Consider the following 62444-nt stretch of genomic DNA (forward strand, 5'->3'; position numbering starts at 1 on the left):
AGCAGCTGCTGAATTGGGCCACCACGGAATGGCCGCTAAATGGCTCTTCTTTCTCAGGAGGAGGATCTCTGTGTCGGCCGCCGAGGGGCAGCACATGGGGTCGCACCCCAAGGGCCTTCAGAGCCCAACCACGGAGCTCTCGGGCCAGGCCGCGGGCAGCACGACCCAGAGCTGCACCTTAGCCCTGTGGGCCCTGCCCCCTGCCCCCAGCCCCAGGGGCTGCAGAGCCACCCAGCAGCTTCGCGCCCAACGCAGGGGCCGAGGACCCCACCAGGGCTCTGTCCAGGGGCCTAACCCAGGACCAGACGACACCAGACAACAGGCCCCTGGACGCACGCCCGCCCCTCGTGCTGGCAGACACACCGAGCCCTCTGGCTGCAGACCCGGAGCAGACTTTGGGACAAGGAGCGAGTCCAGCACCGTGTGAAGAATTGCATCCTGATGGCTGTCGGCACAGAAAAGCCCTTTGTCCCGGCCAGCTGGCCGCCTGCTGGTTCCTCGCGTGAGCCTTCGGGGCGGATGTGGACATCCAGGAGGATCCAAGCCGCGTTCCTGGAAGGAGGGGGTCCTAGGGGAGGGGGCAGGCTGGTCACAGGCTGGCTGGCTCTGTGTGCAGAGGGAGAGCAGAGCCAGTGGGAGACACCGTGGCCCTTCCGGAGAACGCTAGGTCCTCCCCACAGAGCCTCCCCCGTCTCCCTCCCCTCCTGGTCATCTTGCCCTCTCTCGGCCCCTGACCCGGCACGGGGCAGAGAAGAGACTTCCGCAGTTTCAGATGGAGCCCAGCCTGGGCCTGAGACCCCCGAGGCCTGGCCCCTTCCGGGCCGATGGACACACCACATCCGCGCACGGAGAGGCCCTGAGCCCAGCAGCCCTGATGTCAGCACCGTGTGGGGGCCCCCCTCCTGAGGGCACAGTGGTGCGTGGGGTCTGGGCTAGCCCAACTCTGCTGATCCACAGGCAGCCCCAAACCCCTGGCTGTGGGCGTCCCTCTCCCCCACCAAACCCTGAGACCCTGGGGCAAGTGGCTGCGGGGAGCTCCTAGAGGAGGGGCCAGGGAGCTCCTAGAGGAGGGGCCAGGCCATCGGTGCATCCTGCCCCAGGGGCGTGGGCACGCCCACAAAGCCCCACTGAGCAGCCCCAGGGCCTCCAAGGGAGGGAGAAGCATGCCCTGAAGCTGGAAACTGGGACTTGATCCTCAAACACTGGCCCCACCTGCCAGGGAGGGGAGACGAGGCCTCGTGCAGGCTCCCACTGGCCCGGGCACCGGAGGAGGGCTCTGCTACCTGCAGGTCGGAGACAGCGCCGAGGCCCTCCCCGGCTTGTCACCTCTGCCCCTGGGCACGTCCCGGGCCCCACCTTTGGAGAGGCATGGGTGAGCCATGGGGCCCCAAGTCAGGAGACTGAGGCCCAGGCCCCAGCCTGCCCGCCCCCCCAGCCCAGGAGAGGAGCGAGGGCAAGGCCACCCCCAGCTCAGCCTCCTGCCCACAACATGGGGGTGCAGCCCTTGCCTCCCCAGCTCTGAGCAGGGATGTCAGAAAGCTCCCTGTTGCAGTGGACACAGGGGAGGGGCGTCAGTGCGGCCGTCCCAGGACAATGGCCCTGAGGAGCCCCCACGCTGACACCTGCTGCCCTGTCACCATCTCAGGCCCCTTGGGGAGCCCCACAGTCTGGCGGCCTGTGGGCCAGGCTGGATCCTGCGACAGACGCTGTGGGCCAGTCCCGAGGAGCCTGAGTTCCCACAAACAGGCCAGAAAAGACAGTGGTGCGGCGCCCCGGCCCTGGCGGTGCAAACAGTGGGCTGCAGAGATGGGCAGAGGGGCCCCAGGCCACGGCCCGCAGAGGAGCCCCGCATGGATGCAAGGCCGGCAGGCTACAGGCCCGGAGGAGGCCACAGGCCAGCCCCCCCCCCACCCCCCCACCCCCGCCTCCGCCCGCCCTGCCGGCCCTCGAGCAGGGAAGGCGGCCCCCATCGCAGCCCGCCCAAACCCGACACGCGCTGCCCTTCCCAGCCTCGGGGATGGGCACTGGGGTCCGCACACACGGTGACCCCCAGAGCAGAGGTGACTGGATTTGCAAGTCAGCACATTCCTGTGGAAGTGCTGCGAGGGTGGGGGGGGGTGCAGGGTCTGTCCTCTGCAGTCCTGTCCTCCTCAGTCCCCCTACGGCTGGTGCCTGAGAAATGGGAGGAGTGTCACACCGGGACGCCGTCCCCCTGTCCCCCTGAGGTGGAGCTGCTGCCTCCTGCGCTCCCCTGCTCCCCTCCGTGGGCCACCCGGGGTGCACGCGCCTCTCATCTCACCCTGGGCTGGAGCTCTGCTGGGGGGGCAGGTGGATGAAGTGGGACCTGGCACCTCTGGGCCCCAGGGCTTCGGGGAGGAAGCCCACCTGAGGATCCCCGGGCTCCGGGGAGAGCAAGAGGAGAGCCCGAGAGGCGGCGGCTGGCTCAGTCCCCGGAGCGCCCGATTCTTCTCAGGATCATGACCTCAAGCCCCACGTTGGGCGAAGAGCTTACGTCTTAAAGTCTTAAAATAAGTGTGCATCGGACAACGGACCAACACTTTGTACGCCTCGAACTGACACAACGTTATACATTGATTATAGCTCAACAGAGCTAGAAACATAAATAATAAGATGTAAAAAAAAAAAAAAAAAAAAAGAGGAGCGCTCCGGTGGTTGAGGTGCCCCAGGCGGGTTCCCGGGGCCCTGCGTCTCCCTGTGTGGCCCCGGCACGCGGACCCAGCGAGGGAGCCCCCAGTCCCTTTCTGGAAGAGAGGCCTCCACGCAGGGGCCCAGGAGCCAGGGCCGCCGAAGGTGCCCACGGAAGGAGACGGAGCCGTTGACTAGGTCCTGACCAAGTAGCATATTGACGAGGGCCCCGCAGGACACGTTCGCGGGACCTGTCACCGCCCGGGAGCCCCACTCCACCCGCCTCCGAGGTTCTGAGCTCATCCCTGGCATCATCTGGGGAGCGGGAGGGGGAAGGAAGCGGAGCTTATTGGCAGCGGGGAGTACTTTGATTTCTGGCATATTCTAACACTCGTCGTACCAGACGGAGGCCACACGGTTGTTCTGCGGCTCCCGTGGTGACGAAGCTGAGGTCCCCTGGCCACCTCCAGCATCACTGCTCCTCGACACCCCGCCCGCCGTCGCCCTGAGCTGTGCGGAGTCCACCGCTCAGGAGAGCTCGTAAATCCAGCTTTGCTTCCTGTTGACAGAGACGCGTCTGCAAATAGCTCCTCGCGCTCCAAGAACCAGGAGACGGAGCCAAGGCCGCGGTGCCAGCGCCGCCCCAGCCACCTGGGCAGGGCCGCCCGCCGCTCATGAATATTCACGTCTTCCTAATCACGCCAGGAGGCCGGCTTCTGTGGCTCCAGTCCCCGCACCCTGGCGGTCAGGCCCCTTGGACTGTCCCGGGCCAGCACCCTGCTCCGACTCGTCGCCTCTCCGAAGCACTTGCCGCGTCCCTGGCCTGCTCCCAGGGAGACCCTGGCCCCCGTCCCGGTCCTGGGTGGAGAAAATCGCCCTGACGTCGGTTGGCAGAGTTTAGACGCGCGGCCCCGACGCTGGAGACACAGATCTGGCTGTGGCAGCTGCGGAGGGTGGCACATGTCCCCCCCGGCCCACCGCATCCGGGATGGCGTTTCCCCGAGTGGGACTGGTGTCGCTCCATCAGCCATCAGCTCAGGGCAGACACCCGGGCACGGGGGCCGGGGCTGCGATACACGCAGGAGGAGGGTGGCCGCTGAGGAGCCTGGCTCCCCTCTGTGTGCAGGTGTCCCCAGAGTGCCTGCCGCAGGCTGGGTGTCGGTCTGGGGGGCTCTGGGCTGTGCGGGAGGGTGGATGTGCGACCGCGGGGAGGGGGGCGGTGAGCCCAGCAGCTGGGGCAGCAGGCGGAGGGAACCTGGGTGGGCCCGGGCGCCCCCCGCACCCCGCCCCCCGCCCCTGGCCTGTTCTGAGCACACGCCGGGTGGCCCGGGCCTGCGGGCACCTGATGCCCACTGGCTGGGGTGGTGCCGGCGGATGGCGAGGCCGCGGCCTCCGTGGGTCTCGGTGGGCAGTGGCTGCCGCGTTCCAGGAGGCCGCAGGGCGCCGCCTTGGGGCTGGGCCCTTCCGTCCCAGGAAGCGTACCCCGGGGCCGCCGCCACCCCCACCTTGAGTTGGGGACCTTACCCAGCAACCTTCCCTTCCCCCGCGTGACAAGTCTGTTGTCCTCCTGGACGGTCGGCTTCACAGAGTGACCAGGAGAGGCAAGGCCATGGGGACATGAGCCTGGAGTGCTCCGACCCCACCGGCCGACGGCCCCCTCCAGCTCCCCTCCCGGCCCTGGGCGCCCCCCCCGCCAGCTGAGAGGGGCACGTCTGCCCCAGAAGGTGGGCACGCAGCGCAGCCGCCCCCGCCCCCCAGGATCGGCCCAGCTCCCTGACCCCCCAGCGCAGACATGCCCTGCAGCCTTCAGCCCCACGCGGGGCCACAGCTGCCCTGTGTGACCAGCACTAGCTGTTGGGGCCCCTGAGTCCTTCCCCCAAAGCCTGGCCGGCAGGTGGACAGGTGCGGCCGCCAAGGAGCTGCGTCCTGCCCCATCTGTTCCTCCAGCTGACCGGCCTCGGCTCGCGGCCCCCCCGTGTCCTGCGCTCACGGCACAGGCAGCCTCAGGCCCCCACAAAGACCCCCCTTGCTGCCCCCCCTTTTGTGAGCCAGACCCAGCGCCCACCCCGCCCTGCCTGGCAGGGGCACAGTTGACAAGCGCCCGTCTTTCAGGACTAAGGTCTGAGAGTGGCCCCGAGCCCGGCGCCAGCTGACTCCCGCCAAGCGTGACGGGCCAGGCGGGTGGAGGACACCACGGAGCCTCAGCCAGGGAGCACCTGGGGTCTGGCCCGGGGCTCGGGGGTGGCCGCTGCCTCCCCGCCTCCAGGCCCCTCCAGCTGTGCCCTCACCACCCCAACCCTCCCTGATGCCCGGTACCTCGGGATACCACACCTTTGGGCAAGGGTCAGCCACGGCCCATGAGCCCCAGCGGCCCGCACCCCGCCGAGGGGGCGCCCCGGGGCCACCTGGCCCACCCAGGCCTCCCGAGACACCCAGGCCCTTTGCACCACAAGGCCGATGATTTAGGGGAAGGCGGGTCAGGAGAGGTGCTGCGGGTGGGGACGCGGGGAATGGGCCTCAGTCATGCCTAACAGCCTTGGGCAACCCCCCCAGGGCCCCGGGAGCCCTGAGCTCGGCCCAGGGGACCCCAGATGGGCTTTGCCGGGAAGAGGAAGGCAGAGAAAGCTGGGACCCGGTGGAGGCTGCGGCCCGCGCTGGGTGCCCTCGACTGGGCCTGGGGTGTCTGTGCCGGGTCCCAGCCCCCACCCCAGCACACGGCCCCTGCTGGTGCCCTCAGGCCACGACGCGGTCACGCAGGGGGGCCCGGCTGGAGGGGCGCCAGCCATTCACCCGCAGGCCATCCGGGCTGCCCCACAGGCAGGCATTTCCCGGCCCGCGGTCCCTGTGGCCCAGGCCGCCATGGGGCGAGACCCCTGCCCTCCTGCGCCCCCCAGGCCTGAATGTGGGATGCGCGGAATCACGGCCCACCCCACGCCCGAAGCAGGTGCTTGTGGCCCGCAGAGGCCCGAGGCGGCAGGGCGCACCGAGCTTGGGGTTGGGCCCCCCATGGAGGAGCAGGGGTGCATAGAGGCCGCAGCCCCCCCGGCCACAGCTCGCGGCGGGAGCCCCACCGGGGGGCTCTGCGCAGCAGCTGTGAGCAGGCAGTGGCTCAGGGCCCCATGACCCAGGTCACTAGCGGCGTGTCCCCCCGGGAGGTCACACGGCCCGGCCCCCGCCACCCATAGCCCACGCTCCCCACCCCAGGCCCTCTGGGCCCGTCGCACCCACAGTGCGTGTTTCCACGGCAACCCGCGGGTGAGCTCTCCGAAGGTGGGTCCCCATCTGGATCACACAGGGGCAGCGGGCAGCCTCCCAGGGGTGGGCCGGAGCAAGGGCGCCGCGTGTCTCCTGCCTTCCCCTGCGCATGACCTCATTTGTTCTGGGAGCAGGTGTCCACAGGGGCCGCCCCAGGTGTGCTGCACACAGCCCTGCTCCAGCCCCTGCGCTTCCCCACACGAGCACTGAGCGCGGAGCACTGAGGACTGAGTACCAAGCACTGAGCACTGACTGCTGAGCACCAAACACTGAGGCCTGGGTACTGAGCACAGAGGACTGAGGACCAAGCACCAAGGACTGAGGACCCAGTACCAAGTACTGAGGACCAAAGACCGGGTACCAAAGACTGAGTACTGGGCACTAAGGTCTGAGTACCAAGCACTGAGTGCTGAGCACTGAGGACCCAGTACTGAGGACCAAGGACCTAGTACCAAGCACCCAGTACTGAACGCTGCAAGCACAGCGGCCCCTCCGCAGGCACCTGGGTGGTCCCTCCCGGGGACAGTGCACAGCGACGGTCCTTTCAGACCCGCAGGGGCCCCGTTGCAGCTCCCGGTAGTAGGAGCATCATTTCTGAGGCGAGGTTCTCAGCCCCCAGACGTGGCCGGGATGCCTGAGTCCAAGTGGGCCTAAGTCCCTCAGGACGCTCAGGCTCTTCCTCTTCCTTTTCCTCTTCTTCCTCTTCCTCTTCCTCTTCCTCTTCTGTCACTCCCGGAAGTGCCTCCACCAACATTGGGCCACTTGCTGCGGGGACAGGAGGACCTCCAGGTCCTGGCTGGGGTGGGGGGGCGCTGATGTCCCCGCTCCTGCTGGGGGGCGCTGTCCTCGGTGTGACCCCATCTGACGCAGGGGAGCAGCCCCGGAGTCACCCAGAGAGGGACGAGGGACCAGGGGGCTGACCTGTAGGCAGCACAGGGAGGATGGCGAAGGCTGTGCAGGAGGGCAGAGAGGGCAGGGGTGGGTCACGGGGGGCCTCGGGGGACGGGGCCCAGCTGCCTGTGGGGCTGGGACAGGGCAGACGGTCGGGTCACCCCTGCACGGCCCCTCCCGTCCTGACCAGTCCACTTACTCTATACTCAGCCCCACTGTCGTGAGGGGGCAGCTGGGGTACGCTCGCTATGGCCGCGGGGCGGGTTCCCTCCCGAGGGCCCCTGCAGTCGCCTGAGGGAGGTTAAGGCAGGAGCAGACGGACGGGTGGGCAGCTGGATGTGGCCTGTCATATTCCTGGGTCACCCTGAGCAAAGTGCAAACTCATTTGAATCTTGGGGTCGGGTCAGCGTCATTTCCCTAGTGACCCTTGACATTTGTCAAAGAAGGAACGAGTGCGCGTCTGTTTGTGAGCCCGGGCGTCGGAGCGTCCGGCCTTCGGTGATCTGCACGTGACGTTCCCCCCGGAGAGACAGTGAGCAAGCAGCTGGCCCTGCTGCCCACGGCCAGGCTGTCCCAGCCTCCGCTCCGCCCCCACCCCAGTGGCACCTGCCACACGCGCCGTCTTCCTTCTTCCTTACCGCCCGCCCCCCGCCTTCCTTCCTGTTTTTGTACCTGGGGAGCCGGGAAGGGAGGGAAGGGACCCTTTTTCCCTGTAAGGCCAGGGTGGGATGCGGCTCTTCTGAGGGGGGGCGGTGGGGCTTCGGGGCTGACCTGGGAACCTCCCACGGGTTCCCCGCTCTCCAAGGGGTGCACTGTGTCGTGTCCGCCCTCCGCTGCTGGTTTGGCTCAAGCTGGAAGGAGGAGCCGGGTCCAAGTACGGGAGGAAGATGGGCCTCATCTCCAGGCGCTGAACACTCGGCCTCAGGGAAAAGGCAGATGCAGAAGCTCCGGGATCCCAGCCCAGGCTGCTGGTGGGCGGCCCTGACGCAGCACATGCCCCCGCCTCTGCTGGCTCCAGGCCCCCGTGGCTCCAGGCTCCTCCCCCTCGTGGCCCCAGGGCCCCCTGCTAGCTCCAGGGTCCCCCCCCCCCCCGTGACCCCAGGGCCCCCCGTGGCTCCAGGATACCCCCAGCTCAGGTCCTCCCCACAGGAGCAGGGCAGCACTGCCCTGCTGGCCCTGGGGGGCAGGGGGACCAAGAATCCCCATCGGCCATCCTGACCCCAGAGCAGGCAGTCTCCACAGCGAGGGCTCTGGGCCCCAGACACCCCATTGTTCTGCTGCTGGAGCCCCCCCAGGCCTGGCCTCTCCTCCCCGGCCCCCTTCTCTCTCTCCTCTCAAGGGAGGGTCCTGCAGCCCCAGGCGCCCCCTCTGAGGCCCCAGCTGCCCGCCCCCCCCCGCACTGGCCAAGGCCTCTCTCAGCCCAGATAGTTTTTAAAAATATTTTTATTTATTTATTCATGAGAGACACAGAGAGAGAGGCAGAGACACAGGCAGAGGGAGAAGCAGGCTCCATGCAGGGAGCCCGACGCGGGACTCGATCCCGGGTCTCCAGGACCATGCCCTGGGCCGAAGGCGGCGCTAAACCGCTGACTCCCCCCGCCCCGGCTGCCCTCAGCCCAGGTATTTTAAGAGGCACATCAAATATTTACCAGATCATTTCCTGCTGCCCGAATGTGACGAGTCCCGCCCTCGCCCCGCAGCCCCTTCCCCTCCGGGAGGCGACCACCCGCAGCAGCAAGGACTGAGGCCTGGAGGGGGCGCCGGGCCTGGCCCGGTCCCGGGGCGGGGGGTGGGGTGGGGTGGGGGGGTGGTCGCGGTCCTCTGAGGCGCTGGCGGCCTCGTGGGCCTGGTCCTTCTGGTCTGTTTTCCCTCCTCGGCCGTGAGATGACTGAAGATTTATTTGGTGTTTTTAACTTACAAACCCACGTTTCATGCTGGGACCATCCACGGAGAAGCGGGGGTGCAGATTCGGGCCCACGGCTCCCGCCGCGTCCGCCATCCGCGGGTGCAGGGTTAGGGGTGCGAGTGCAGGGAGCACGCGGGGCCTCGAGCCACCCGACCCGGCCGCGTCCCTGGGCGAGCGGCGTCCCCTCTGCCGGCGGAGCGGGCGCTGCGGCCTTGGGCGAGCACCGCCGACGGGATCACGGCTGCGTGAACACGTCTCGCTCCTCACCTGCGTCGAGCCGTGCTTGGGCGGGGCCGGGAGCAGGGGGCTGAGCGGGGCCCCCAGCCGCGCAGATCCCAGGGAGACAGCGTCTGCAGTGTCCAGGCCGATGCCCGATGGGCGGGAGCCCCTGTCCCCTCTGGGCGTGGACCCCGTACCCGGGGGGCCCACCTGTGCCCCAGCCCTGCACCCAGAGCAGGTGCCCCTCGGCCAGTGCGGAAGGCAGGTGTTCCAGGTGCAGAAGGAGGAACGCACCCCCCCATCCGGGCCTCCTGGGCCGTGCTGGGAGACTGTGAGGCACTGAGGCCTCTGCGGATCCACTGCGGGGGGGCTCTGGGCCCCCAAGGCAGGCGCTGGGTTACCTGGACCCCCAGCAGGACCCCCACCTGCGCTGGCTGGATCCGGAGCCCCATCCCACCCGCACCCTCAGGGCTGCCGTCGGTGCCTGTGGGCCCTGCCACCCCCTCCCCAGGCAGCTCGCCTGGGATCCAGGTCCCCCCGGGGGGTGGGGGCTCCTCCTGGGGGAGAGGGTGCTGGGGAGCAGGACACCCCTCGGCCCCGCTGTGCAGCCTGGCCTGGGCCTCTGTCCTGAGCGGCCCCTCCCTCCCCGCTGGCCGCCCCGTCAGAGGCCTGGGGTCGGGGGCAAGGCTGCGGGAGGGTCCCCACCGAGCAAATCTGCGAGCGCAGGTGTGGGGGCCCCCACGGCTCCGCTTCCAGCTCCCACTGGCGCTCAGCACGAGGGGGGCGGGCAGGCACCCGGTCTGCGCCCGCTGCACGCACAGCACCCAGGCAGGGCCAGCGGATGCACAGCTGGAGAGCGGGAGCCCTGAGCCCCGGACGCTGGGGGCGGGCACCATGGAGCGGGGCGCGGTCAGGCCTCACCTGCTGTCGGGGCCCAGCGGGAGGCCTTCCTGGAGGAGGCTGCCCTGGGCAGGGTGGGCGGCCCGTGCTGAGGTCTCGGTGGAGGTGGCCCCACGGCTCCGGGCCTGCCCGCGGGGTCGGCGCCCCAGGGCCTGTGCCAGCAGCCGGCAGGAGGTGAACACAAACCAATTCCAAGCAAATGTCGAGCCGAGCGGGCAGTGAAAGTAGCGGCTCTGGATGTCGGGGGGACTCGGGCCGAGGCCACACCCAGAGGACAGAGGCCGCCGGGGACAATGCGCCATCTGACCAGAGTTGCCAACCTAAGACCCGAATTCACTGCGCTAGACTCCAAGCTGGGTCACGAGGCAAAGACTGGAGGTATCAGTGGACCACCAGCCGCCCGGGACACCCCCGGCTGCATCACCGGAGATCTCCCGTCTAGGACGCAGGAGGGGCCAGGGCCGGGGGGAGCCGAGAGGTTCTGGGCACGGCTGTGGGCTCCGTGCTGAGGAGCGCGTGGGGGACCGAGTGGCCACGATGCAGCCATGATGGGTGCGCAAACCCACCTAGGACAGCGCACTGTGCAGGGCCACAGAGGCCGAGGGACCAGCAGGGACGGGGCTGCAGGGCTGACATCTGGGCAGGGGGACGGACGGCGCCCGCAGGTCCCGGAGCCTCCCACGTGCCGGCTGCGGGCGTGGGGGCCGGTCACGGCCGCGCCTGCGCAGAGCTCCGGGCCTCGTCCCGGCCGCCTCCCTGGCCCCGCACCCCCTCCAGCGGGCTGCCGGCCTGGACGGTCCCCGGGGTCGCCCTCGCCTGGAGGCGCCCTTGGCCGCCCCCGCAGGGACGTGTGGGGAGCCCCACGCCCGGGCCAGCGTCGAGCGTCGCTCCTCCCTCGGCGGACGCAGAAGCAAAGGCCAACGTCCGCAGCTAAAACCAGTCCGTGTTTAACTTGAAACAATTACTTTTTTGCATCTTAGAAAACCAGACGATGGCTGGGTTGATTCCTGAGGCCCCGCGGGGCCCGCATCCCGCCCTCGGTGCTGCCGGGGGCTCGGGCCGGGCCAGGACGAGCTCAGGGACCTTTGGGACCTCGGGCCCAGGACGGGGAGCCCCCCGAGAAGAATGAGGGGCCGCCTGTCACCACAGGACGCAGGTCCGGACGAGGGAGGGACCCTGGGGCAGGGCAGGGGTGGGAGGGGGCGGCCGGCAGGCCTGGGAGGGTTTGGGCGGGGGGCGGGCGGGCAGCGCAGGGACTTGGCAGCCCCGACGGCAGCAGGGAGCCGCGGAAGGAGCAGGAGCGCCGGGGCCCGGGGGCGGGGGGCGGGCGGCCGAGGGATGCGGGACAGCCCGGGACCCAGCGGGGTCGGCGCCTGCGCCCACGTGCTCCGCGGCCTCCCGCGTGCGGCCGAGGCACCAACGGGTGTTTCCCTGGGCGGCACCGGGCCCTCCGCCCTCTGTCCTGCCTGAGACTCCCGCTGGCCTGGCGGCCGCCCCCCCCAAACAGGCCCTGCGGGGGCTGCAGGAGACCCCGGGCTCTGGGCCCCACCTGCCGCCTCTGGCCTCGGGGTCCAGGTCGTGGAGCCCAAGTGTCGCTGGAGGCAGGAGGCCCAGGAGGTGGGTGTGGCCCGGGGTCGGGGGGGTGGGGGGGGTGGGGGGGTGCGGGTGCAGAGGAGGGAACCTGGTTGCAGGCAGGGGTGTCGGGGAGCCCGGGAGGCCGATGCTCTGCCCAGGGGAGGGCAGGTGGAGGCCAGTCCAGGCCCGCGGGGGGATACAGCGCGGCCCCTTCTGGCCCCGGGTCCTCCCTGGGCCCCCACCGGCTCCTGCTGTGGGGCATCAGGTCAGAGGGGGCTGTTCTGGAAGCTTCAGAGGTGACCGTGTGACCTCAGGTTCGCTCTGCGCAGGTCAGCAGAGGCCGGGGCAAGCCGGGGTCGGTGCCTCTTCTGGGCCCAGGCTCTGGGGTCACGTGTCCCTGGGTCGCAGGCTCCAGGGTCACGGCTCAGCTGCAGCCACCAGGGCCCCTGACCCGGCCTGTGACCACCCAGCCTCCCCGGGGCCCCCTCCTGTGGGCTGCTTCACGGGGTCCCGGCTCCTGCCTCCCGTGGCCCACGCTCGTGCGAGCACACACGCACACGAATTCACGCGCACACACACCATGCACACGAGCATAAGGACTCACACGCACACACGTACTCACACAGGCCCGCATACACGAGCACACGCACTCACACACACGTACACATGCACGTGTGTGCGCGAGCACAGGTGGGAGAGGCCCCAATAACCCCTCGTCCAGGAGCTCCGAGCCTTATTTCGAGGCTTACCGAGTCTGACCTCTAACCTCCCTCACTCCGTAGGGGGTGAAGGTTCTAGAATCCCAGTGGGAAGCTGCAGGGTCAGCCCTGAGCACCTCAGCCTGGCTCTGGCCCGCGGGAGGCCGACCTCCATGTGAGCGCTGCCACCTAGTGGCTTCTGGACACGGCGGCTCCATGCCCAGGAAGGTGACAGGGGGTGTCCAAGGGGCAGGGGCAGGAGCAGGGGCAGGGGGCAGGGGGCAGGGGCAGGAGGCAGGAGGCAGGGGCAGGACGCAGGAGGCAGGGGGCAGGAGCAGGGGCAGGGGGCAGGAGCGGGGGCAGGGGGCAGGGGGCTGGGGGCAGGGGCAGGAGGCAGGGGCAGGAGGCAGGGGCAGGGAGAGGGAGCAGGGGCAGGAGGCAGGGGGCAGGAGCAGGGGCAGGGGCAGGAGGCAGGGGGCAGGAGTGGAGGCAGAGGGCAGGGGGCTGGGGGCAGGGGCAGGGGCAGGGGGCAGGGGCAGGAGGCAGGAGGCAGGGGCAGGAGGCAGGAGGCAGGGGCAGGGAGAAGGAGCAGGGGCAGGAGGCAGGGGGCAGGAGCAGGGGCAGGGGCAGGAGGCAGGGGCAGGACGCAGGAGGCAGGGGGCAGGAGCAGGGGCAGGGGGCAGGAGTGGAGGCAGGGGGCAGGGGGCTGGGGGCAGGGGCAGGGGGCAGGGGCAGGAGGCAGGAGGCAGGAGGCAGGGGCAGGGAGAGGGAGCAGGGGCAGGAGGCAGGGGGCAGGGGCAGGAGGCAGGGGCAGGAGCAGGGGCAGGAGGCAGGGGGCAGGAGCAGGGGCAGGAGGCAAGGGCAGGAGGCAGGGGCAGGAGCAGGGGCAGGAGGCAGGGGGCAGGGGGCTGGGGGCAGGGGCAGGAGGCAGGGGGCAGGAGCAGGGGCAGGGGACAGGGGGCAGGGGGCAGGGGACTGGCACGCACAGGAGCTGGCATTCCCCCAGCAGCCCCCCTGGAGCCAGCACCCCCCGTGTCCATCTGCACCACATCCCGTCCCCCCACTGACCACGGCCCCGCTGACCCTCTTGCAGGCCTCGTGACCCCCCTGGGTCGCCCCACCCCCAGGGACGACACCCTCAGACACTCTGGGCCCACTGGTGGTGGAGCCCCCGTGGACTTGGGGTCATGCGGGATGGTGTGTGTTGGGTTTAGGGGCATCAGACGTCGTGGAAACCTCGCCAGCCACACGGGAATGCCGACGTCGCCCCAAGGTCGTCTCAGGTCCCCGTGAGGTCGTCCAGGGCAGGAGGGGCAGGCAGTGCGTGAGGCACTGACCGCTGGTGCTCCTGTCGGTGCCCCTCTGCTCGCATCCCAGGCCCAGCCCTGCCACCTGCCCCACCTGCCCCCACACGGTGACCCCAGGGCCCCGGAGGCAGCAGGATGCACCCCCACCTGGATGTGGGCAAGGAGCATGTGCTCTGACGCCAGGGCACCCGTGGCGGGGACCCCAGGGGGCAGCTCAGCCGGGCGGTTCCACTCCGGCGCCCCAAGCTGTCCCTGGTTTCCTGCCCTGGGGCACGTGGGGAGGGGGGTGTACAGAGACACGCAGGGGCACGGGGCCGAATGGGCCGGGCGCCGAGGGACCTGGAACCCGCCTTCCCCGCCCCACCCGTCCCGCGGCCTGGCAGCCGGTGTCCTGTGGGGCCAACACGGCGTCCACGCGATGACTGGCTTCTGATCCTCCATACGGACCACGACTGCGCCGGCGGATGGGCGGGAGCGGGAGCTGCGTGTGTGCGTGTGTCTCCCAAGCCTGGATCTCCAGGGCCCGGGGCCCAGCCCGCCCCCCTTCACCCCTGTCCTTGGCTGGAACAAAGATGGAACAGCTGGACTCCAGCAGCCCCTTTGGGAGCAAGTCATGGGGAGCAGAGAACTGAGGAGGGTGGGGGCCCCGGCTCAGCAGGCCCAGGGCCGCAGGAAATCCCGACAGGCTCCCTCCGGACTCCAGGCCACGCGAACAAGTCGGCTCTGCGGCAGTCATGGCTCCACAGGGCGTCTCCGAGCCACAGCCAAGCTGACCCGAACCCTAGGTGACAACCCTAGGGAAACTGAGGCAAATTTCTCAGCAACCAGCCCGAAACCACCAAACGCCTGCAGGAACGACCTTCCCCTGCGGCCTGGGCGGGGGTCAGAGGGGACCGTAGGGGGGCGGCGGGTGAGGGGCAGCGCCAGGCCCCGGAGCTGCAGGGACGCAGGGACACCGGGGCCCTCGTCAGCACAGAGGGGACCTCGGTGAGGGCCGGCAGCCCGCCCACCCCAGGCTGCACCCGGAGCCGGGTCAGATCCTCCAAACCCCGCACCGCAGCCCAGAACTTTCCAGAAGTGTTGGGTCACAAAGGCCGTTGGCTGGTGGCCAAGCCTGCGAGGGGACCGAGGGGACCGTGAGCCTCGAGCCCCGCTGAGGGGGCGAGTGTGGGCCCCCGTCCAGGCCGGGGCGCTGCCCCTCGGTGCCCGTGAGCTGCTGAGCCCCAGGCCACGCGGACTGAGCCGGCCCGGCCTCCCACACCCGACTGCGCCGGCCTCACCCGGACACCGCGGGCCGTGTCCACCCCGACCTCCCGGCCTCCGGCACGCTCGGGGGGCCGAGGGCCACGGGGCCCCCGGCGGGTGCCAGCGGGACACTGTGTGCCCCGCGCCCAGCACTGGGCCCCTCTGCGCCGCTGGGAGGCCCGGGGGTCAGCAGCCCCGGCCAGAGGCCCCTCCCCGGACGCCCGCGGCTGCTGAGGGACGGACCGACGGGCCCCGGCCCCGGGGGAGCGAGCACGGCCTCCTGCTGCTTGGGGCCACCAGGGTGCGGTCCTTCGTCGGGGCAGCAGAGGACCCGGGGAGCCCAGGACGGCGAACAGCAGGAACGAGGCCACACCGCGTGCAGGTTGAATCACTGTGTTTTACTAAGTGCACAGGTCCACTGGGCATCCAAACAGGTCCCCGTGGCAGTAGAACTTTCCAGAACCTTCCACATGCGTCCCTGCTGCCCGATTCCACCCCCGAAGCCCCTGGGCAAACCCGGGCGGGGCCCCGTTCTCGAATACAAGTGTCAACCTGACGGTGAGTTGAGCAAGTTAGCATCTCGGCTGGTCCGTAGAAAACTAGAGTTCTTTCCCTGGGCGTCTATCCCTAGAAAACGGACAATGCGCGAGTCGAGGGTCGAGTGTGCGGCGGTGACACATTCACGACAACAGAAAGGCCCGGCGGCTGCGGCGCGGGGCACGCGCGGCCCGGGAGTACGTCAGTACTGAAGGCATATTATGAAGTATTCTTTGGAGCATGAACAAAGTGCAGACAGCCAAGGCAACGGCGCGAGGGGGCTGCAGGCGGCGCCCGCGACAGCGCGACGGGCGGGCGGGCCGGGCGGGGCCGCATGGGGACCGGGCCGCCGCCCGCGCTGCGTCCCTCCATCCATCCGTCCGTCCCGAGCGGGTCCCGCGGGCGAGGCGGGGGTCCTGGGCGGGCGGGGCAGGCGCGGGGCGTGGGCGACCTCGGGGAGTGTCCGTCACGTGCTTTAAGGCAACGACAGCGTGAAACGGCCAGAGCGGCGCGGGGGGGGGGGGGGGCAGCCGCGGACCCAGGCCCCTCCCCGCTTGGCCGCCCGCCCAGGGGCCCCGGCGCCCTCCGCCAGCAGGTGTCCTCCAAGCCCCAGGGAGCGCCGCGCCCGCGTGCGAAGCCTGTGCCCAGCACCTCTGGGGGTCTGCCCTCGCCCCCACCCAGCAAGGCGGCGCGTCCCGCCCTCCGTGGCCCCCACCCATGCGCGCTCCCGGCGCTCCCCGGGGGCCTGGCCTGGGCCGCCGGATGCCCGGTGCCTTGGAGGGAAGAGACGGGCAGCCCCCCCACGCCAGCCCTCCCGGAAGCCCCCGGGGCCATCGAGCCTGCTCAGTGCAGGGCCGGGCCCAGGGGAGCGAGCCCAGGGGGCAGGAGCACAGAAGGCCGCTGGCCTGGGACAGCCACGCAGGGTGCCCTGGCGCCAGGGGTGGGCGGCTCCTTCCTGTGGGCCCCGCGCAGCCCTGCTGCCCCTCACCCAGCATCGGTACATCCAAGCAGGAGGCCTGAAGATCCGCTCCGGGGTCACAGAGGGCAGGTGTGTCCACGCCGCCGCCGCCCAGGCAGCCGAGGACCACTCAGGACAGCGTCGTCAGGGGCGGGAGCGTCTGACTCCAGGGGCACCGGGGTCACGGGGCCGCACCTGCTGCTCGGGACTCCGCACCCGGGGGGCACGAGCTGCCCCCAAGCCCCCCGTGGCTGTGCAGCCGTCCCTGCGCACTCCACGCGGGTTCCCAGGGCTGGTGACGTCGGAGGGTGGGACCTGGTTGTCACTCTGGCCTGGCAGCGTGACACCAGGGCAAAGGCTGCGCCCGCTGCTCTGTACAGTATTTACAATTGGGGTGAATACGAAATAGATACAAACGTCAGCATTTCTACAAAGGCCTCCCAGGGCCCTGCACGCCTCTGGGCTCCAGGAAGCATCTAGAAACGTCTCGGGGCCGAGCTGCATCCACACTCAGCGCAGGCGGGGGCACCTGCTTTGTGGGACGTCCCCCCGAATGCGGGGCGGCAGAGGGATGCTCCCCCCTGGTCTCCTGTTAACGTTCGAATCCGCGACCACCGGGGGCTCCAGCCTAGTGCGAGGAGGAGGTCGGGTAAACCGCATCAGCCCGTTGGAAACGCCGGCCCGCCTGGCTGGCGGGGGCCCGGGGGCGCGGGGTGGCCACAGGCCGGGTCCCGACTCCCTGCTCTACCCAGACAGGCCTCTACGGAGCAGCCCTGGCAGCGTGCGGCCCCGAGGAGGGGACAGGTGGCAGGCCGGGGCCCCGCATCCTGCAGGAGGCCTGGGGGGGCCGCGGCTCCCGAGTCACGTGGCCGAGGAGCCAGAGGACCTGCCCGGCCCAGCCCGAGCCGTGTGGCGGCGTCCTGTCGACCGGAGGCTCCGGACGGTGGCCGGGCCCGCTGATGGGAGGCACGTGGACCCTGGGCGGGCCCGGGCCCCTCTGCGGGTGCAGCCCAGGAGCCTGGGACAGCCGGGACCCAGCCATGGTGCCATCTGTCACACGAAGCTGTGAGTTCCTCAGGGCTTCAAGGGGGCGGACCCGCGGAGATCACACAGAGGGTGGGAGGCGCAGTGCGTGTGCACGGGGGCGAGCGTGTGTGAGAGGGCACTGTGCATACGTGTGTGAGTGCGTGCAAGCGGATGTGCCTGGTGAGTGCGTGCTGCACGCGTACAAGCGGCACTGTGAGCAGGGGAGTGTGGGCTCGCGCGGTGCACCCTCTAGCCTCAGCCTTCTGCCCAGGGTGGCACGGCCCTGAGCCGCACGCCGTCACACACGCCCAACAAGGCGCACGGTCTCCTTGTGCAAGCACCAGCCTCCTCCTGGAGCCCCGGGCCACACGCGGTGCTGCGGGGGACGCACACGGCTCAGACCAGGGTCGGAGGACCCCAAGCGACGACACCCTCTCCCCAGAGCATTCCCCTAAACCAGCCTCCAGAGACACGCCCTCCCCCTTCCAAGGGGTCAGAGACACGTGCAGACCTCATGCCCTCCCTGGGGACGTGGGTCCCCGTTCCTCCTGCTGCAGCCTGGGGGGCCCTCCTGGTGGTGGCTCAGCAGCTCCGGGGACAGGGACCCACAGCATAGGGGGTGTGGGGACAGGACAGCCGGCTTTCTCTGGGGACAGCTGCTGGTGGCGTGGCTGGCCAGAGCTGGTGACCGGTGTGGCCGTGCTCGGCTAGGGGCCTCCCGCGCATGCCCTCCTGGGGCCCCGCAGCCCAGGTTCCCCAGGATGGGGGTGAGGCCCGAGGCCCAGCTCCACCTCCAGGAAGGACATGCACCGTCGTGAGGATGGCCAGGGTGCCCCAGAGAGCCTCCCGCCCAGGCCACGTGGCCACGGACTTCCACGCCTGCCCCCCAAGGCTGGGAACGGGGCGTCCCCTGCGGGGCCAGGAGCAGCGGTTTCCCACTCCGAGCCCGGGGCCTCCAACCGGGCACCGCCCTCGGGCAGCACAGGCCCGGCCCAGCCTCTGGGGGCCCATCAGGCAAGGAGGAGCCCACGGCCGGACGCGGGCCGTCCTGGAAGGGGGGGCAGGCCCAGAGCCTGCAGCTGCGGCCCCTGCCTGCCCAACAGCGCCCCCCAAACACCTCCGGGCGCCAGGACCGCATGCCCAGGCACCGGGCCTCACACGCTGCTTCCCAAGACCCGTCAGGGACCGACACACTCTCACTGACCACGTCGCATCCAAGTCGCCGCGGGCTCTCCCAGGACCCAGCGTGTGGCGGATGTTGCCCCGTAGCCCAGTGCACACTTGGTCCCTGCCTCAGAGGGCGCCCGGTGCCCAGGCTGGGGGCTCCAACCGCGGATGCCCCCACACCGCGACGGCCGAGGACCCGGAGGGGAGAGTCCAGAGCTGCCGTCCCCAGGGCCACAGGCCACACAGGGGACAGACGGGTTCCTGCTCCCTGAGGCCCAGGTGGATGCGTGGCTGTGACTCCCTAGGAGCCAGGAAGTCACAGCAAGGGACCGGCCGGGGGCAGCAGGGGCGGGCGGTCAGCCCCAGCGGCGACCAGAGAGGCTTCCTACAGGACAGAGCTGCTTCGAGTCCGCAGGGGGCACCCAGCGACCCTGGAGGGGCTCCTCTGGGACCCCTCTACATCCCGTCACGGTGTCGGCGAGGGGCCTCGAGGCAGGGCCCCCACTGAGGGGCAGCGCGGAATCTGGTCACCACAACCCGCCTGGCCCCCGCTCCCTGAGCAGCGCCCGGCCCCAGCGGTGCCCCCAACCTCCCAGCACGCTCCCCGCACACGGGTGTCCGTGGCCTGGCGGCTGGGACCAGCCGGCGGGGAGCAGAGGGCACAGCCTCCCGGGACCCCTCCCAGGAGCTATGGCACAGGCCCCCCCTACGAGCCAAGGCCGCGAGGTCCCGAGGCCTCACCCCCAAGGCCAGCGCCCCGGCCGGGGACTGGCTCCGACCCCAGGCTGCGGGGGGAAGGTGCGGACCGGCAGCTCTCTGGGTGGCCAGGGCAGGGACACGGGGACGAAACCTGGCCTCACCCGAGAGGCCAGCCGTCCGCCCCGCAGCCACCGCCACGGGCCCCGGAGCCGCCGCTCCTGCTCCTCGCTGCCCCCCCGCCCAGCCCTGGCCCAGCCCCGCGCCTCCTCCTCCCTCCTCCTCCCTCCTCCTCCGTCCTCCTCCGTCCTCCTCCCTCCTCCTCCCGGCCTGTTCTCGGCCGTCACCCCTGCTCACACCCCGGCCAACGGTTCAGAGCGGGCCCGGCCGGCCCGGCTGCCCCTTGGTGAAAAAGCTCTCGTCAGCCTTCGGGGCGGGAGCCGGGGAGCCCCCGCCCGGCCGCCGCCGCACAGGCCCCCCACCGTGTCCCTCCAAGGAAAGGGCCCCGAGTCCCATCTGCAAACCTGGAGGCCAAGAGTCAGGGAGAGGCCGGCGGGCACCCTCACTTCCGGGGCCCGGCCCAGCCCACGTCGCCGAAAGGGCCCTCCCCAGTGGCGGAGCGCGGCGGGGGCCCGCACGGGGTGCACAGGTCCGAGTCCGTGTCCGACTCGCCCTCCGCGATGTAGGGCCTGACTTTGGCGCAGGGCGCGACGGCCGCGTAGCAGCTGTTGAGCGCGTCCAGGTTCTCCTTGGACTGGGAGATGCTGAAGCCGCTGAAGGAGCGCTCCAGCTCCTCGTGGTCCACGGACGGGATGGAGATGGACGTGTCGCTGTCCCGCAGGGCACCCTCGGGCCTCAGGAACTCCGTGCTCGCCCGGTGGCCCCCGCCGTAGGCAGACAGCGACCGCTCGTGGGCGGGCGGGGGCGGGATCCGCACCAGCGAGCCGGGGTCCCCCACGGGCGAGGTGCCGTGGCCCTGGCGGGGGTGGCACTGCTGCTGCCACGAGGTGGAGGGCGGGCACTGGGCCGGGGGCCCGGCGGGGGGTGCCGAGAAGTTCTTCTGGCCCCCGGAACTGGAGCGGATGAGCTTGATGATGCAACCGTTCCTGTCCCCGTGCTCCCGGCTGTCCTCGGGGCTGTGGTACGGCGGCGCCGGCTCCGGGTCCTTGGCCCCAAAGTAGGCCTCGGTTTCCGTGGGGGGGATGCCCATGCGCTGCATGTAGATGTTCACCAGGAAATCCAGCTTCTTCTCCATGGACAAGACCTGCAAGGGGACTTGCTGGACCAGGTCTGCTGCTCCCAGGAGGTCGAGGGGCCGGGAGATGGGGGGACCTGGGAGGTGAGGGGGACCCGGGCTGCTCCCAGGAGGTCGGGAGGCCAGGAGGTGGGGGGACCTGGGAGGTGGGGGGACCTGGGGGGGGGACCCGGGAGGTGGGGGGCCAGGAGGTGGGGGGACCCGGGCTGCTCCCAGGAGGTGGGGGGGACCCGGGAGGTAAGGGGACCTGGGAGGTGGGGGGGCCCAGGCTGCCCCCCAGAGTGCAGGGACTGCAGGCTGGCCCCACAGAGGTACAGAGGCAGGAGCCTCACCCCTGGCCCCAGGCCTCTGGGCCACCTTTTGTCCACGTGGCTCCACCCCTGCGGGCGAGCCCTCCGGCTGGAGGAACAGCCAGGTCCCTCCTGGGCTCCCGGGTGCAGCCCCGGGTCGGGGGTCTTGTGCCCGACCCCTGAGGACACACGGAGGCCCCCCCGGAGCCTGAGGACCAGCGGGTGGGCCGCCCCAGCCCCCCTACCTGCTTCTCCACCTTCCCCAGCCGGCCCATCATGCTGGGGTCCTCGGGCAGCTCCGCCTCAGCCGGGCCCTTGGTGCGGTCCTTGTCCGTTAGGGCCGGGCCGCGCCCCACGATCTGGTCCACTCTGCCGGGAAGACACCCACCCCCCGGCATGAGTTGGGGTGGGTGCGGCAGGGCCCAAGCCCTCTCCTCCTGGGCCGGGCCACGGCCCCCCAGACCCGGGCTCCAGGCTGATCCCAGAGCCGACAGGGGGGGCACGACGGGGGGGGGCAGCGGGGTGCCAGGACAGGTGGACGCGGGGCACCTGGTGTCGCCCTGCTCTCTGCACCCGGGGGCCTGCTCCCCACCCGTCCCACTCCAGCAGATGGCACATCAGCAAGGAGTAAAGTGGAGGGGCCTGGGGTCGCTCGCCCCTCAGCTCCCGGCCCCCGCGCCCGGCCCCCAGCCCTGAGCTTTACTCCTAAACAATGTGCCACTGGGTCCCCCCTACTGGGGTCTGGGGGGCAGATTCCACGTGTGCGGCAGGAACGGAAGCAGATGATGAGGGCCACGGCTCCATGCAGACCGGACGGGGAGGGGCACAGACCGACACAGGAAACCGCCACGCACACCAGAGGGGGCAGACAGGGGGTCTAGTGTGTGCGCGTGTGCGCGTGTGCCCGTGCCGACGCGTGTGCGGGATGCGGGACGCAGCCGAGCTCATCTCAGAGGAGGCCACGGTCACAAATGGCAACAAGAGGCAAAGGAGGTTTCTACCTGGGAGGGGGACACGGCACGGCCCCCCGCTGAACAGGAAGGGCCACCGACGGGCTCGGAAGGGGCCACGGTTGTGTGTGGGCTCCTGGCACCCGAGCCGGAGACCCACAGGGACGTGGGGGGCTCACTCAGAAGCAGGGACCCCGACGGCCTGCAAGCCGCTGGGGCAGCCAGGCCACACCTGCCGGGCACGCGGCACTTCCCCCGGGCTGAGGCCAAGGAGCGCCCGCCTGCGTCCGGCCAGGAGCCCCGAGCCCCGAGCACACTCGAGTCCTGGGGGGCACCCCTGGCAAGCGCCCTGGGAGCTGGCCGGGGCCCCGTCTCGGCTTCCTTCCTCACCCACGGGCCGCCCGTCTGCCTCTGGCGGAGAGCAGGGCTCAGGGGACTGTTCTGGCTGCTGCGTGAAGCAGAAGAGGGGCTCCCGCGTCAGCCACGCTACAGCCTCATGCTCGAGGAGCTGCATGCTGGACTCATGCACCAAGGACCGGGAGCGGCTGGGGGCAGCGGGGACCCTCGGGCTCCAAGCAGACGCCGGTGGAGGATGGAGAGGGAGAAGGGTTCTCTGGTGTTTCCGAGTGTCCACACAGTCCAGGCATGGGTGCTCAGCGCCTTCGCCCCTGCCACATGACGGGTCACCTGCCTGGCCGGTCCCACGGGGAGCCTGGAGCTGCCGCTGGCGGGGGCCTGTGCCATCCCCGCCCTAGGCCCGAGGCTGGGGTCAGGTCTGGCCCCCGGAGCCCACGCTGTCCTCCCGCCCTCCGCCGTGGCTCAGTGTGGCCTCTGGCTGCGGGGGGGCTCTGCAGGCTGCGGGACCCGACCCCTGCCCCCGCGGCAGTGCCCACGGACGGGCTGCACGTCGCGGAGCCGCAGACTGCCCGAGCCTCCTGGGCCGGCCTGCTCCTCCGGGGACTCCTTTCTCACGGCAGAGCCCGTGGGTTGAGATGTCCGGCGTGCAGAAGTCCTGGCACGCGGGGAGGGCTCAGGCACACCGGCCCGTCCCCAGCCAGCTGGCCCAGCTGCCGGCATCCCTGGCGGCCTCTCGATGCTCTTGGGTCCCTCGTCCTCCTCCCTGTCCCGGGGGCTCCCTCTCCCCAGCTGACCGGACCTGCCCACGGGGGACAGGTCGCCCCCATCGTCTGAATCGTCCCAGGGAGGCGGGAAGCCTCCGAAGTTTGCTTCTGCTGACTCGCCACCCAGCGCGCCCTCGCCCTCGCCCCTGCCGCTAACCCCGAGGGCTGGGAATAAAGCTCCAAAGGTCTGGGGCATCCCTGGGGCCTCGCTCGCTGCCGGGTGCCCGGGGGGCACCTCTTATTTGTTCTTCACCAGCACTCAAAGGCAAGAAAAGCAGCAGGACCCGCTCAGGTCCACGGAGCAGCCGAGGTCAGCCCCGCCGCGGCCAAGGACCCCGAGGCTCTGAACGCAGCTGCCCCTGCGGTCGTGTCCCTCCGCGTCCGCCCGGGAAGCAGCCCAGGCAGACGTCCCTGGGGATGTCCCCGCGCAGCCCGCCCGGGGCCCACGGGGCACGGCCTTCCCCCTGACGCTGCTCTGTCCCGTCGGGAGGTGCCGGGCAGGTGCTGCCGTCATGTGGCCTGGGGCGAAGGGGGCCGGCCATTCCACAGACACAAGGCGGGCGCGGTTGGCATCCTGACCTAGGTGAATACTGGGGTGACTCTCTCGGAGGGGCCGTGGGTCCTTTGGTGGGGTACTTCTTGTGCCGGGGAGTTGAAGGGGGTGGGGGGCCCACAATCATATCTATCCTGGCGAGTGAACAAGAAAAGAGACACCAGCAAATGCATCGTGAAGCGCACGGAAGGGGAGTGGGGGGGGCGGGGGGACTCCGAACGGGCGCAGGGGAGGACGGAGCACGCGGCCGGGACAGCAGCGCCACTCCGCCTGCTCCCGGGCGCCGCCGCGTGCGCGGTTTTCCGGACACAAAGGGAGGGAAGGGGAAGGTTGGGGACGGAGGGGCCTGGTGACGGACTCAGCCTCGGCGAGACACGGGGCCGGCCCGGCGGCCAGACACCGCTCTGCTCTCCCACACATCTGCGCCTTGCACACGTGAGCGCACACGCACACCACACGGCACGTGTCGTGCACACGGGCTGCACTCGGTCCGCACACGCACGCACACTCACCTACATTGCACGTGCACCACCGCACACACCTTTGCACACGCACGGCACAGGTCTAGCTGATGCTCTGGGGAGGACGGTGAGCACCTGGCTCCCTAGCCTTAGCCCGCGAGGACGGCGGGGTCACCCTGGCTCCCCACCCAATGGGGGCAGCTCCAGGCCAGAGAGACCCTCCCCGGGGTCCAGGCGAGGACGGCAAACCCAAGCTGGGGCGCACTGACCCGGGACGAGGCCTTCAGTCCCGCGGGGCGGGGGGAGCTGGGTGGGCCCCAGGATTGCCCCCGGCCGTCCTGACCTGCTGGAAGCCAGCGCCCCGGCTTCCGGGGCACACACGCCGCAGCATCCCGGTCTGCGGGACCCCAGGCAGGGGAGGAAGCCCCGGCGGGCAGGGGTGTGGGACCCCGGGAGAGGCCCGCAACAGGCGCACGGGCTCCCTATAGACACACAGACACGTGTGCACACACCCTTGTGTGTGGCGGAGGCTGCACGCCTGTGAGCACGTGTGTATCTGGGCTGCATGTGTGTCACAGACGTGGAGAATGCACGTATGTGGGCACAAGGCTGAGAGCACGGTGCCGTGTGTGCACACGGGAGTGGACATGTGTGTTGGGTGTGTGTGTGTCCCTGTACGTAGGTGTGCGGGTACGTCCTGGAGTGAGCAAGCGTCAGCGTGTGCCCTGCCGTCGCCGCGCCTCGCACATGCACTCCAGCCTCGCGTCCTGCTGGGCGAGTGCCCCGTGAGGCGGGGGTGGACGGGCCCCTCTGCTCCCGCGTAGGGTGGCTGCTCCCTGACGGGGCTCACGGACCCTGCGGCTTCATCCCCAACACACGCGCACGAGTGTGCACGGGTTCACACATACATGCACACACGGCACAGCACACACAGAGGCACGTGCACACACCACACGCATGCATAACATGTGTATGCACAGGCACGCACGCCGGCCCACGTGCACATACACATGTGTGCACACACATGCACCCGTGCGTGTGACCACAGATACCCATACACGTGCACACACGCGTGTGCATTCACACATTACATGTGCACACATGCATGCATGTGAATGCACACACACCTACACGCTTGCCCCCCGTAGCGGGGGCAGGAGGCCGAGGAGGGAGAGACAACAGAAATATTAGAACGAACAGACCACACGAGGACACGGCAGGATGTCCACGGAGGGCCAGAGTGGCCGGGGGGCAGCCGCCCACCATGTGCACGAAGCCCCGTGCACGGCCCGCCTCTGGGGGCAGCACGGGCACCCGCACACCGCGCCCACCCCGGGCTGGCCTGAGGGTCGCCACCCCACCGCGCCACGGGGCCTTGGCCCAGAAGGACGCGGCCTCCGTGCCCGGGGCTGGGCAGGCGGGGAGGGGCTCTTGCCTGGACTGCAGGTTCTTGATGCGGGACAGCATGTCCAGGTGGCCCGCCGAGTACTGCTCAATCACGTCCATCACGTCGTACGGCCGCAGGCTCTCCTTGAACTTCCGCTTGGACACCAAGAACCGCATCACACTGGGGGGGTGGTGCACCGCTGTGAGCCCTGGGCGGCCCCTGCCCCCCACCCCGGCATCTCCCAGAGCATGTGCCAAGGGCACAGGCCACTCCCGGGCCCGGGTGCACACAGACTCCCATCCTCCCGGGAGCCCCACGTCCCCCGCCATGTCCCCACCCCATCTCCCCTGTCCCCCATCCTATCCCCACCGCATCCCCCACCCTGTCCCCCACCCCATCCCACACGTGAAGGGAGGGGCCCCAGGAGCCACGGGGTGTGAGTGGCTCCCGGAGCACCGGCCCTCACGCCAGCCCCCAAGGACCCGCCCCCAGGGATGGCAGACGCCAGCCCTTCTGGACCCGGGAGGCCCCTCGCCCCGGACCCTGAGTCCCTCACCACACGGCCCGGATGCTGACTTTGAGGCCTGGGGTCAGATCTTCCGTCACAAACTCGCAGTTACAGCTCTTATTGTCCTCTGCGACGTCCTCCCCGGGGAGGCTTGCTTCTGGGTGGAAGGAGACACAGCCCGTGGGGGGACGAGCCGTGCCAGGGACAGAGGGGCCTGGTCCTGCGGGGCCGCGGAGCCCACCCGGCGCCCTGGACGCCCAGCCCCTGTCCCAGGCCGGAGGCGAGGGACACGTTCACCCGCCGGCTGCAAAGCGGATGAACGTGCGGAAACACGGGCTTCGGCCCCAGGAGACCAGGGGATGGGATCGGGCCACAGACGGGCGTCGGCGCGGAAGCCCCAGAAACGGGCACACACAGGGCGTGACTCCCCCGTGAGGTCCCCAGACAGACGGGGGCTGGGGGCGGCCGCTCCCGGCACTGGCCTCCGCTGGGGCATGGAACGCTCTGGAACGGGACGGGCGGCGTCTGCACACGCCGCGAACGCGCCGCCACTGACCCGCTCACTTTCAAGTGGCCAGTTTTTATGTTACGTGAATTCGCCTCAAAAAGAAGAAAGGGCAAAGGGGGGTCGCTGCTCAAAGAGGCGGCCGGGCCCCTGCTGGCACCGGGGCCGCCGGACGGCGGGAGGCAGAGCCTGACCTACCTTCCGAGTTCTGTCGGGACGCGGCGCCCTTGATCCGGAAGGCCTGGCGCGCCCGGCTGCGGTCCCCGAAGCTCCAGCTCTTGGGCACCTTGCTCGGGCTGTCCTCCAGACTCTGGTCGGCACTGGGGGAGCGCCGGACGCTCTGGGCCTGCGGGGACCCCTTCCCCTTGGCCGCCACGCCGCGGGGGCTGGAGAAGACACGGTCTTTCAAACTGACCTTCTGGCTGCTTCCACGAGGACCGACAGGCGGGCGGACACACACAGAGAGACAGCGAGAGAGGTCACCCTGGCAAGAACGCTCACCCCACCGTCCGCTCGCAGCACACGCCTACTCCTGGGTGGGACGGCGGGTGCTCCACCAGCTGGGGCGCTGGGGGGCCCTCGCATCGCGCCTGGTGCCCCGGAGGCCACCAGAGCCCTGGCCACCCTGCCCGGGCGAGACTCCCTCCCCGGCACCTCCCGCGGGCCTGCCCTCTGCCCCCTGCCCCGGGGCCTGCAGGGGTGAGGTCTGCGGCCGACCACTGGGCCCCAGCCAAGCCCCGGGAGCCACCCGGAGGAAGGGTCTGGATCGGGGCCAGCACGGGCTCCTCCACCCACGCCCGGGACGCATCTGGGGACCGACTGGACGCGCCTGCTCTGCCAGCCGCCTGGGGCGCGAGGCCACGGGGAAGGGCAGCCCTGCAGGGCCCTCGGCCTCCCCCTCCCTGCGTCTCCCCGTAACTGTGAAGGTGGAGCGGCACCCCCCGGGCGGCAGCCGGGAGACGGGGGCGCTGTGGTCCGGGTGCAGGGGGGGCCCGGGGGCCAGGCGGCCACGCGCTCCCTCCCACTGGACAGTTTCCACTGTCGAAGGGCAAGGCCCCTGCTCACACCCAGCCACAGGCAGGAGCCGGGCCTTGCACTGCCCCGGGGCGTGTGACGCGCCTACCCCGGGCCAAGCGGGGTCTCTGCTGCCCCAGAAGCTGCCATCACCTGCTGACCCCTCAGCCCCACCGGGGCTCCCCCGGGTCAGCCGCCTCCACCGGCCCCACCAGGACCCACGGCCGGGACAGGTCCCTCGGACGGCGCAGACATGACTGGCCACGGACAAGAGGTGGCCGGCGGCCTGGACCCCCGCCTGGACACGGCAGTCCCGGCCCGCGCCCTCCCCCCCGGGCAGCTGAGATCACCCGTCCCCTAGTTCACAGGTCCCCGCGGGACAGGGGAAAGGAAAGAAAGGTGCCCCCAGGAGCGGGACGTCGACCTCAGGTGTGGACCCGCCTCGGGGGTGAGGCAGGCGTCCCCTGCTCAGGACACGGGCTCCAAGCCCATAACTGTGGTGCCCAGCGCAAGGCCAAGAACGGGCGGGTGGGAGCCCAGGGTGGCCCGAGTCCGGGCATCGTGGCGCCCTCTGCACGGATGACCTCCCTCCCAACAGAGACCAACAGCTGGTCCCGGGAGACGCGAGGAAGCGATGGCCCCGCCAAACCCCGGGGCCCGACCCCACGCAGCTGCCTCGAGGACGGAGCCGCAGGGAGGCCTCGCCGTCCAGCCCCGGGGATGCTCAGGCCGGGAGGAGGCCACCGTGTGGATGCCTGAACCCACGCAGCTCGGCCCGCAGCCGCTCAGCCCCGGCCGCCCCGACCTGCCCCGCGTCCAGGTGCCCGGGCAGCTCCCGCCCCCGCGGGGCCCGAGGGAGGGCCGCCCTCACCCCACAAGCCAAGGACAGAAGCAAACAAACACGAAGGATGGGGCTCTGGCCACCTGCTCGGGGGGAGAGTCCTCGACGAGGCCCCGTGCGTGTCAGGGGCACTTTCCTGGCGCCTGCGCTTTGGCGTTGCCGGGACCAGGGGAGTGAGTTCGGGGGCGTCTGGGGCACAAAGCCAAGCTCCAGCCCCTCCTTCCCCACCTGCCTCCCCGCAGCAAACGGGGACGGGGCGACTGGGAGGCCCGGACGGACGTGGCCAAGCCGGGTCTGCCCGGCTCAGGGTGAGGGGGCCGCACCTACACGGGACCGCGGACACCCAGGAAAAGTGCAAAGGGGGAAGTGACATTCATGGGATTTGCACACAGCAAGGCTGAGCTTGGCCTGGGCTCCTGGGCTGGCCACGGGCACCTGCGGCCCTTCCGGTGCCCGAGCAGCCTGCCCACAGCCCCTGGCCCAAGGGGCCGCCTGCGGCCGGAAGCACCGTGGACACAAGCTCTGTACAAGCAGGACGGCTTCCGCCGGGGCCGGAAACCTCCGCTCCTGGGGCCGCAAGCCTCCCCCAAGCGCCTACCTCCAGGAACACACAGGCAACGCGGACAGGGTGTGGGGAGGCAGCCTCCAAGCCCCTCTCCGGGGCCTCAGAGCATGCACAGATGCAGGTGTCCAAGCATGCCGCTGCCCCGGGCCCCTGGTCCTGCGGCACAGCCCCCATGCCCGCCGCTCGGCCCCACTGCCTCCGGGGCCTGCAGCAACCACATGCACAGGACAGGCGGGCGCAGCTGCCCACACGCTGCACCGGTCGGGGAGGGAGGCAGGCGGGAGGGAGACGGGGCGGGCGGGGGAGCCCAGAGCAAGCAAGAGGACAGACGCTTCCACACACCCGACAGCAGACAGTGGACGGAGAGAGTGAGGGTGCGGACAGGGAGCCCACGGTGCAAAGGGCCGGGGTGGGGGGGACGGCTTTTCCACCGTCCCGTTTCCAGTCCGCCCTAAACCAGGCCTGTGGTGGGAAGGGGGAGCCGAGGGCCCCTGGCTTTCTGGCGTGTCTGGTGTGTCAGGACCACGGGGAGCCCGGCACACACAGGACGGAGCTGCCTCCCGCGGGCGAGGCGGCCGGTTCGGAGGGGCCGACCTCGGGTGCGTAGTAGAGGTGCTAGATTGGCGAGCCCCAGAGGAAAGGTCAGCGGAGAGCGACAGGACCCCAGAAGCCCCTGGCCGGCCCCCCTCCTGCTTGGAGCAGGGCATCGTTTGGCTTGGGGACAAGAGATATTGGTGCTGCCACCACCGTCACCGTCACCGGGAGGTCGTTTGGAATCACGGGGGGCCTGGTGCTCCGCTGCAAGGGGCCGCGGAGGCCGAGCTGCCAATCAGAATTGGGGCCTGGGGGCCGGGGGGCGCCAGCCTCGCCCTCGCTCATCTAGAACCTCTAATAAGCAGAGTATTTGGAGCGGGAGGGGAGGTGGAGAGCCGTGCAGCAATGGTCGGTCCGTGCGACACGCCCCGCGGTACCTAGAGTGTCCAGGGCAGCATCCACACAGGGACTCTCTGCACGGTCTGCCTTTACTGGAAATGAGGAGAGCAGAGTTAGTCCTGGGCGCACCGGCAGACGGGACGCGACCAGAGGGGCCGGGGCCGGGCGGGCGGGCGGCACAAAGCAGGCCCACCCTGAGGCAGCTCTGGGCTCAGGGTCGGCCAGCAGCGCTTGGGTCTGAGCAACGGCAGTGAGGGGGCTGCACAGAAAGTCTTCCGCCGGCCTGGAAAAGAAAACAGTGCCCTATTTTTGGAGAAAAAAAAAAAAAATCCCGTTTTTTTTTCCTCCAAAAATACCTTTTCCTTCCAGAGTCAGAGTTTTGGGCCATGTCTTTTTAAAGATGTATTATTTTTTGCGATATTCATGCCAACAAAAAAATAATACATGGGCAAGACTTTGCAAAGGCTTATTCTAGGTGGACAGGGTTCCGGAAAGCACACATCTCGGGGAGGAAACACGTGCACTCTGGCGTCACAGACCGACCACCGAGGCTGCGCCGAGGCCGCCAGCTGCCCATCCGAGGCCTCGGTGCCCCCGGGAGGCGGCGGCTGACTCAGCGGGAGGGACGCCGAGGACAGCGGCTCGCGGGCCCCGGGCGACGCGGACCCCGAGGCGGGCTCATCTGGGGCGGGCGCGAATGATGGGAACCTGCCCGAAGCCCCGACGGCGGCCTCCGCACGTTTCTGAGCAAAACTGAAAACAACACACGAGACCCTTCCGCCTTCCTGGGGCCTCCCGCCGTCCCCCGCCGTCGCCCTGTGGCCCCGACACGCTGTCTCCTGCGGGCCGAGGACGCAGACCCGCCGACCCCCGCTCACGACACCAGCCCTGGGCAGCGGCGCCCAGCGTCCCCACGCACCGGCACGGGAGGCGCCCGCACGAACCCCGCGGCCACGTGGGAAGGATACGCTCTGCTGGGCCACCCCCCGTCCAGGGGCCCTTCCTCCCTGCGGGGTCCTCCCCGGGAGGGACCCGGGCTCCGGCTGCATCGGCAAGCGCGCTCCCGTGGGGACAAGCGTCCCTGTGACTCGGTATCCCCAGGACCTGCGCACCCAGCAGCTCTGGCTCCCCCAGGAGCCCCTCAAGCCGGGGGCACATGCGCCCTCCCGAGGCACACGGCGAGGTCAGCCGCCGTCCCACCGCAGCGGAGGATGGGGACGCGGGTGCCGTCTCCCCCCGGGGCCCCCGGCCTCCCACGGCCCCCACGCCCTGGAGGCTCCGTCTGGGCAGAGGACGATGGGGAGATGGTCTCTGCTCCAGCCCCCAAGCACCCAGCGCAGACACGGGCCCCGAGGCCCAGCCGCCCGGGGGTGTCCCGGCCGCACGGAGGCAGGACCACCCGCCCGCCCGCCCGCGCCCGCCTCTGGGAGACCGGGGCCCAGGACGCTCGAACTGCACGGAGGCCCCACGTGGGCCGCACCCCTGTCGCGACAGCGACCCCGAGGCCTGGCTGAGCCCCACGGACACCCCGCTCCGGGCTCCGGGCTGGTCCTGGGTCTTCCTGCCCACAGAAGCCAAGGAGAGCTTCCCCGGCTGTGGGAGCCGCCCCAGACGGCAACACCCCGGGTGGGCGGGCAAGGCCGGGGCCCCGGGATCACGGGGGGAAGAGGTGCCCGCGGACACTCACCAAGACCAGACGGGACACACAGGCACTCAGACACAGCACGCTGCTGCCTTCGACGAGGAGGGGCCCACACGGACAAGGGGCAAGCGGCTGGGGACAGGGCCCCCCCAGGCACAGGGGTGAGGGGCAGTGAGAACGGGATGGGGCAGAGGGCAGGTCAGAGACACACCCAGAGCAGCACAGCCCGAGACCCCGCGGCCTGCCCCCGGCCCCGACCCCGACCCGGACACACGGCCTGGGTCTGACGGCAGCACGGCCGCCGTGGGTCCCGCACGCCCGTGGTGAGCCAGGACCGGGAGGGGCGTCACGGCGGCTGAGTGAGGGTCCCGGTGCCCACCCCGTCCACCTGCCCTGACCTGGGGGTGCCGGCGGGATCCTGGCCTACAGGTGGCAGGCGGCGGCCTGGCCTTCCCGCCCAGGAGGGGCCCGAGGGGCTGGATGCCCAGGCGCCTCGCGGGCAGGGACGCGAGCCCCGCAGCCCTGGGACCTGCCCGCCACCTCGCGGGCCCCAGAAGTCTCCTGCCTACGCCCCGCGCCCCGGCTGCTGAACAGGGCCCTCCCGGCTGACAGGGCGCCTCCCAGGGCAGGGCCTCAGCCCGGGGTCCCCCAGGAGGAGGGCCGGGCCAGGCTGGCCCTCGGGGAAGCCACTGGGTCGCGGGCAGGCAGGGACACACGGACACACGGGGAGGAGACAGAGGAGCGGAGAGCGGGAAGCGGGGAGGGGAGCCACGGAACGTACCGGAGAGCCCGGGGGGGCTCCCGTGTGTCCTCACCTGGAGTCCTGCTTTCAGGGTCAGCCACCTCCTCCCCAAAGACAGACGGACGTGAAAGGGGCCCAAGAAGGGCAGTGACAAGATTAAAGGCACTTGGGGGGGCAGGCAAGAGTGTCCAAATTGGGGGGAGGGCAGGAGAGAGAGAGAGAGAGAGAGGCTGAGACGAGGGTCGCGGGGAGGGGGACAAGACGCCGCATCCGGCCGGGGGGCCTCGGGCGGACGGGCTCAGGGTGTGGCACGCGGCGGGGGCCGAGGACGCGGGGGCAGCCCCGTGGACCCCCCAGACCGCCCAGCTGGGCACGCGTCTCCCTCTCCACCCTGACGGCGAGCGCCCAGCTCTCTGCCCCGCGCCAGCGCGCAGCCTCGCTGAGGGGCAGTCGCCTTGGTTCGGGCCGAAGGCAGGGCCACCGTGCTCGGTTCCAGACACCGGTGTCCGTGCCGAGGCGCTCGGGGCGCAGGAGCGTGGCCACCCGCACGGGGACGGGGCAGCGCCCAGCCTAAGTGCGGCTCCACCAGCGGTGGCCGGCTGAGTCGCCCACGGTCCCGAAGGGCGCGGACGGAGGGCAGGCAGGGGTCTCTGGCCCCAGGTCGGGGGCTGGACTCGCTCTGCGGCCTGGGGACGGGTGCTCGGGGCATCCCGGGCTCAGAGGACCCCGCGCGACACGCACAGGAGGCGGGGGTCCCTCGGCCGTGAACACGGGGAGGCGGCACGTGGCTGCCAGCCGTGCTCTGCCCCGCGGGGACCCGGCAGAGAGGGGGGCTGTGCCCGGACGCGTCCTGCCACCGGGCCCCGGGGTGGGGGGGCGCTGAGCACACAGGGACGTAGGGCCCACGGCGCGGCCGGCGGGCTCCAGACACACAGCGCACACGCGGGCACGCACAGGCCCTGATGACACGCAGCGCACAGACACGGACGGACCGGCTCTGCTCGCGGCAACGCCCCGGGGCAGCGGGGGGCAAGCGGGCACTGACCTTGGCGAAGGCTCCGGCTGAGGCTCCTTCCTTTAAACAGAAGCGACAAGACTGTTAGCAGCTGGCCCAGCGGGCGGCCCCCACCCCGTGTAGGGCCCAGCGGACCCGTGGCACCCAGCGTGGGCCCCGACCCCCAGACACCCCGAGGGCCCGGGGGGCAGGCCCTGCTCCGACCCGGGTTTGAGTGAGAATCACCAACACGGGCTACGTTTCAAAGAGGGCGCCGAGTGGCTTCCCCGGGGCGGGCAGCTGCGCCAGGCCTCCCCCTGTGTGGCCTCCCCGCGGGGACGCGAGTGGCCCAGCCCCGGGACCCCGCTCAGCCCGGGGCAGCTGCCCGGCCCACCCGGCCGTGGCCTCAGGACACCGACTGGCCATGTTCACCCTGAACTGAACAGAGGCTGGTGGTGGGGACGGCCCCCGGCTGACCCCCGGGCCTGCAGGTGACCCCCCCGTGCCCCTCGGGGCGTGTGTGAACCCTTTGTGGAGCCCGTGGCGTGCGGCTGGCAGAGCCCCGTGTGACGGAGGCGGCAGGAGGGGGCGCCCAGACCTCCTGCTTGGGGCTGGGGTCCCTGGGGACCGGCCCCAACCCTCCGGGCTCCCCCTTCATGCAGTCCAGGGTCACAGGGTGCAGGACCCCCGCCCTGATGCCGCATCCTGCCGCCGCCCTGGGGCGCCCTGGCCCAGCCTGGGGGCCACAGCCCATCCCTGTGCCTCTCCTGGGACCACGGGGCTGCGGGCTTCTGCCGAGGCCAGAAGTTAGAAGCTCAGAGCTGGGGGGCTGGGTACCCCTGCCTCGCCCCGCCCCAGGGCCCCGGGCTCCAGGGCTTATGGCCACCTCCCTCCCGTCCCCGCTTCCTCGTCCCGTGCCGGCCCGTTCGTGTCCCCGGATCTAGGGCCACCTACTCCAGGCTGACCTCATCTCAACATCCTCAACTACACCTGCAAGTCCCAGGCACGGTTCCAACGCAAGGACACACCCTGGGGCCACCAGGCCACCCAGTACAGTCCGTGCCCTAGAGCTCAGGACTCCTGTGTGCCTCACGCCCCGACACCCAGGCTCCACCGTCACAGCATCAGCCCCAACCAAAGCTCAGCGGCTCAGAGGACCTGGGATCCCCCGGCCTCGGTCATCCCAGCCACGTGTGATCCTCCCTGGGGTAAAGTCCTCCCCAGCTGGGGACCTGTTGCTTCTCGAAAACCAGTGATCTGCCCCCAAAATACAACAGGACAGACACACCATCCGAACAGGGAGAGGTTGGGAGGAGCAAAGGTCAGCCGTACCCAAAGTCTGACACTCAGCGGGAAACCGCGTGCGGTGCCAGCGCCTCGGCCACCTCCTCCGGCAGCACGCTGGGCCCTGACCACCCCCCAAGGCCGCCCCCAGGGCCCCACTACCAGGCCGGCCGCCCGGTCCCCCCGCGGGAGAGGACCACGGAGCTGGCAGCCGAAGCTGCCATCCCGGAGGCGGGAAGGACCCAGGTCCCGTGAGGCCTGGGGGGACGCCTCGGCCTCGCCCAGCTCCTGCTCGTCTCTGCCCCTGGTCTCTGCCCCACCACGGGCGGCGCTTTGCTCTCTCAAGGACGCGTACTTGGGTTCAGATGCTAATCCAGGACGATCCAGAATGACCCCGTGTTGAGATCCCTCCCTTAGTAACATCCAAGCAAGGGCCTGCTCACGGGGTCCAGCTGCGTCCCGGGACGTACCTCGGCGGGGGCTCCACCCCACTGACAGCTCTCGGGGGGCAGCGGCTGGGGGTCGCCCTCGGCCTGGGGGTCCAGGCGGCTGCGCACCCCCCAATCCCTGGGGCCGCCCTCCTGCCCGCACACCGGCTCTGGGCCCCACACTCCAGACTCACAGGCTGTGCGACCACAAGAACCAGCGGGCGTCCGTGCGATGCTCCGGGGCACCGGGCTGGCTCTCCCCCCGCCCCCCGTGGCCCCACCCTCTGTGCCCCCCGCCCCCGCCCCCACCCAGCCACCCTCTGGGGACGGGCGCCTTAGTCGAGGGAGAAGTGGAAAACCACCCGACCGCGGCCTGCAGGCCCGGGGCATCCCGTGGCCGCCTGCCCCTCGCGGGGACGCCCGGGAGGACGGGGACCCCCGACCCCGAGTGCCAGCCCGGGGGCCCCTCTGCTGACCTGAAGGTGAGCCCAGATTTACTCTTGAGGTTCCGCAGCAGCTCCAGCTGGTTGAGGGGTGGGATCAGTCTGCGGCGAGAAGAGACGCAGTGAGCGCCTGCCCGCCTGGGCCCGGGGACCCGCACCCCTGCTCCCACCAGCGTCCGCGTCACACAGGGCGCCTGCGGCGGCAATGCTGGGGGCACGGGTGTGGCCTGTCCCAGGCAGAGGGAGGGGAGAGCTCCCTGGCAGCGGTGGCCCTCCGGGGACCGTCTGTGCCCTCGGGGCTGTGCCTCTCGGGGGCCGTGCCCTGGACACAGGCAGCGACCAGCCCGCCCCGTGGAGGGGCCCAGAAGGGTCCGGGGGACAGGTGGGGGCATGCCCGTGGCCCTCTCTGCAGACCACACGCTCCCCCTTCCCTAACATGGTGTCCCCTGCGCCCTCCCCCCGCCTCTCTAACCCCTGAACACCCCCAAGGGGCAAAGAGCACCCCAACATGTTTAAGGTCCCCAATCCCTCTGCAAAGCCGGGGCAGGGCCAGGGCCTAGAGGACTCCCTCGCCGGGCACAGAGGCCCACTCTGGGTGCAGACGAGCTGCCGGAAACGTGCTCGGATCCTTGGCAAGCCGGCCTGGCTCTGCAGCCCCTCTCCCCGCCCAGGTCACGCCCACCCGGGACAACCCCACGCACTCCCCCACCTCCCCCCCTTCCCGGCCACTGGGCAGCTCCAGGCAGGACCTCCATGGAGGCCGAGCATAACTAAGTCCTCCCTGTGCAGCCTGGCCGCCCACCCCCAGCCGCAGGACCAGCAGCCCAGGGGCCCCCAGTCTGCTCCCCACATGGGGGGTCAGTTCCCTCCCCCACCCACCCTCCGCCCAAGCCCGAGGTCTCACTGCTTTCTGCCCACCCCACTTCGCATCTCATTGTGAGGAAACACCTCTTGCCCCACTTGACCTCAGGGTCGCTCCTTCCTGGCCCAGCCCCCACCGGCTGACACCCCCCTATCATGCTGTGACCCCCCCACCCCACTTATGGCATCTGACACTGCTATGACCCCCACTCTGCCCTGTGACCCCATCCCTCCCTGTGCCCCAATCCTTCCCCGTGACCCCTACTCTGCTCTGTGACCCCCACCCCTCTCCGTGACCCCCATCCTTCCCTGTGACCCCCACTCTGCCCTGTGTCCCCCACTCTGCCATGTGACCCCATCCCTCCCTGTGACCCCATCTTTCCCTGTGACCCCCACTCTGCCCTGTGCCCCGACCCCTCCCTGTGCCCCCATCCTTCCCCGTGACCCCTACTCTGCTCTGTGACCCCCACCCCTCTCCGTGACCCCCATCCTTCCCTGTGACCCCCCCATTCCGCTGTGACCCCCACTCAAGCCCTCAGCAGGAGTCCCAAGCGCTCCTTTGAAGCCAGGCTCGAAGACTCCCCCCGAGCCTCAGCCCCAACTCTGTCCTCAGCCTCCATCCTTGGGGACCCCTGACCCCCCAGGTCCCTCTGGTGAAGCATCAGTGCCTGAGCCTATACGTGGCGGGAGAGGACGTGACCCCCCTGCACTGGCCCAGCCCTCACCTGCGAGCAGGAGTCTGCGTCTCCTCTCCCTCCACCCACAGGCCCCGCCGGAGGTCACCCAGTGGCTCCCCAGGCCTCCGAAGTGGGATCACGGCCCCCCCAAGTCCACGGCACTGGCAGCGGCCTCCGAGTCTCCTGGCTTCGCTCCGGCCCCTCCACACCCCTCCTTCCCGACCCCAGCGCCCCCGCCCGCTGCGGGGCCTGCCCTCGCTCACTGCTGCCCGGCCCAGCCCGGCTGCCCCCGCAGCCTCAGCAGAGCCAGGGCCCTGTCCCCCCCTCCCCCAGGGCAACCCAGTCCTAGCAGGTCAGGCGGGCTCACGCCATGGGCGCAGCAGAGGCCCCAGGACTGGACACGGGGACAGAGGTGGCCTCCCCGCTGCCCCTCGACCACCACCCGTGGGCCTGTGGGAGCCCGGACAGCGCCCCCATTCAGCCCACACACACGCAGGTCCAAGTTTAGGGACACGCAGAGGATGTCATGCCTTGAACACACACAGCAGGGGACAGGACACGGACGGGCAGGGCCACGGCAGGGACGTGCACACACACACACGTGAGGGCCACACGCAGCCCGTCACTCCAGGGCGGCCGTGGAGGACGAGGGGCAGCGGGCCGGCGGGAGTGGGGGACGTGTCGGGGGCATCCCACAGGAGACGGCAGCGGCCGGTCAGGGTCGGCTGGCTCCGAGGGGACAACTCAGCCACCCAGGCCAGGGTGGGGGTGCAGGTGCTCCACAGACCCCGGGGTCTGGAGAAGACGGGCCGAGGGACGACAGGACGGCACCCCAAGCACCCGGGCAGCCTGGGGCCCCAAGAGCCCCGGGTCGGCGGACGGGGAGGACACTGCCCGCCTCGTCCTCTGCGCGAGGCCAGGAGAGGCAGGGGCTGGGGTGGAGATGCCCGCGGGCACCGGCCCTCCTCCCTGCTGGGAACGGACACTGAGGTCCTAGCCGGCCCACGGGGCGTCACGGGCCACGAGCTTCCGGGCCCTGTCCCTGCCCGCCTGTGCGTGGACGCCGTCACCCGGCACGGTCCCCCCCCCGGGCAGGGAAGGGCCCACGGAGGAGCTGCGCCGTGTGCGGGGTACAGTGTCTGGGCGGCTCGGCAGCCCCGCTCCCCTCGGGTGGTGGCTGGGGGTCAGGCAGAAGGGAGAGCCCTGGGGACGCAGCGACTGGGGCAGCACACGCGGACGGCAGGCCCTCGGTCCTCCCGGGTCCGGAGGGGCAGAGCCCGAGCAGCGCCAGGGGCGAGCTGCCGGCCGAACGGGGAGCCCCCGGCTGGGGAGGCCGAAGCCCCGTGTCCAGCGGCTCTGTGCCCTGCACACGGGGCCTGTGGGGGGGCGGGGGGGCAGGGCAGGGACGCGGCTACTGAGACAAGGCAGGAAGCAGGACGCGGGACGGACAACGAGGGAGGACAGAGGATCCAGCCGGGAGAAGCAGCGGACAGGGGAGGGGCGGTCGGAGAGGGAGCCGGGCTCCAGGCAGGGAGGCCGCGGGGAGAGCAGGGCGGTGCCTGTACCCCCAGACCGGGCCCGGGGCCGGGGGCTCGGGGGGCACCCCGGACCAGCCCCAGACACAACACAACCACACCGTACACGCTGTCCATCCCATGCATCTCCTACCTGGAGGCCCCGTAGGTTTGAGTTTGCGAGCTTTCAGGGGTTTCCACACACACAGAGGGAAAAGAACGGAAATTTTAAAAGAACGGGATAAGAAAAAGAAAATGAACCAAATGGTCGAGGAAAGTGGGGGAAACAACAAAACAAAGAAAATTAGCACGAGGGTCAGCCCGGCTCAGGCCCGAGTGGGGCCCAGGACGGGGAGCAGGAGCCTTCCGCACTCCCCGAAGCGCGGGGCTCGGAGCCTGCCCGCGGGACGGGCGCTGGGGAGGGCGGGGGGTCTACGCGGGAGGGGCCGGGGCCGTGGGGACGCTGGACCCTGCCTGCCCTGGCTGACTTGGGGTCCTCGGGGCGATGCTGGCCCGGCTCCGGGGCAGGTAAGGGGCATCCTTGTGCTGGGACCCCAGGGCTCAGCCTCACGCCGCAGGCGAGGGCAGGCCGGCGGGGGCGGGGGGTCCAGCCGAGGGTCCCAGCCTGTCTCACCTCAGACCTGTCCTAAGCCAGAGGCTTTGCACAGACAAAGCCCAGGGGGCCGCACTCTTGCCCTGGGCCGCACCCGCCCTCGGGAAGGGTGGGAAGCACCTGCGGCGGCCCCTGGGCCTCCTGGCCGCCGGGCCTGCACCCACGGCTCCCCGGGGCGCCCGCAGGCTGTGTGCCCTGTGCCGGCCTGCACCCGGCTGCGGCCCCTCCGCACACGGAGGCCTGGGCCTCGGAGGACACAGGGTCGAGGTTACCCTTCCACTTCCAGAGCCCGGGGGCTCGCCCCGCAGCTCTCGGGAGGGCCCGTCTTCGCCGCGCTCACAACACTATGTGACCCACAGCAAGGAAGCTAAGCAAAGGGGTGGATGGAGTGAGAAATAAGAGCCACGAGCTATAAAACAAAAACCAAAATTAATACTGCGAAATAAATCACACACAGGACTCCGTGGAGAGTACACACGTTGTTTAAAAAAAAAAAAAAGAAAAGAAAAGAAAAATCAATGAAAATAATGAACAACAGAAAAAATGGGTTTCAGAACAAACAGAGAATGAAGACCAGGCGGTGAGCCGCGCGGCGGGGTCCGGGTGGCGGGCGGTACCTGTACATGGGCACCGTCACCGTGCGCTCGTAGTACTGCCACGTGGAGTGCAGGTCCGTGCGGGACAGGTTGGTGGCATAGAACCTCCAGGCCGACTGCAGGGGGAAGCGGGCGAGGGTCAGACGCCTCCCGGAGGCCCCGCCCCTGCGCGCCCCCAGCCCCCGGCAGCCCCCGCAGCCCCCGCAGTCCCCGCAGGGTGGGCACGCGCCTCCGCACCCAGCACCCAGCGCCCTGCCTGCAGGGCCTTTCATCACCGGCCTCACCGGCGCTGGCGGTTGTGAGGTGTCGGGCGGTCATCCCCGACCCTTGGGGCACGACGCGCACACACAGGGGTGACCCCAGGAGCCGGGCAGGGATGGGGGACCCCCCCCCCCCCGACCCGCCTCAGTCTGGCCTGAGCCTCGTTGTGGCCCCTCCTCATCGTGAGACACACACGACGCTCCGTCTCCAAGCGTCTGACTCGGGGCACAGTTGCGCCGCCGCCAGCCTCGTCCCCGAGGCCCCGCGCCTGCCCGCGTCCCGCCCTCCGCATGCCCCCTTGGCAGGCCTCACGTCCCAGCGGGGCTCAGTGCGTCGGTCCTTTCCACGATGGAAGGACGTCCGATTGCGCAGAAACACCGCAGCCTCCCCCTCCCCCGGGCCGGAGCGCCAACACTCGCGGGGAGGTCGCCGGTGTCCGCGGTCTGGACGCGGGTCGCCGGGTGCTCAGGCGCTGCCGACCCGGGGCCCGCCCGCAGCCACAGGCTCCAGCCTCTGCGCCTCCCCGAGTGCTCCCCACGCCGCTCACGGCCCCGCATCTCCCCGACCCGGAGCACCTGTCGCTCCGTACGTCTGCGCGACTCCACGCTCCCGGTACGTCCTCCCGCTCCGCACCTTAGCTCCTCACCCTCTTCACCGTGTCCCTCGGAGCACGATTTTGATCGTGCTTTTGATTTCGATAAAGTCCCATTTATCTATTTTTCTCTCTTGCTTGGGCTTCGGTTGCACCTAAGAGACCAGAGCCGTGCGGACTCGCGCCTGCTTCTGAGAACTTCCGGCGCTGCCTCTCACCGCGGGTTTCCTGACGCATCTGGACTTCGTTCCGCTGGAGTCAAGCTCCGGCCTCCTCAGCCGGACACCCCGTAGCCGGACACCTGGACACCGGCTGTCGAAGAGCCTGCGCTTTCCCACCGGCGCCCGCGGCACCGCCATGTGGGGACTGGCTTCCGGGCCCCCAATCCAGGCCGCCCGGGCATGTCCCGCGTGCTCACGGCCCTGGCCCCGCTGCCCGGGCTCCTCCACGGCTCCTGCTCTCACCATAGGAACGTGTGCTTTGCCATGCGATTCCGTCCGTGTCCGCCGTCCCTGGTCATCCCACTCCCCGTGGACCGGCTCCCACGTGCCCGGACCTCGCGTGCGTCCGTCACAGGGCCCGGCCAGTCGGCGCTGAGATGATCGCAGCCCCTCGCCCTCCGGAGCCCACGGGCCCCGGGAACACGTCCCCGCCCGGGCACTTCAGCCTGTGGCCGCCCCGGGGTCTGAGCGAGTCCCCCGCAGACACCAGGGCCGCGCCCGTCCCCACCTGTCCCCCCCCCTCCGCCGCCACCGCGCCCCAAAGTCTCGCGCAGGCCTCCTGCCCGGGCCGCACCCCCCCAACCAGCGCCCCCTCAGGGCTCGTGCTTTCAGGCGAGTTCTTCGCGGCCCCTTCGCTTGCCCTTTTCAGGGGTCCAAACGCCGCGCACAGCGGCCCAGTCGGAGCACCCGTTGGCACCTGCCCCCGAGGGCCCACAGCTTCCAGACCTCACGTGCCCCAACCTGGGGTCACGACGACACACTCCTGCTGTTCCCGACTTCTCTGTCCACCCAGACGCTCCAGCCAAAGCCTGGGGCCTCTCCTCCCCTCCCTCCCCGCAGCTGGGGTCCTGCCCCCACCCCCCCTCCCGGAGTCACCTCCGACCTCTGGGGCCCTGAGGACAGGGCTGGCGATGCCCCCTCCGCCTCCTGCTGCTGTTCAGAGCCTGCCCCGAGCACTGGGTGTGAGGACGCCCACCCTGATGGGCAGGGGCCACTTCTGACGGGACGGCACATAAGGCCAATGAGGCGGACATGGGCCCCGGCACCCCGGCCGCCAGAGGGTCACGGACCCGCAGATGCTTCCAGGGCATGGGGGGCCCGCGGCCTCCTCTGGGCTCCCCCCACCCCCGCCTCTCCCTCTCCGGGATCGGGAATCGCCCCCGGGCGCAGGACCCCCGTGCGGCAAGACCGCGCTCCCCCCACCAGCCTCCGAAGCAGGACCCAGGCATGGCCCTCCGTCCAGCAGCCCCACGGAGAAACCTGCCCCGTGACCGCTCGGCACAAGGCCCGGGACTCCCACTCGGTGTCCAGCCGCAGGGAACACGTGCACGGCCTCACGCCGACCGCCGAGTCGTGACGGGAAAGGCGCCGAGGACCCTCCCGGGAGAAGCAGGACGCGGGCACGCGGGGAGCGGGCGGCTCGGAGGGCGGGAGAGCAGGGCAGGGCCACACGTCTCCCTGTGCGACCTCCGCCCCGTGTACGTGCACGGGCCTGTGGGCCTCCTTGCTCGTCGGCACTTACACACCGTGGCCCTTGGGAGTTCTTGCGGCGACAGGTAAACACGTCCGCACACCCACAGAGGCAGATGTGCCCACGGGCAACGCCATCCTCGGAGGGGCCGTGTCCAGCCAGCCCCCCAGCTTCGGGGAGGGCCCCCCGGGCAGCCTGGGGCTCAGGCCCACTCCCAGGACAGCCAAGGACGCGCCGCCGACCGCGACCCTGGCGGGGGTCCTTGTGCAGCTCGGGCCACACGGCACACCTGCCCCCGGGTCCCGCTGGCTCTCGGCACCCTGAGCCCCCGCCACGCCCGCCACGCCCCTGCAGAGGAGCAGGAGCTGTGGCCCGCCCACACAGGGGACGTGCTGGGGCCGGGGGCTCTCTGCTCCCCACAGGCCGGGAACCCCCTGCTCCCCGGCCCCCAGGGCTCACCTGGATCAGGCCGGCCGCCGGGTTCCGCCTCTTCTCAAAGTGCTTCTGCCGATGCTGCTCTTGGACTTTCAGAGCGAAGCCAGACCCCAAGATGCCCTGCAAGTCATCAGAGTCCCACGAGGCCGCGGCCACGGCCCTCCCCCGCCTCACCCCCGAGCCACCCGCAGACCACGCTGCGGAAAACACTCGGATTCAGAGCCTCTGGCTTCCAGAAGCTCGGAGGCAACGACCCAGGACACCCCCGCCCAGAGAGGACCCTCCTCCCTGCTCATCTCTAAGGAGGCAAGTGCAGGCCCCGGCTCTTGGTGAGCGGCCACCGGGAACAGCAGGGTCCCCCCCACACACCAGCTACGGTGGCAGTTGACACAGCCATCGCCCCTCTGCAAGGGTCCCCTGTGACCTCTCACGGGTCCAGGTCAGCACACAGCACGACCCTGCTGGCCAATCTCAGGGCTGCGAGGACCCACAGTGAGCGACAGATGAGGACCCAGGAGTCACAGGCAGGACTTACCGCAGGAAGAGCAAAGAAGGAGACGCCAATGAGGGTGAAGGTGGCGGCCAGGAGCCTCCCGTTCCAGGTCTGGGGGTACTTGTCCCCATAACCAATGGTCGTCAGGGTGATCTGTGGGGCACCAAGGCCGGTCACTGAGCCGGGCCTGGCCGTGACCACCGTGGAGGCCCATGACCCTGACCTGGACGCTCTTCCTCAGCCCCCAAGGGCCTGGCACAGGGCAGGCTGGGCAGGCACAGAGGCCACCCCTCCCTCACCGCCCACACGAGGCCCAGTGAGGTCTGCATCTCAGCCTTCACCTCTGCGACACCCCTGCAACGTGTGAAACCCTCCAGATCCCGCCTCTTCCCCTACTTTCCAGGGCAGCTCACACTGGCCAGAGCAGGAGCCCAGGGGGAGGGAGCAGGGAGGAGGGGCGAGGGGAGGGAGCAGGAAGGAGAGGGCAGGGGAGGGGATCAGGGAGATGGCAGAGGGAGGGAGCAGGGAGGAGAGAGTGGGGGAGGGAGCAGGGGGAAGGAGGAGGAAAGGAGAAGGGAGAGAGGAGAGAGGGAGCAGAGAGGAGGGAGGAGCAGAGGGGAGAGTGTGAAGGACGGTGTGGGGATCGAGGAGGGAGGGGGCGCAGGGAGGGAGAGGGAGGAGGAAGAGGGGAGGGAAGGGGAGGAGGAAGAGGGGAGGGGGCGCAGGGAGGGAGAGGGAGGAGGAAGAGGGGAGGGAAGGGGAGGAGGAAGAAGGGAGGGAAGGGGAGGAGGAAGAAGGGAAGGAAGGGGAGGAGGAAGAGGGGAGGGGGAGCAGGGGGGAGGGGCAGCGAGGAGGGGGGGGGGGAGCAGTGGGGAGAGCGCACAAAGGGGAGTGTGGGGAGGGGGAGCGGGGAGGGAGGAGGAGGGAGCCGGGGGAGGGCAGCTCTGGGCGCCGGCGGGGTCAGCGGCCAGGAAGCGCGGAGGGTCAGTGGCTGGACGGGTGGTGCTGAGCAGGAGCCAGGGGGAGAGATGGGGCGGGCGGGGCCTCGGGAGGGCGACACACCCAGGCCGGAGGAGAGGGAAGGCCGCGCAGGGGTGCGGCTGGAGGGTGAGCTGCCCCAGCGCCGCGGGCAGAGGGGCCCTGGGCACCCAGGAGGGCCCGCTGCCCACGGGGCGAGCTCCAGGTGGCCCCCCAGACCCTGGATGGGGCGGGCCCCTCCCAGAGCCGCGCACCCCTGGAGGCCACGCCCGGCCACAGTGGATAAATCACGGCCCGCGCCCCTAGAAGCGGGCAGCATCCGCACTGCGGCCTGCACAGAAAGTTCTGGAAAGGCGCGGGTGGTGAGGAAGGGCCGCCAGCAGCGGGATCCACTCCTCACACAAAACCTCGGTGCTCGAGCCTCTCCAAGTGCGGGAACCACTGGCCGAGGCGCTCAGCACAAACGAAGCTCATTTGAAAGACCAAAGACGCTTGGGGCTCAGTCGGTGAAGGGGAGGCGTCTGCCTGGGGCTCAGGGCGTGATCCCGGGGTCCTGGGATCGAGTCCCGGGTCCGGCTCCCCGCTTCTCCCCCTGCCCCTGCCCCCTGCCCCCTGCCCCCTGCCTGCGCGCCCGCTTTCCTGCTCCCCCCCCCACCCTGTCAAACAAATAAAAGTCACGCCTTTAAAGACAAAGACCCTTCAAATCAACACTCCCTCCCACGAATCCTCTGGGAGAGCTGAGGCTGGCAAGGCCGGGGGCAGGGCAAGCGGCGTCAGCAGGTCGCAGCCACTGGCCCGGGCGGCCGCTGCCCCCACTCGGCTGGGCCCCAGGACACAAATCAATAGCATTCCCGCTTGAATGCGGGTCAGATTGCAGCATGTGCCCAAGGCCTCGCCGCCAGCACCTGGGGAAGACGTGTGGAGTCCCCGGGGACCGGGCCCTGCTCCTCCCCGCACCCCCCCGCAACGGACGGGCCCTCAGCGCCCTGCCGGGGACCTCTGGGGACACGGGCCAGGCTCCAGCCAGCTCATGGGGACGCGGCCCGCAGGGCACAGCCTGGTCCCCGGGAGGCACAGTCCATGGGCGCCGGCCGTCCCCGTCCAGGGTGAGAGGGACCCTTCGGGAGTGACCCAGGGAGAGGCACCACCCAGGAGCCTGGGAGCGGGCAGCCGTGAGCGGGGGCTGCGGGTCCCGAGGGGCAGCCTGGAAGGGGCACCAGGAGGCCCGGGTTCCTGTCCAAAGTCTCCTGTCCCCTCCTCCGTCCAGCACAGAGGTCTTCCCGATAAGGAAGAAAGGGGAGTGACCACCAGAGCTGGGCACAGGCTCCCCGGGGCGGTGCACACCCGGGAGCACCCACCCCCCCCAGCATCCTGCTCCTGAGTGGCCAGCAGGTGGCCCCAGAGAGACGCTCCAGGCAGGCGCCCTCCTGTCCCCGTGCACGCCCAGGGGGCAGGGGCACATCCTGGGGACCAGGTGCAGAGGGTGGGCAGGGGAGGACCCCAGGGGAGGCCATGCCAGGCGAGCGCGTCCCAGGGAAGGAGCATGAGCCCAGCGGCCAGGACTCACCAGGCCCCACCACAGGGCGTCGGCGTAGGTGTCGAAGTGGTCATTCTCCCCCTTCTCCGCCAAGTACACCAGGAACGAGGCCAGGATGAGGCAGAGGAAGCCGATGTACCAGGCAGTCACCAGCTCCTGGAAGACACGCTCGGTCACAGCCGCCCGGCCCACCCCCGGGAACGCGTGCTGTAGGCGCGGCGTCTGCAGGGCTCCGCGTGGCCCTGAGCCCGGGGCAGGGGGATGGGGCCCTGGTGACCTCCTCCCCACTGGGTGGTCCCCGGACCTGGGCCGCCACATGCGGGAGCCCGGCCCGGCCCGGCCAGCAGGCTTGGGGCTGGGAACCGGGGCGGCCTGGGTGCGCAGGAGGCTCCCGGAGGGAGCGGGGGCAGCACCCCAGCGCCTTCGGGGACACCGGCCGTGCTGCCAACCAAGCCCCCAGCTCCGGGTCGCGGAGAGGCAGGGTCGAGCTCCCGTCAGGACATGGGGCTGCAGGCACCTGGCAGCGGCCGCGTCTAGAAGGCGCCCACCTGGGCACCCAGCACCCGGCGCACAAGCCGCAGAACAGCACCCCGGACGGAGCCGAGCAGCAGCGCGCGGGACTGGACGGGGGGCAGGGGGACGGGCGCGCTGGGCGCTCACCTTGCTGTGGGCGTAGACCACGGAGCCCAGCAGCTTCCAGGTGCCACCGCGCCGGTCCATGCGGATCATCCGCAGGATCTGCAGGAAGCGCAGGCTCCGGAGCGCGGACGTGGCGAAGACGTTGCCCTGGGAGCCGGCGGCCAGCACGGCGATGGAGGCGATGAGCACCATGATGTCTGCGGGAGACGGCAGGGCTGCAGGCAGGGCTGGCCCGGCACCGCCCGTGTGGCCGCGGCGGAGGGGGCGCCCGAGGAGATGGACCGATGGACGAGTGACACATGCGAAGGGACAGCAGGGGACAGTACGGTCCAGGAGCCCAGCCCGGCCCGGGGCGGCAGCTGTCCTGCGACCTCCCCCCTCCGCCGGCCGCTCAGGCTGCATCCAGCACGGGCTGGAAGGCCACGGGGCGGGGGGGGGGGGGGGGTTCCAGAGCAGCCGGTCACCCCCGCGCCCGCCCCGCCTCACCTATCACACAGAAGGGCTTGCGCGCAAACTTGAGCCGACCCCTCCAGCCGCGGTACCGGCAGCAGCAGCCCGCCGCCCAGATGCGCACAAAGTACTCCACGCCGAACACCACGATGGTCACGATTTCCTGCAGGAGAGGCCACGGCCACCACCCCCAGGCCGGGTCAGGGCAGGGACCAGGCCGGCCAAGCCAGTGCTGGGGGGGGTCCTGCCCATGTCAGCTGGTGCCCGTGGGGGGTCCTGCCCATGTCAGCTGGGGGGGGCACAGAAGGCCAAGCTGAGGGAAGGTCCCAGGTAACTGCAAGGGGGTGTGGCCTCTACGTGGCCTGTGGCCCCCGGGCCAGGGCGCAGGGTGGGCGGGGGAGGGAGGGCTCCTCTGAGGTTGGTGTAGACACGGATCAGCCTCCTCCTCCGTCACCAACAGCAACAAAGACATTCCGCTGTGGTTGCCATGGCGCCCGCCCCTGCCTGTCATTTGCTGTCAGCTTCTCAGCCCCCGCCCCTCACCCACGTCCTCCAGGAAACACCCCACACCTCCCGGGGAGGGGACCACCTGGGCCCTCGGCTCTAGTGACAGGTGGGGGGCTGTCAGACGCCGCGGGGGCACAGGGTGGGGCGGCGGGGCGGGCTGGGTGCTGGGGAGAAGCAGGTGGGCGGTGGGTGCTGCAAGGTCGCTAGTGCAGGGGTGGGGCGGGACGGGCCCGGGTCCACCGGGCTGGAGCCGGAGAGCAGGGGCCAGGGTGGCAGGGGGCGGGGTCTCTGGGGGTCTCTGCGGGGGAGGCCAGGCTCACGCAGGAGCAGGTCTGGGGGTCAGAGGCTCCGCAGCAAGGGGTCAGGGACAGCGCGGCCCACGCCACCCTCCCGCCGGCTCACCAAGATGTAGAGCGCGCCCTCGGAGCTCTTCTCGTACTCCTTGATGGTGGAGAAGACGGACAGCACGAGGCAGGAGAAGACCAGCAGGAACCTGGGGCAGGCAGGGCAGGCCGGTCAGCAGGGGCCCCGGGGGCCACGGGGGCCGCGCCCCACACCCGCAGCTCTGCGCAGCGACGCCCCCCTGTCCCGCCTCAGCAGCCTCGGGCTTTGGGAAGGTCCCCAGACCCTCCGAGGGACGGGGGCTGCCCGTGGACGCCCCTCGATACGTCCGCGTCCTCCCGCGTGCGGCTTCCCCTTTCCGGGCAGAGACACACCAGGCCCGTTCCCGTCGCAGCGGCCTCCGAGAACGGCGCCGGGCCTCGGCCACCAGCCCGGGTCCTGGCGGGCACGGCGGGCGCACACGCACACAAGGCCCGCGGGTTTCTGGGAGGGGCAGCGGGAGGCCCCGCGCGACGCGCCAGCCAGGGGGCCGGCCCGAGGGACTGTCCGAGGGTGGGTCCCGGGGACAGAGCGCCGAGGCCGAGGGCCGGGTCCAGGGCTCCCTCCCGAGCGCCACAAAGCACGTGGTGTGGGGACCTCGACCGGGGCCCGCCCACCACACCCCTCCCGGTGTCATCGCCACCCTGGACGCCCCCACAGCGGCCCCGCTGGCCCCGGGGGACAAGAGGAGCCCAGGGACCCTTCCGGGCCAGGCTGCCACACGCACAGCTGCGGGCGCCCCAGAGTCTGAGGCTCGGCCGGCCCCGCCCTGCGCCCCGGAGGCTGGCAGGGCTAGACCGTCCTGGGAGCGTGGCCGTGGAGGGGCCCCCCGCGCCCACGCCCGCCCGGCTCCCGAGCAGAGGCGCTGAAGAGCGAGGCCGGGGCCGCTGGCACAGACGAGACGCAAGCGAGGCAACAGTCACATTTCAAAACCACAATTAATTTCCTCTCATTAGACCATTTATTCAATTAGCTGAGCCCTGGAAAACGGCGTCCAGATCTCTCATGTGCCTCGTGTCCGTATCCATCATTCTCGGCCCGCCGGTGTTTCCTCCCGACTCGGTCCGTGGGGAAGTCACACCCCGGCTGCATGGACCTGCCAGGAGCAGGACACCGAGCGCCCAGGGTTCTGGGTCAGGACCCTGCAGGCCTGGGGCGGCAGTGGGGGGCACTGAAAGCATCACCCACGGCAGGAAGGGCTCCCAACCCAGCGAGGCTCAGTGCAGAGAGACGGGGAGCCCACGGGAGACGTGAAATCTGGCAGGCTTCCCGGAGGAGGCGTCCACAAAGGTGAAGAGGAGTGGGTGCGGCCAAGAGGGGAGGAGGGAAGAGCGAGTGCAGTGGCCCAGACACAGGGAAGACAGCACGCTCGGGCACTCGGCGGAGGGCAGGTCGGACAGCCCGAGAACGGGGCAGGGGGGGCCCAGTGCTATTGTCACCCACGTGGGGGTCAGTGCACACTCAGAGCCCGGCCGGGTGGAAACGGTCCCCCGAAGTGGAAAAGAGAAAGCCGAGTCCCAAGGTGACCGACTCTCACAGCCCTGCCTCCTGAGGATGGCTCTGGCATCTTGGAACATTCCAGAACGGCCTGTGGAGGTGCAGCCTCCTTCAGGATGTCCAGAGCCATGCCTGAAATTCGGGAGAAGAGAGACCCGAAGGCGGACACGCCACATTCCCCCTCGGCCAGGTGAGCGAGGACAGGACCAGGGCAAGGGCGAGGGCAGGGGGGAGGGCAGGGGGGGAGGGCAGGACGCAGACCCCGGGGTGGGGTGATGCAGACCCCTGGGTGGGGTCCAGCCCCGGGAAGCCCGCAGGAGGGCAAGCTAGCACACGGATGCCACCCTACAGGGCAGGGGGGAGTCACTGCAGCCCACGGCGGGGTCACCGGGCCGACCTGGAGCTTCCCGCGGACGCTCAGGGACCCGAAAGGGGCAGTGCTTCCGCCTTCTGCCCCGCAGGCCTTTCTCTCCGCCATCCCATTATCCTCGGTGCCCGCCCCTGACGGCCGAGGCAGGAAGGGACCCTCCTTCTGCTCATCGCTCTCGGCAGAGAACCCCTCGCAGCGCGCCACGAGCAGGGGTGCCCACCCCGCCAGGTCCCCAGGGGACCCGCGCAGCTCGTGGGGAGCATTCCGACGGAAACCTCCGCGCTGCGGGCCCAGGATGGCTGGGTGCTTCCTCCCCGGCCAGGTGGGCAGCTGCCCGCCCCGCCGCTGGCCACGAGGCTCGTCCCCGCCGCTGTCCGCAGGGCCTGGGGACCAGCCAGGCTGCAGGCAGAGGAGGGAGGCGGGAGGCATCCCCGGTGCCAGGACGGGGCGGTTTCCTGCAGCCTGAGGACGGTTCTCACGGCGAATCCCCTGGCAGTGGTTGCCAAGGAGACTCGTATCTCACGCAGCTGGGCCCCAGCCCCAGAGTCCCGGGGCCAGGATGGGGGGCACACGGGGGGCGGTGAGGAGGGACCTCAGGGGGCGCTCACCCCACGGTGAGGAGCTGGGCCGCTGGAGACGGGGCACCGTGTGGAACAGGCCGCATCTCGAGGCACATCAGGTCACGTGCCCGCCGCGCACCCGCAGCACACGGACCGTCGTCACCCAGCAGCACGAGCGACCCCAGCTGACGTCAGAGGGGACGTAGGCCGCAGCCTGAGCTCCGCACAGAGCCCCTGGGGTCCTGAGGGCTGGGGCTGTGGTGTGCAGCGCGCATGGCAGGGGTGACCGGGGGTGACAGGCGAGGGGGCGGCGGAGGCGCACACGTCAGCCAGAGGGGCCCTCACGGTGCTCAGCCTGTATGCACACCTGTCGGTCGTGGGGCGCACTGCGCAGCTGTGTGCAGGTGGGTGCGTGTGCAGCTGTGTGTGTGCAGGCATGTATGTATGTAGGTGTGTGTGGGTGTGTGCATGTGTGTGCAGCTGTGCACGTGCAGGCGTGTGTGTGCATTCAGGTGTGTGCAGGTTGGGCGTGTGCAGGAGTGCAGGTGTGCGTGTGTGTGTGCAGGCGTGTGCACACCCGTGTTCTGCTTGCCCCTGCACTGCAGGGAGGGCGCCCCACCTCCAGGGACACACTCGGCTTCCGCCCCCACCCCTGACCTCAGGGAATAGTCACTTTCTGGAAAAGCACAGCAGCGCCTGTGGCACCTCGTTCCCGGGCCCACGGGGGGGTCACAGCACAGGCCGGAGCCCCCTGCCGGGCCCGCACCCCGACCCCTTGGGGGCCCCCCAAGACTGACGCAGGACGGGGCCGGGGGACTCATCTCGTCTCCACACTTGAAGTGAGCGGGATGTGAGGCCATGAGCACGGCCCCGCAGCCCCGCCGGTGCTCCCTGGACGCGGGGAGGGTCTCTGACCCCAAGGCCCCCAGGCCTCGCGGCGCCGCCGCCGTGTGCCAACCTGCAGGCGGGGCAGAGCCCGAGCCCCCTCCCCCTGCAGACACGGTGCCGTCAGCGCCTCGGGCGGTGGGGACCCCGAAGCCCAGGGCCCGGGCTGAAGGCCTCGCACCCACCCCGCGCACCCCCCGCAGGCCACCGCCCCCCCCGGAGCCTCCTGCCCGCCTCGCTCGTCAGGCCACGGCGGTGCCACTGCCTGGAATCTAATTTGGCATCTAATGAACTGCTCTGCCTCCAGGACCCGCTGCCACGTCCACCCTCCAGGGGACACGGGAACCCAGGCCGCTCGGGCGCAAGGCAGGCGCGACAGTCACTGTGAGATCGCGCCGCGGTCGGGGCCCCTCTCCCGAGACCCTTCCGGGGGCCGAGCCTCACCCTGGGTGCCGCCTCCCGAAGGGCCAGCCCGGCCTCCAGGTGAGAGCGGAGGCTTCCCGGGAGCACCCAGCCCAGCCCGAGGCCGCAGGCGGCGACAGGCCCACGCGGGACTGTGCCGCGCACACAGCAAGTGCTCAACACGCGCCTCGAACCCGACAAACCCCAGCCCGTTCCCGCCCACTCCGGCCCCTCGCACAGCTGACCGCGCGTGGCTGCTCCACAGCCACAGCCCTTCACGCGGACGCCCTTCCTGTCCCCGGGTGGGAAGGTGCTCCCCCCACCGGCCCGTGTCCCTCCGAGGCCTGGTCCCACGCAGGGCAGGAGTCTCTCCTCACTGAGCATCGCTCCCTCGCCGTCCACCCGTCGGGAGCCCCAAGTTCACAGGACCCCAAGCCCCTCCACTGACACCACAGGCGCTGCGCCTCGCTCCCCTCCCGTCTACTTCTCAGCCTCCCCAGGCCAGCTTCCCTGCCCCAGGGCCTTTGCACACACTCGTCTTCCTGCCTGAAGCGCGTTTCTGCTTGCACAGCCCTCTCAGGGCGGCCTCCTCCCTGTCCCCGGGTTTCTGACAGGCCGGGACCCTCCGAGCCGAGGCCCATTCACCTCCTCCCCTGCTCTGCTCAGCCGGCCCCCCCCAGCCAGAAGCCGCCGCCAGGGGTGGCATGGGCATCCTGACAGCCTTCCTGAGGTGGGATCCAGCCGAGAGCCGCCCGCAGCCCCGCTCAGACACGGCTCGGTGAGCACACGCGCCGTCTGCAAATCCCACTGGAGGGGACAGGAGAGGGGCCACGGGCAGGAGGCGGTGTCCTCGAGGGACCCAGAGGGCGCGGAGGTGGGGGGGCCTGGGGCAGGAGGGGCCTGGGCCTCTCTGGGGGACAGGCCGCACGTGAACCCACAAGGGGCCAATGACGCCAGGGCCCACAGCCACGGTCCCCTCCCAAGCTAGTGGCCCCCCCAAGGGCACTGGTGAGGGGAGTGGGAATGGGCCACCCTGTCCCCCGGGCGCCGGGAGCTCTCGGGAGCGACGGAGGCACACGCAGCTCCCCGGGGTCCCACCGCGCCACCAACATGGACCCGATGAGGGAAGTGGTGCCCGGCTCGTCCGGAGGACGCCTAGACAGGAGACAGCACTTGTCCCGCCACTGTCGGCGTCTCCCCAGCTGCCCCACCCACACCCCCTCCCCGGGCGCACCTGATTTGTCACCAGGGAAGATAACGAGCCACACCCCATGCTCCTTTGGGGGCTTTCGGCGTCCCCCGCTGTGGTAGCACCACCGGGTCGAAGCCCGATTAGGGCCCAGGCCCCATGAGCTCGGCTCCCAGCTGACGAGACCCCAGGGGGCAGAGGGGACCTGGCTCTGGCCGCAGGCTCCCAGGAGCGCCCTGTGCAGCGGGACCGCCTGGGACTGCCTGGGACTGCGGCCGCCGCTGGGCCTGCTGCTCAGGACCACGGCCAGCGCCTCGCCCGCCCGCCCCGCCCCCGCCCTGCTCGGCCCTGCCCTCCCCTGCCCTGCCCTGCCCACCCCGACCCTGCTCGGCCCTCCTCGGCCCTCCAGGCCCTCTGGCTGGGTCCGGCCTGGCCCTCCTGCTGGAGGCTCACACACCTGCAGCCCCACAGGCCCCGCAGGCTGGGTCCTCCCGCTTCCACCCCTGCTTCTGCCGAGCCCGGAGCCTTGCACCACCTCCCCCCAGGCCTGGGGTCCCAGGAGGAACTGGCCTTCCTCTATCTTGGCCGAGCCTGACGGGAAAGCCAACTCAGGAGTTCTGGGCCCAGGAGTCCCATGGAGGGAAAACGCAAGCCCGACGGGACCCGCGGGAGGGACACGAGCACACTCTGCACGCAGCCAGAGGACGCTCTGCGGCCGGGTTCACCGCGGGCGGCCGGCCTGCCACCGTCACAGGTGATTGAGGGACATCCAGGGACACCGAGCCCAACGACTCCCATCAGGACTTTCTGTACATTTGCAAAATTATTCCAAGTAATCCAAAAGAATTAGAGACCTGATTTTATTCAAGCTGGGTAACCAGCAGAGCCTGATGACACGCAGCTCTGGAGCGCATCCTGCAGACAAGGTCGGACTCGGGCTGGCCTGAACACTCCAGCCCCCAGCCCCCCAAGAGGCGCAGCTGTGGCCGGCCCTCCCGGCATCCCTCCCTGCAGCCAACCCCAGATGCTAAGCAGCGGGACCAAGGCTCCGGGCGGCTGGGGCTGGGGAGGAGCCAGACCCCTCCATGGCCGGGTCACCCCCGCCCCGTGGACCAGGAGTCTCTGTGCTGTATGTGGGGGCTGCTGGAGAAGGTCACGGCCCCTGTACCTGCCGGGCCTGAATCCTGGCTGCCCCCTGGGGGCCCTGACCTCAGCATCGGGCGGACGGCTGACACTGTGCGAAGCACCTGAGAACAATCCTGTCCCCAACCCCGCTCATCGTCCCAGACACTCAAGGAAGGGTTAGAAGACCCCCTTTCCCAGAGCAGACCGCCCCCGAGACCCAGACCCACATGAAGCAGAGCCCGGGAGGAAGCAGGAAGCATTAGCGACAGCCCCCCAGGGGCCCTGCGTCCCCCCCGCCCCCAGCCACGTCCCCCGCCCTCCACCAGGAAAGAGGCTGGGGGCTCAGCAGGGCGGGCAGTGCGCTGGAGGGACGAGCACTCAGACCTGCACCGCGTCCGTCAGGAGACCCCGCCGGCCCGCCCCTCCCCAGAGAGCCCAGCCTAGTCCCCGTGGGCTCCCAGCCAGACCCGTCCGAGAGCGAATCACTCCACAAGCAGCTCATTCCTCCAGAAACGCGGACCTTACAGCTGCCCCTGGGGCTCGGGTCTGGCAGGGCCTCTGGAATGCAGGTCCCAGCTCAGCGGAGCGCTCCCGACCCGGGGCAGCGCGATCCTCAGGGTCTCCAACCCCGTCCTTCCAACAGTAGATGCTCCAGACCCGTCCACCTGCTGAGCATCCCTGGACCACCTCCCCTCCGACTCCGGCCGCGGCTCTTTTTTTTTTTTTTATAATCTATTTTAAGTGCTTTCCACACCCAGCATGGAGCCCCACGTGGGGCTTGAACTCACGACCGAGATCAAGACCTGAGCTGAGACCCAGAGCCAGACACTTGACCTACTGAGCCCCCCAGGCGCCCCCCCACCAGCCACAGCTCTTTAAATTCATGTAAGAAACAGTGAAAGTCTCTCTGCCGCTGACCCCGTCCCACGCAGCCACCTCCCCCGAGCAAAGGAAGGCCAGCTGTCACGTGGGGGGTGGCTGCTGAGCACGGGCCGCTGGGATCGCGCGGGGCCAGGGCCAAACCAGGGTCATTCCCAGAACAACCCCGTTCTTCAAACACCCCCCCAGCTTGGAGGACCCCGTTGTTCCAGGGCGACCTCGGGGGTGCGCGACTCTTCCTCCTCCCTGGGACTCAACCAGGCTGCTCCGGCTTTGCTGGGGACGTGCCACAACGGGAAGACACACTTCCTCCTCCGGCGACGGCCAGTGCATCGCCACAAATGAGGCGCCGTCCTGAGGCTGCCGGGGCGGCGGGCACGCGGCCGTGGGACGCTCCGGGGACAGCGCGGCGGGGTGGCTCAGCCCGAGGCCGCAGGGCCAGCCAGGGACGGGGGCGGGGGAGGGGGTGCCCAGGACGCCCATCGGCACAAGCCGCCGCGATGGTGTTTCTCAGGCCAGCAACGGTCCCGCCTCGGCGTCGGGAGGCTCAGTGCGCCGGGAATGTGCGCCACCGGGCGTGAGCGAGACGCGCCCCGACGCCGGGCAGCTGCAGAGCAAGCAGATTCCTCCAGGAACACGGCCAGGGGCCCGACCAGCGCGCCAGCGAGCGTCTGAAGCGTCAGCGGGCGCCTCGCGTCTGAATGTGGCCTCATTAGCGGCAGCCACCACCGCCTCAGGCAGGCCCGGCCACTGGGGAGACCGCGGAGTGGCCACGGCTGGGCGGAGGGCCGGGGCCGGGGACGCCGCCCAGGACAGGCCCACCCCCGTCCACCCGGCGTCCGGCCTCTGTGCGCGACGAGGCTTTTCATTCTGCTAAACCACAACCACGCCGACCTGACAACGGAGGCCGCAAGCCTCGTGAGCGTCACACACACGCGGCGTCGGGCCGACGACTCGCAGAAAATAGAATCGTTACCCACCACAGACGAGGAAACGTAGCGGGCAGGACCCCCGTCAGGCTAGCCCGGAGCCGGCCGGCCCCACCACTCAGCGTCGTTCACCTGGACGTGTCCTCGGAACCACCTCCGCCAGACAAGGCCGCCGTGGATTGCAAGCCACGAAGTACACGTGTGACGAGGAGCGGAGACTGGCCGGCATGACCGGGGGGATGTGGGCTACTGTTCCCGACACAGGGACCCAGCAATGTCCAGAGCACAGAGCACACGCTGCGTGGCCCCGAGTCCCCTAGAGGCTGTACCCTCGAGGGGCCTCCCCTGCCCCACCCCGAGACCCTGCTGCCAGCGTCGTCCATGAAATGCCCCGAAGAGCTCACTCCTCCCACCCTACTCCTTCCACAGGACGGTCCGAAACCCAAGTCCTAGAGGCCAGCCCGTGGCTCTCACCAGCAGGGATCCACCTCCACGGGCCTGCACCCAGACGCTCACACGGCCTGTGCGTTGACCTACCAAGTAGAACAACCCTAAAGCGCTGCGTCCCCCACCCGACTCGGCCTGGCCTCCTGGAGCTGAGCTTCCCGAAGGACACGCTGGGGCGCAGGTTTGTCAGCACCGGAGCTGCGGGTGGGCATGTGGGGCCCGCGGGTGGCCACCCGTCAGCCCGGCCATGCCTCCTTCGGAGTGTCCCGACCCGTGCAGACCTCCAAGGAAACCGAGGTTCTCCGCTCTGATCCGTGAGGCTGACAAGCACCGAGCAGCCCCCCTTCCCTATGGCCTTGCGACACGGGGACGTGTGGGACCTGACCCCCCAGGGAAACGGGGGACACGGTGAGTGGACGGGGGGGGGGTGGCGGGGGAGGCATGATCTCACTCTGAGCCACCTGGGGAGGTCCCCAGGCTGGTCAGCCCCGGTCGCCCTGGAAACCACAACCGGTTCCACCTTTGGGGAAATTTCCATAAGATTCTCCAACTCTTCCGGGACGCTCCCTCCCCAAGGATGCAGAGAGGTCTGTGACTTGAAAGCAGGGGAGGACACAGCCACTCAGACCCAGCCTCCTTCTGGAAACAGAATGCTCATCAGCAAAGAGGGGCCCTAGCCGCCTCGGGGGCCACGTCGACCCTCAAACGCTGTCGGACGCAGGAACAGAACGGCCGGAACTCAGGCCCGAGGCCCCCCTCCCACCCAGGGGCTCACGGCGGCCCCGCACCCCCCTGCTGCCGTGTGGCAGGAGACCACGCCGGGCCCAGCGGCCCCCAGCACGGACCCCAAGGCAGATGCCGCCTGCGGACAGAGGGGGCTGCTGGCCCAGCCTCACACGCCCGGGCCCACGCTGTCACCGGCACGTGCCACCCGGCCTATTTTAAACAGTCCGAGTGGCTTCCAGATGTGGAGAAGGTCAGCGATCTGCACCCGAAAACCCTCATCTCCAAGGCAGAGACGCCTTTCAGCTTAAGTGGGACAACTCTGGAGCTCATCAGCCTTGCTTGGCCTCAGTTTCCCCACCGTGAGAACAGGCCTCTCTGAGGCTCCTGGAGGTACACCTGAGGCCTGCACACAGTAGGCACCTCACACGTGCAGCTCCCCCTTCCACTCCCACCTTCAGCCACAGAGAAACCACGTGGAAAGTTCCCCCTCGAAGGACTACCTGCCGGGCTCCCAGTGAGCGTGGGGGTCACACCGCACCCAGGTCCCCAAGGGATCCCCCGTGGACCGGCCTGGAGCAGGTGAGCGGCCCCGCAGGCCCCACCTGCCCAGACGCACGCCCCTGACCGGAGGTCCAGGCTTTTCTGCGGCTCGCATCCCCCTGGAGAAACTCCAGGCCCCGCACCCAGGAGGTCCCCGCACACAGAGGCCCGCCAAGCCCGGGGCAGGAGGGGCCGGCAGCGGAGGAGCGTCTGCGGGGTGCCCCTGCCCCCCACGGCCCAGTCTGTGCGTGAGTCTGTCCTCCCAGGCCCTGCTCTCCTGCTCTCCTGCTCTCCGTCCCTCTGCGTCCCTCTGCGTCCGGCCACAGGCAGAGGAAGGGACGGCCCAGCGGCCTCCGAGCTGGGAGGGCCGGACCCAGGCTGGCTCTGGCCGGGCAGGCCCACAGCTCGGGCGGCCGCGGGCTCCCTCCTGACTCAGGGCAGCTCCTGGCTCCGGAAGCACGTCTGGCAAAGCTCCCGCTGGTGGCCGTGGCCCCGCTCCCAGGGGCCTGTCTTCAGAGAGAGCCCCCTCCACAGGGTAGACGGGAAGCGGCCCCCGCCCCCAAGCCCAGGGGCCAGAGGGCAGCCACCTCCCTCCAGCCCCGACAGCCACTGCCCCCGGGGTCCACCGGGACACCCAGACGGGCTGGCACACGGCCACCTTCCAGAAGCCAGGCTCTGGTGGCAAAGGTGGCCCAGGAGGGCCCAGCACGGCCCCAGCCCCGGGACTCTTTCCAGCCAGGAGCGCCGGTTAACGAGGCCTGGCCGCCCCCTCCTCCGGCCTCCGCAGGCCCCAGCGCCAGGCCGGGAAGACGGGCTTGAACTTCCTTTAATTAATGAATCGACAAACCAAAGGACGCGCACACGGGCCAGTCCACGCTGAGCAAGGGGACCCTGGGGCTGCCACACCCGCAGCACCTCAGGCCTCGGGCCAGTGACCAGCACCCAGCAGGAGAGACGTCTGATGCGGGTGGGGCTGCGCGGGGGGGGGGGGGGTCAGCGCAGGGCTGCAGGCCTGGGGGCCTGGGAAGGGTGACAAGCGGGCGGGACATGTGTCACCCTCCGGGGCCAGCCCACTGGGCCTCCTGGGAGTCGACCGCCCCCCGCAGCCCCTCTGCACGGGCCCTGGGGGCAAGGAGCCGTGGTGCCCACCCTCCCGACGGACGCCGAGGCCGCAGATGCTGTGACGACACTCGGCTGCCTCACCCGACAGCTGCTGCTCCCCCCGCCTCCCCCACTCCCCAGAAAAAGCCCCCTGCCAGCGGGGCTGCCCTCCCCGAGCCAGGGAGCTGGGGGCACGGGGGCTCAGGCAGCCCGTGCCCTCAGTGGGGAGGCCACGAAGGGCTGCGCAGGCCCAAGGGCAGACTGCCTGGGCCGTGGGGGCCGTGGGGGCCGTGGCCACAGGCGTGTCCTGGCTCACGCGCACACACACACACACACACACACACACACACACACACGAGCAGCAACCTGACCCGGCCTCCCCTCCTGCTCTGCGTCCCTTTGTGGGCGCTGCAGCTTTGAGGAGGCAGGAGGCAGGCGGCCGGGCACCTGGGGCCCAGGCAGGGAGAAGCCCCCGAGGCCTGGAGACCCCCGCAGCGTGTCCTGCCAGCCAGGGCCGTGTGGGCCAAAGCACAGCAAACCCTCCCCAGGCCAGAGCGGGGCACCTGGCTGCTGGGCGGTGGGGGTGGGCTCTGAGCACGCGCGGCAGTCGGGGCAGGACCTGGACACGGAGCTGGTCCCCCCAGGCGGGGAGGGACGTGCTGATGGGAGGGCCCCGGTGAGGAGACATCTTCCAAGGATGAACAGCACGCCCGAGCACGCCCACACGGGAGGGCCAGAGTCGCCTCCCTGGGGTGGGGGGTGACACTCATGGTGCCAAGAAAGCCCCTGCCCCCCCAGGACTCCCAGGGTGGCTCAGTGCTGGGGCTGGGGACAGTGCCCAAGGCACCTGCCAGGGCCATGGTCTCTCCAGGGACACCCTCCTGTCCCCTGGGATTTCCTCTCGGGGTCTCCCCCCACCATGGAGGTCCATCCAGAGCACACACCCAGGTACATGGACACACTCATGGGGCCCACACCCCTCATCCCAGGGGGCACATGGTCGGAGACGGTTTCCCGGAATCTGCTCCTCGCTCCCATCCCAAAATGCCTCTTTCACACAAAATGGCCGAGTCCCGGTCCCAGTCGGGCTGGGAGGGGAGGGGGTGCCTGCTGGCTCAGAGACGTGCTCCCAGCGGCACAGGCCACCCACCAGCAGCCCCTGGAGGAGCGGGGCACACGCGAGCACTCGTGCACACACACGCTGGCCTGAGGTCACTGGACCTGCCCCGGGAGCCAGGCGTTCCCCGGACGGGGCCTGGGGGGACCAACAACCCCTTCCGGGGTGCGGGGTGTGGGCTGCGGGCTCAGGGCTCAGCACCCCTCCTCCGGGGTGTCCAGCGACCAAGGAGGGGTCCCGGAGCCCAGAGCGTGCCGCGAGCCTCGGGCATACACCTGCTCCTGCAGCTCGGCCCAGCAGAGAGGTCAGGGTGACGGGGACGCAGGCTGGGCCAAGGGGGAGCCCGGGGCTGGGGACGCAGGTGGTATTAGGACACCCCCGCCCCAGTTAGGCCGGGGCAGCTTGCCGAGGAGGGCCGTGAGCCCGCGGCCTGGGGGTTGCGGGAGGCCGGGCCCAGCGCTTCCCCCGCCCGCCCGGCCCCGGCCCCGGCCCCTTCCCTGGGGGAGCCCAGCGCAGGGGGGGGCGCAGAGGGGGGCCCGGGGAGCCCAGACCCAGCGGCAGGACTGGCAGCGCCACCCTCCCTCCCTCCGGCCCTTTGTTCCGCGCAGCGGCCGTGGGGAGGGGCCTGGGCCGAGGGGGGAGGCTGGGGCGCCGCGCTGCTCCCCATCCCGCGGGGGAGGGGCCGACGCCACCCGAGCAGGCCGCGGCGGGAGGCGGCAGGGAGGCGGCGCCCCCACCCCGGCCCGGGCGCCCGGACCGACTCCCTCGGGTGGAGCGGGGAGCGCGGCGGCGGGTCTCAGGCGGGGGCGCCCCCGCGGCCCCCGCCCCGCACCCGCACCTGCACCCCCGCACCCGCACCTGCACCCCCGCACCCTGCACCCCCACCCTGCACCCCCCCATGCACCCCGCACCCCGCCCCGCCCCGCCCCGCACCCGCACCGCGGGCACTCACACGTAGGCGTGGTAGATGAACGCCCAGCCGCGCGGCCGCTCCAGCACGTTGTACAGGAAATTCTGCAGCTTGCGGTAGAAGGCGTTGCGCTTCGGGGGCTTCCCCGCGCCCGCGCCCCCCGCCCGCGGCTTGCTCAGGATGCTGCCGCGCTTCGGGGCCTCGGAGCCGGCGATGAGCAGCGCGCCGTCGCGGGTGGAGTCGGGCGCGCCGGGGTCCAGGCCCACGAAGCCCACCTTGAGCTTCTTCTCCCCGCTCGGGCCGGGGTACACGCCGCCGTTGCGCGACTTCTGCACCATGGTGCCGGCGGCGCCGCGGGGCGCGGGCTCAGCGCAGGAGGCGCGCGGGGGGCGGCGCGGGCCCGAGCCCAGGCCCCCGGCCCCGGAGCCGCATGGCCCAGCGGCGGCGGCGGCGGCTCCGCGCTCCTGCCGGCCCGGGCCGCGCGCGGGGGACGCTGCGGCCACCTGGCTCCGCCCGCCGCCTGGGCCCGCCCCCGTTAACCCCTGCGACGCCGCGCGGGAGGGAGCGGAGGGGAGGGGAGGGGAGGGGAGGGGAGGAGGGGGGAGGAGGGAGGGGAGGAGGGAAGGGGAGGGAGGGAGGGGAGGGAGTGAGAGGAGGGGAGGGGAGGAGGGGGGAGGGGAGGAGGGGGGAGGGGAGGAGAGAAGAGGGAAGGGAGAGGAGGGGAGCAGAGGGAGGGGAGGGCAGGGGAGGGGAGGGCAGGAGGAGGGGGGAGGAGGGAGGGGAGGGAGTGAGAGGAGGGGAGGGGAGGAGGGGAGCAGACGGAGTGGTGGGCAGGGGAGGGGAGGGGACAAGAGGGAGAGGAGGGGAGGATAGGGGAGGGGAGAGGAGGGAGGGCAGGAGGGGAGGGGAGGGAGGGGGGAAGGAGGGGGGAGGGAGGGGAGGGGAGAAGAGGAAAGGGAGAGGAGGGGAGGAGGGAGGGGAGGAGGGAGGGGAGGGGAGAAGAGGGAAGGGAGAGGAGGGGAGGAGGGGAGCAGACGGAGGGGAGGGCAGGGGAGCAGAGGGAGGGGAGGGCAGGGGAGGGGAGGGGAGGAGGGGGGAGGAGGGAGGGGAGGGAGTGAGAGGAGGGGAGGGGAGGAGGGGAGCAGACGGAGTGGTGGGCAGGGGAGGGGAGGGGACAAGAGGGAGAGGAGGGGAGGGGAGGGGAGGATAGGGGAGGGGAGAGGAGGGAGGGCAGGAGGGGAGGGGAGGGAGGGGGAAGGAGGGGGGAGGGAGGGGAGAGGAGGGGAGAAGAGGAAAGGGAGAGGAGGGGAGGAGGGGAGCAGAGGGAGGGGAGGGCAGGGGAGGGGAGGGGATAAGAAGGAGAGGAGGGGAGGGGACGGGAGGGGAGGACAGGAGTGGAGGGGACAAGAGGGAGAGGAGGGGAGGGGACAGGAGGGGAGGACAGGAGGGGAGGGGAGGGGAGGAGGGGGAGGGGAGGGAGGGCAGGAGGGGAGGGAGTGCAGAGGGACAGGAAGAAAGGAGGGGAGGGAGGAGGGGGGAGGGGAGGACTGGAGGGGAGGACAGGAGGGGGAGGGGAGGGAGGGGAGGAGGGGGAGGGGAGGGAGGGGACAGGAGGGAAGGAGGGGTGGGGCAGCAGGTGGGAGGGCAGCTCAGCGGCTGCAGGCACTGGCCACCCCTCTCCCCCACTCACTCGGGTGCCCTGGTCACCCCAGGTCAGCCAGGCACACCGTCCCAGCAGCCCCGGCCGTCCCTTGGACCTGGAGCCCTGCCAGCACCTGGACCTCGGCAGCTGGACCCCTGGGGGGACACCTGGGAGCAGGACGGAGGGCGGCTGGGCCCTTGCTAGACCCTCCTTGAGGGCCCAGCCCACCGGGACCCAGCGCTCTTGGCCTCCGGGCGGGCCTAGACCCAGGTCCCCTGAGTGCAGAGGGAGGCATCTGGGGAGACTTCCTAAGAGGTGGCCAGAGCTGGACCTTGGGGAGGGAGGCCTGGAAAGGGAGGGTTTGCAGAGGCCCCTGTGGCAGGGAGAGGGGCACGGGTGGCCAGACAGGTGAGACCTGGGAGGCTGACCCCAAGGGGCCTGGACTTCCTTCTGCAGACCCCAGAAAGGACCTGTGGCAGGGGACTGGAGGTGGGCTGCAGGACGAGACAGGCCTGAGGCCAGTGGGGACTCCGGTGCCGTCGTCCAGGACAAAGGAGGGCAGGCTCTGGACACAGGTGGCGGGGTGTCCTCTTGAGGGGCAGTGGACAGAGGTTGCCTCCCCCAGCCCGGGAGCCGTGGTTGGGGGGCGGGGGGTCATTCGGGCACCTGCTTCTAGGAAGCCAAACCCCTGCCTCAACCCCTGAGAGGCCCCTGTGCACGCCACCGACCCTCCTCCCCCACTCGCAGAAGCCTCCCTCTGCACACCTGGATGATGCCAGCTGCAGGTGCCGCCCTGACTACATCCGGCACCTTCCCGCATCTGCCCAGTACTGCGGGGTCCACTGAGGCAGGCCCTGGCCAGCAGCTGGCACCGCCCTCAGCAGTAACATGGCTCATAAAACACTACTGTGCGTGGCACCGGATCAGCCGTGCCGCTTGCCCTTTCAGTTCCAAAGC

At 70.5% G+C, this 62444-nt stretch overlaps 1 protein-coding gene across 18 annotated transcripts; it reads right to left on the reverse strand.

The window, feature by feature from the left end:
• Nucleotides 1–15019: 15019 nt before the first annotated feature.
• On the reverse strand, nucleotides 15020–60264 carry KCNQ2 (potassium voltage-gated channel subfamily Q member 2). 18 transcript variants are annotated; one of them, XM_072801729.1, is made up of 19 exons: nucleotides 59888–60264; nucleotides 47190–47280; nucleotides 46317–46443; nucleotides 45852–46027; nucleotides 45222–45347; nucleotides 42719–42829; nucleotides 42208–42303; nucleotides 39225–39319; nucleotides 38149–38178; nucleotides 34976–35044; nucleotides 32839–32868; nucleotides 29603–29692; nucleotides 29448–29501; nucleotides 26255–26481; nucleotides 25600–25705; nucleotides 25092–25223; nucleotides 23222–23329; nucleotides 20817–20940; nucleotides 15020–20290 (listed from the first exon to the last, which is right to left on the reverse strand). In XM_072801729.1, the coding sequence occupies exons 1-19, from the start codon at nucleotides 60181–60183 to the stop codon at nucleotides 19589–19591; spliced, it is 2790 nt and encodes a 929-aa protein (XP_072657830.1). In that variant the 5' UTR covers nucleotides 60184–60264; the 3' UTR covers nucleotides 15020–19588. The 18 variants fall into 18 exon arrangements, with proteins under 18 accessions (XP_072657830.1, XP_072657828.1, XP_072657829.1 ...); XM_072801727.1 differs by having other exon boundaries at nucleotides 25600–25708; XM_072801728.1 differs by having other exon boundaries at nucleotides 25600–25708; nucleotides 26255–26478; nucleotides 59888–60263.
• Between the last annotated feature and the right edge of the window lie 2180 nt (nucleotides 60265–62444).

The sequence above is a fragment of the Canis lupus genome, chromosome 26 (genome assembly GCF_048164855.1).
Source record: "Canis lupus baileyi chromosome 26, mCanLup2.hap1, whole genome shotgun sequence".
NCBI classification, from domain to species: domain Eukaryota; kingdom Metazoa; phylum Chordata; class Mammalia; order Carnivora; family Canidae; genus Canis; species Canis lupus.

Excerpts from the sequence above, each read along its gene's own strand:
- KCNQ2 (XM_072801727.1), bottom strand. The coding sequence starts at position 60,183 with ATGGTGCAGAAGTCGCGCAACGGCGGCGTGTACCCCGGCCCGAGCGGG. Across the intron at positions 46,444-47,189 it reads AGGGCGCGCTCTACATCTTG|GAAATCGTGACCATCGTGGT; the intron begins GTGAGCCGGCGG and ends CCTCTCCTGCAG. Across the intron at positions 26,482-29,447 it reads TGCTGCCCTGGACACTCTAG|CAGCCAGAAGGTCAGTTTGA; the intron begins GTACCGCGGGGC and ends TCCTCGTGGAAG.